This window comes from Eretmochelys imbricata, chromosome 1, assembly GCF_965152235.1.
Source record: "Eretmochelys imbricata isolate rEreImb1 chromosome 1, rEreImb1.hap1, whole genome shotgun sequence".
Lineage (NCBI taxonomy): Eukaryota > Metazoa > Chordata > Testudines > Cheloniidae > Eretmochelys > Eretmochelys imbricata.
Window position 1 is genome coordinate 158,845,793 of NC_135572.1, and position 64,749 is coordinate 158,910,541.

Sequence of the window (64,749 nt, forward strand, 5' to 3'; positions counted from 1 at the left end):
GAGGGCCCCTCTGCGAGCCGCACTTTAAACTGTAAAAGAGCCGCATGTGTCTTGTGAGCCACGGTTTGGCCACCTCTAACTTAGACTACATCTTGTGTCAATATGCACTGGGATCTAGAAAAGCTAGATATGAAGAAGTCAGGATGACTAATTTGTAACTCGCTAATGGACTCTAACACAAAGTGACTCTGATAGACAAGAAGTCCTCATCAAAACCATCAGCATAAGTAACTGCAAGTTTATTTATTTTTTACAATATTGACAATGCAGCAGTGTCAGAGCAATTCATTCAAATAAGATTCAACGTTTCTTTTCATCTTGGCTCTTAGTGCCTTGGTGACAGCCTTCCAGAAGATGGCTGAGGCTGTCTGAATTTTGAGAGCTCCACATCAAAATCCACAAAGGTATACATATTATATTCGTGATGCTGGAGGTTCTTGTAGGTAGAATTATCAAATTCCTCCTGTGCAGATGCAGAAGCTGTTTTGGTCTCTGTGGAACAAAAAGAAGACTAGTGAACCTGGTTATGCCAAAACAGAGATAACATTCCTTCTGACTGCATCAGTTCCATACAGTTGGAGGCTCCTCATTCATTGAAACAAGAAAAAAAAAAAAAAAAAAGTCAGCTGCTACAGTGTAAGGCAGAGGTGGGCAAACTAAGCCTGCGGGCCGGATCCAGCCCCTCAGGGCTTTTGATCTGGCCCCCGGGATTGCCACCCACCGTGGTGCCACGAGCCCCACGCTGCTCCAGGAAGTGCCCAGCACTACGTCCCTGCTGCCCCTGAAGGAGAAGGTGCAGAGGGCTGAGCGCACTGCCCTTGCCTATGAGTACCTCCCCCGAAGCTCCCACTGGCCAGGAACAGGGAACCACAGCCAATGGGAGTTCAGCGGAGGTACCCACAGGCAAGGGCTGCACGCTCAGCCCTCTGCATCCCCTCCCTCAGGGACGTGATGCCAGCCGCTTCCCGGAATGGCGCGGGGCCAGGGCAGGCAGGGACTCTGCCCCGGCCCTGGTGCGTGCCGCTGCCACCCTGGAACAGCTCCAGGTAAGCGGCGCCAGGCTGGAGCCCACACACCAAACCCCTCCTGCACCCAAACTCCCTGCCCTCAGCCCCCTGCCTGCACCCCAACCCCCTGCTGCACCCCGCCTGCACTCCAACCCCCTGCCCTAAGCTTCCTTCCCGCACTCTGCGCCCCTCCCTGCACCACTGCCCTGAGCCCCCTCCCACTGTGTACCCCGTCCTGCACCCCAACCCCCTTCCCTGAGCCCCCTTATAAATCCCGCACCCCTCCTCTTCCCCAACCCCTTGCCTTTAGCCCCTTCCTGCACACCGCACTCCCTCCCGTACCCCAGCCACCTGCCCCAGCCCTACATTCATGGCCCTGCACGCAATTTCCCCACCCAGATGTGGTCCTCAGGTCAAAAAGTTTGCCCACCCCTGGTGTAAGGATAAAGTTGCTAAACTTCTGTTTGTATCTTATAAGATACCAAGGAAGCACATCACGCATCTTTAATTGAAAAGACAGAACAACAGATTACTTGAATCAACTACCACAGGATTCCAAATATATGACTCCCTTACAGTGGAAAACATTAGCAACAGTGTTTTTATTTCAACACACAAATGATTTACTATTCATGGAAATTAGTTGGTCGCTCCTGAATGTTGCCTAGTATATACTTAATGTCACGTAGCTTTACTACCTGGTTCTCCCCACAGCCAGAACATTATGTGACACTCTTAGCAAGTCAAGAGATGCAAAAGAGCATTAATTACACATTTATCTCTATCTATCATGTCAGACCACAAAATAAGGACATTAAAACAAGTTAAGCTGATGATCTTTTCTAATAAAAACTTAGTTACAAAAAGGATTTCCACAAATTATTTCAACTGTGGCTGTATCAGAAAATATATCAAGGACTTTATATTTTAATCCCCCCTCCCCCACATTATGAAATTTCTTGTGTACTCTTTATTCTTTTCAAAACCTCACACTGGCTTTCTTTTCTAAAGAGATAATTCTGAATGAATAATAAAAAACAAATTTCTGATACCACATATACTGAAGCGGGCATTAATTTTTGTACTTTAGAAAGAATACACTAATCTAAATAAGATCTTTTATAACAACATTACTGTTCAATTCACTTTACCACATAGGGAAATTGTGAGAAAATTTTTTCCAGCACAAGAAGAAAAGCAAAACATATTTCTTATGCTAGCCTGTACTTTTATATAAAAAGGGTTGACAGTCAGAAAGAAATTTAAGTGCGATCTAGCAATAAAAGTTTGTGCCACTTGTATATAGTGGTTTGTATTTGTTTATTTTATATCAAAAACTTTACCTTCTACAGTTATTTGTTTCTTTCATAATGTGACAGTCTCCCAGAAAAATAAGCAAGAAACAGAACATTGTGTTTTCTCCTTAATCTTTCTATATTGGTGCAGTGATACCATATGTTTCAACACATGTATCTGTTGCATTTTATAACTGAGACTCTTGCAAGTGTAACAAATCACAATTTTGTTTAAATGGCAGCTAGAACTATGAAGGCAAACAATCTAGTGCCTTCTATTCAGTTCCTAGCAGGGTATATCTCGCAACAGAAACCACTACATACATATTTGAACCAGGTGTTGCAATCTCTGCTGGAAAGAGCTCCAAGAATAAGCAAGCTTAGGAAATAGTACAGTCAACCTGCAAGACAGGGTCCTTCTAAATCAAGAGATAGATGCTCAGGAAAGAGCAGACAATTTTTTCTTGCCCATGATGCACTGCACTTGGTTCCTCAAAAGAAGACTTTATTCCTGAATTCTTCCCCCATACATCAAACTTCATATACACTCTGTCAACCAGAATGAGCTTTTCACATGATGTTCTTGTTAAGCGAGTTGGAGGTACACTTCTGAGTTACTTTGCTGGTAATTTTACTTACCAACGGCTAATGGCACATTTGTTTTGATGAATGTTTAGCATTCCTATTCCACTTTGTGGGATGAAGCTAATTTAAAGTACAGATTTCTAAGTAGGAAAAATGTACAATATGTCTTGCAAGTTGGTCTGGCTGCTGCGTTTTCAGATAAATGAAAGAATGCAGAAACAGGAAGGAAATGTAGGTTACACAAAATCTGTGACCAGTACTGTTAACTATTGCTCATCTGTTTATTAAAAAAAGACCAGCAAAAGGGAGGGGGGAAGTGGGGCAAAGGGTCCCCATAAAATAGTTAAATGAAAACCAGATTTCACTCAGTTACATCTATTTAAACAAGAAGTGGCTCCTCCATTTACTTCAATGAAGTTACTCTAGATTTACACTAATGAGTGAAAGCAGAACCCAGGGCACTGTTTAAAATACGAACTAGTTAAGAAAATGGTTCATACTTCACTTTGATGCAGCAGTGATTTTGCAATAAAGCCTTTCTCCAACTCACCAGAGGTTAACTAGACCCATTTCCTTTAATTTTCTAATTACTTTCTAGGTGTTAACTACTGAGGGGAGTGACTGAGGCTACAGGGCTTGGCTCTCTAAGGATAGTATTGTTGGGAAAGAGAGAAGCATCAAATATAGACAAACGTAGGGAAAGGTGTTTTACAGCTTTCAGAAGCTCCTTCCACTGGATGTGCAGAAGGGCAAAAAGTTGGCAAGGTTAATCATAACAGTGATTGTATTTTAAAAATCTTGAGGAAATATTCTTGGATTCTAATGCTGAAGGTAGGTCAAATTAGTGGTTGACTTTTCCTTTAAATAAAACCTGCACCCCTTTTGCTCAGCACTGTCTCCTGAAAATTGACATGCAAAAAGCATTACTTGTCATCTAAGGCTCTTGCAAATAATTGTGATCTTGCAAATAGCCTTATTTGTGCTTTCAGCCTTGCAAGTAGGCAGGTTCTTTAAATTAAGTGTGCTAGCAAAATGGTAGCCAGATTTTTGAACATCAAAAACAGGACATCTAACATTCTCATGGGATGGAGGAAGAAAAGAATGCACCGCAGAAGGTGTTGAACAAATTGGGATGGAGACATTTTTTCTTTTATTGGACTATGGGGAACACAGGAAGTATCTGGCGGGGGGGCTGATGGTGTGGGATTCACGCAACTTGTGGGTGGGAAACTGAATTGTTTAAGGAGACCAGTTATAACCAGGAAGGTTAGGCGAGACACAGACATATGTCTGGGAGATGATTTGGGGAAGGCATGATGTGTGAGAGAGAGAGACATCAGTGCCCCCTTTCTCCCCGGCTATCTTATTGATTTTGTTGGGTCCTTTGCTGGCCTTACTTATTGCTCACCTTACAAGTCCGCCGGTCTCATAGCCAACTCCTGCTCCTGTGATCCTCCTATGCTACTCAAATCTGTTGCAATCTGTGGTATGGCAAAATTGGGGGAGGCAGTGGCAGCATCTGTGCAATGGGATGGTGGCACATTCAGCTCAGCAGAAAGGCAGCTACTGGGTTTGCACGCAGAAGTTAGACAGGAAGAAAAGGGGAAGAATCCAGAGGTTGGGCAGAGTCGCTGGCTGTCTTCAATGTGGTTCTACTGAAACTGCAACAAAATCCTGATTTTATGACAACAGGCTATGACCAAACAGAACAGTCCCTCAAAACTGAAACAAGCGTGGTTACCTTACCTGTTAACAAGTATAATGTTGATTTAAGAAAAAAATAAGTACAATGAGATAAAAAAATATGTTTCCTTCCACCATCATAACTAGAAGCTGCATATTAAAAAGGAGAGAGAAAGTTTTTCAACATAAGTACACATGACGACAGCAAGAATTTATCACCAAGGTGTGACTCTTTCCTCCACAATGTGTTATATCAGCTAGCTTTATAACAGAATACGGAGAATCCAGATCAAAGAGTTGATATTGTAGATATAATTAAAAATGTTATTTCAAGCCCCAGCCCCAGAAGAACCAATATAGTTCAAACAATTTAAAGCTGTACCCTGTATAGTGCCTTGCTCTTCAGTCTGAGCTCCAGCTTCTTGAACGATCTCCTCTGTTGTAGTGTTTACCATGAACGGTGCCTCCTTCAAAAACTCCTCTTGTAGTTTAGGAGCAGCTTTTTCTTTTGTCTCAGTCTCCTGTACCTCCCTTGTCTCGGTTTCTTCCCATCTCAATAAAGTCAGCTTTTGCTCCACTTCTTGCTGAGGGTCTGGCGGAACTTTTAGCTGTGCTGCTGCTGGTGGGGCTCCAACTGGAGTCTCCGCCAAGCGCCTAGGTTCCTTAAGTCTGATGGCGGTCAGCTTTTGGCTTTCTTCAGCCTGTGTTTTTGAGATGGACTTCTGCAAATCTGTCCCTTTTAGGTTTTGTTTCATGGAAGGTTTTCTTGTTTCTGACTTTAATATTTTACTGTTGGCTGTTGCTGTTTTACCAGACTCCATCTGCTTGATGTGAGGCACCTCAATTTCTGGTCTGTAAGGCTTCTTCTTAGGTATATATTCTTTATCTCCTTTCTGGGACAAGCTCTTGTCTGCCAATGTCATTACCTTCACCGTTCTGTTCTCAAAAAAGAAGGGATCGTGTCTTGGAAACTCTACTCTGGTTTTAGTGGCAACTCCCGAGGCACTTTCTTCTTCATCAGAATCAGAGCTAGAATCTGATTCGGAGCTGGATGAAGACTCTTTCTCAGCCAACTTCTTGCTCAACCCTCTTCTTGTTGTGATAGAAGCCTTTCCCTCAAGAGAGGAAAGTGTTACTCGCTCAGGAAACACTACCATAGTTTTTCTTGACAAGAATTTCCTCACTTCTTCATCTGTTAGCTTTACAGCTTCATCAGTGCTAGTACTAGCTATGGTCTTGGTCTCACCTTGATTTGCAGATGGTGGGTGAGAACTAGGAAACAACTTTTTAGGGAATTCAACTGTTGTTTTGGTGGCCAGCAGTTTGGTGCTCTCCTGAGGTGCCACCACATCTAGGAAATGGCATAAAGAGGATTATTATAATTTCTGACGCTCCTGTTAATTTGGAGTTCCTAAACATCCAACGTTAAGTTTCTGAACTGCTCTGGTATAAAAATCAAATTTGAAAGTGTAATTTCACTAATTGCACAACCCTGGAACAGATAGTTACCTTTTCTATATTGTGCATATATCTGAACTCTACTTAGCATCAGACATTCTTTACTGCTAGGACTGGAACTCATATGAGATCTAGCTTTTATTCCTTGCTGAGTCTGAATTCTTGTGAGAGCTCTGCAATGTCACTGTCTTTCTCTGTGCCTCAGCTCCCCATGAGTAAAGAGGGGACAAATATATCTTCCTATTTCACAAGGGTGTTAGAATAAATTCATTACCGCATGTGAGGTACTCAGATACTACAGTGATAGATATAAACCTAAGAACAAGATAACAAAGAACACGAACTACTGAGTGATCATTCTGATAACCATCACAACAGAATAGCTATCTTCATAAGCAACAGAGGGATAACTCATGAATGATGTTTAGATGGCTACAGGTCTCTCCCTTGTTCAAGACCTCATATACAGTATAAAGTAACTGGCTGTAAAAATGTCCCCATAATTTACTTGCTGAATTGTTACATAAAACCTTGTTTGTGTGATGCACAGCCACAAAATGCTGCCCCCTCCTGTTCTTGAGCTTCTCCACTTGCTATTTTGCCTTCCTGCCTTCTTCCTCTCTGTCTGCTTCTCTGTGCTGGGATTTCTCCACATGGACGTTTCAGTGGATTTCCTGATCCTGTCATCGGCTCTCTGATTATTCCATACTGGGGATGGTAGCAAGCTAAGAGAAATTGCCAGCCCGCCCACTCTTTCTCTGAGTAGACATGGGTACCTCCACTAAATTTTACTGTCCTGATTAGGGCGCTGGAAAGGAAGCAGTAACTTCTAAACTGTTACCCACCCGTGGGCCTTAGGTACTCAAGGCAGATTGTGTGGTCTGCTGGAGGAGTGGAAGACCAGTGACAGAGACTATTCTTGTGAGGACAGGGAGAGCTTTGGGAAGAGCTGGCAGCTGCCATGCAGCACTACTAAACTCTCCCACTACTCCCACAAATAGCTGCATGATTCCCACTTTGGTGTGTAGTTTAGTGTAGCTCTGCCTCATAACTTGGAAGTCTATGCTGCATAACTTGGATCTAACCGTACCACATAGTTCACAGGGTATTGATTATTTCTACACATACTTTTTCCACCAGTTTTAGTTATGGAGATTAATTAGGATGTATGAGAAATAAGCGATTCCGAGTACAGTTAAGCCTTCAGCAACATGCGAGTTAAGACATAAGTGAAGTCACAGATGCATGAAATTAAAAACATTTCATGGAGAAATATTGTTCTTTTATTTATATTTCAAATACAGTAGTTTAAGTTAAATACTGATTTATTATATAGGTATTATTACCTTAAAAATAATTTCAGAGACACAAACTTTATGTAAGGCACAGCAAAATCAAATACTGGGTCATCAACCCAGACGCCATGGTCTACAGGCAGTGTCACTGATATTTGAGAAAGTTTATTCAAATATAAAAAGATTTGTATTAAATACACAGGACGTGGCAATGTAAACACAAGAGTCCGTGGTGGCTGGGGTGGGGGGAGGGGAATATAAACAGAGCAAAAGCTGGAGTTGTATTCATGCTGGGAAGTTTTTAGAAACTGAACAAAAGAAGGCAGCAGCAATACTGAAATCACTCAAATGGAGTATTAATACTGTGCATCATTAAAGACTGGAAAAAAAGATTACGATTTAAAATTCAGTGAAGAGTGAAATATTATATTTGTCAGCATATATCATTAACCATGCGATCAAATTATTAATAGTATAGAAGTTTAGTTCGGCACTGAGCAGAAGAGCATTTTCGCGAAGTCAGTGGCTATATTACCAAGCTTTTTGACTAGCAATATTGAGGTGCTTCCAGCTTTGTACCACAGGATGCACTCAACTAACATTGAACTGAACTGGCTCTATTGGAACGATAACATGTCCCTTTCAGTGGCTGGCATGGACATATTATCCTCATGAGTGACTTAGAAGATAAACATAACAGTGGTATCATCAGCAGAGGCTCTAAATGATAGAAAACAGCAGCCAGTAGGACTAGTAGAACCAGTTTAAAATGTATTCATTTTCAGAAAAATAGAATATGGAAATGTCATTTTTGTTCCGTCAGTGATTTCCACAACAAATGTGTTCATTTTATCAAGGCAAAGAAGATTTTCACACCTCCTCAAGCTGGGATCTGAAAAATCAGGCTGTGTTCTATGTATTTTTATTACCAATAAAATACACTGGATGGAATAATCATGTACTCAAAGGAAGATGTCCTAATTGGTCTTTTTCTACACTATCCAGAGGCTTACAAGAGTTAGAGATTCCAGAAATTGATGCTATGATACTACAGTGATGACAATCCTAAAAATACCATATATAATTATTGTTTTATGGATATTTTTACCAAAACCATGCTTCAAAACAAAGATACTATACAAAACAGTAACTGGCAGCAGCGATTGATTTAAAATATTTTAAGTTTGTACTTTTCTGAGCATTATCAATGACGGGAAGGCCGCAAAGGCTCTTGGGTAGGATATCCAAGGTTTTATTTCCCAAGCTTTTTCAGAGATCAAGGTTAGGGATTGGGAGAGTTTGTTTTGGAGAAATCTTTTCAAGCAGGTTCTTTTTAATCTGTCTTTGACATGTGTGATTATTAAGTTATTTAAATTTTGCATATGCCTAGAAAATAACTAATAGATGCAATGTACAAGTCTGAACAAATAAAAATAGCTAACTGTATGTTATTTTCTAACAAGATATGCTCAGTCCTAACCTCCTAAAAAATACTGAAAAATGGAAAGTTTGGGATTGACATACATGTACATGTATAAAGCTTAAATTACAAGCAACCAACATGATTGTTATGGATCAGATACTATCATTTTCTACTTTTTCATAAAATCCTGATCAGTATTTTCCTAAAATAATGCTAAACTGAGATTGAGGGCATTTAAGCAACTGTTTCCATTTTTTATGAAAACATTAAAAATACAGGTCATTGGCCACAACTCTCTGAAGGGATCCAGAAGCACATGCTCTTGAAGTCCATGAAGTGTACTTTTTGCTCAGGAGTAAAAGTCCAAGATTCTGAATTATTTTTGTAGTATTAGGGCCTTGATCTTTAGTCTGGTCAATTTTTATTTATAAACATGTAGCTGAAATTGTTGCTTAACTTTTACTCACTTTAAGTGATTAAAAAAAGGGACAGGATCTAGATATTACAGCATTTTATAAATACTCTATCGCAGGGTGGATAAGAATCGGTTGATTTAAAAAAAATCAATTTTTTAAATTTAAATTAAATACAGGTTTATTTTAAAAAACTATTTAAAATTAAATTTGAAATTGTGACAACCTATATTAAAACAAATTTTCTATAATCTATAAAATCATTTATATAATATTAAGCAGTACATTTGCTTCCAACTTTTAAAGAAAGTCAAATCACTGAATTTGTGGAAGCAATTGGAATGAGAGTTTGAAGTGCGAAGCCTGCTTTTGACAACAGTAGCTTCTTCTCCAAGTGCAGAGAGAACATCTTTATTTCAGTTTATTCAACTAGTTCAGTTCAATGTTCATTCAAAGTTAAGAAACCAATTAGAAGTTTAAAAAACAGGAAGGCTTATTTTCCTCTTCCAATCCAAAGACAAGGTGTGAGGGGATGAATCATAGAATCATAGACTTTAAGGTCAGAAGGGACCATTATGATCGTCTAGTCTGACCTCCTGCACAACGAAGGCCACAGAATCTCACCCACCCACTCCTGTAACAAACCTCTAACCTATGTCTCAGCTACTGAAGTCCTCAAATCGTGGTTTGAAGACTTTGAGGTGCAGAGAATCCTCCAGCAAGTGACCCATGTCCCACGTTGCAGAGGAAGGCAAAAAACCCCCAGGGCCTCTGCCAATCTGCCCTGGAGGAAAATTCCTTCCTGATCCCAAATATGGCGATCAGCTAAACCCTGAGCATGTGGGCAAGACTCACCAGCCAGACACCCAGGAAAGAATTCTCTGTAGTAATTCAGATTGCACCCCATCTAACATCCCATCACAGGCCATTGGGTATATCTACCGCTAATAGTTGAAGATCATCAATTAATTGCCAAAATTAGGCTATCCCATCATATCATCCCTTCCATAAACTTATCAAGCTTAGTCTTGATGCCAGATATGTCTTTTGCTCCAACTGCTTCCCTTGGAAGGCTGTTCCAGAACTTCACTCCTCTGATGGTTAGAAACCTTCACCTAATTTCAAGTATAAACTTCCTGATGGCCAGTTTATATCCATTTGTTCTTGTGTCCACATTGGTACTGAGCTTAAATAATTCTTCTCCCTCCGTGGTATTTATCCCTCTGATATATTTATAGATAGCAATCATATCTCCCCTCAGCCTTCTTTTGGTTAGGCTAAACAAGCCGAGCTCTTTGAGTCTCCTTTCATAGGACAGGTTTTCCATTCCTCGGATCATCGTAGTAGCCCTTCTCCGTACCTGTTCCAGTTTGAATTCATCTTTCTTAAATATGGGAGACCAGAACTGTGCACAATATTCCAGATGAGGTCTCACCAGTGCCTTGTATAACGGTACGAACACCTCCTTATCTCTACTGGAAAGAGAGCTACTAGTTCTAAAATCTTGAAGGACTGGTAACCTAGAAACAATCAGTTGAATACAAAAAGAAAAGGAGTACTTGTGGCACCTTAGAGACTAACCAATTTATTTGAGCATGAGCTTTCGTGAGCTACAGCTCACTTCATCGGATGCATACCGTGGAAACTGCAGTAGACATTATATACACACAGAGACTATGAAACAATACTCCCTCCCACCCCACTGTCCTGCTGGTAATAGCTTATCTAAAGTGATCATCAAGTTGGGCCATTTCCAGCACAAATCCAGGTTTTCTCACCCTCCGCCCCCACACACACCAACTCACTCTCCTGCTGGTAATAGCCCATCCAAAGTGACCACTCTCTTCACAATGTGTATGATAATCAAGGTGGGTCATTTCCAGGTTCCCTGGATTTGTGCTGGAAATGACCCACCTTGATTATCATACACATTGTGAAGAGAGTGGTCACTTTGGATGGGCTACTACCAGCAGGAGAGTGAGTTTGTGTGTGGCGGGGGGGGGGGGGGGGGGGAGGGAGGGGGCGGAGGGTGAGAAAACCTGGATTTGTGCTGGAAATGGCCCAACTTGATGATCACTTTAGATAAGCTATTACCAGCAGGACAGTGGGGTTGGAGGGGGTATTGTTTCATGGTCTCTGTGTGTATATAATGTCTACTGCAGTTTCCACGGTATGCATCCGATGAAGTGAGCTGTAGCTCACGAAAGCTCATGCTCAAATTGGTTAGTCTCTAAGGTGCCACAAGTACGCCTTTTCTTTTTGCAAAGACAGACTAACATGGCTGTTACTCTGAAAACTTTCTTTATAATGGGCTACACCCCAACCCACCAGAAGCCAGTGTCCCAGGCTGTGAGGGGAATATTTGAAGTCCAGATCCAAGTTTTACAGTTTATACTCATCTCTAGTTACAGGTGAAAAGTGAATTTCGGAGACTCATTACAGTCACTTTTTGTCCACATGCCAAAGCCACTTCATACTGGGATCCCAGCAATCTGCTAAACTGAGGCCAAGGAATCCAATAGCTTAGCTGTTGCAGGTAAGATTTTAGGTGTATTGGCTGCACTGGGGTGGGCAGGAAAGAAATGTTTGGCTTACAACAGTGGTTCACAACCAGGGGTCCAGGGCCACTGCGAGCAGGTTTCAGGGGGGCTGCCAAACAGGACCTGCGTTAGACTCGCTGTGGCTTAGGGCAGAAAGCCGAAGCCCCACAGCATGGGGCTGAAGCCCAGAGCCCTGCTACCTGGATCTGAAGCAGAAGCCTTAGAAACTTAGCTTTATGGTGCCCCTGTGGTTTGGGGCCCCGGGCAGTGTCCTGCTTGCTACCCCTTAATGCCAGCCCTGCTGTTTATATGCAGAAAATCAGATGCACAGGTGGGCTGTGAAGTTTTTCTAACATGTCAGGGGGGCCTCAGAAAGAAAAAGGTTGAGAACCCCTGGCTTACAATACATAGGTCTACATTTTGCCTGAGATAAACCAGTTGCAACTAGTCCTTTGCTAACATGGGCGTATGGCAAAACCCATCTGTTTGATAAGAACTAGTGCAGGTGGAGGCAGTTGAGGGTCGAATTTCCATGTGGTGAAGGGTTTAAGTTTTATTGGCTTGCTGACGGACAATAAGATGAAGTGTGGTGGGAAGCTGTTGTTTTGGACAGTTTCATATGGTACTACAGCATTTTGTTTTTAAATTACTTCTGGGGGCATTCTATGCCAAAAAAATTAAAAATTCTCTGCACAATATTTTAAAATTCTGCAATTTTTTTTGTCAAAATAACATTACATAATCGCGCCAGTTTCAGTTATTTGGGTAATTTATTTCAAAATACCTGTCCGCAAGTATGTCTGTAACAATACAGACACACACAAAAATGCCCCCAGGAGTAGAGAGTTAAAGAAACCGCTATGACAACCCAGTTCCTGTTTTTCTGCCCTCTTCCTCACCCCCCAAGCCAAGCCACGGGGCCAGACACCCACAACCCCTGCCCCACAAAAGCCCAGCCGTGGGGCCCTGCCAGCCAATACACCTGAACCACCTCCCTCCGAGAGCCCAGCCACGGGCCCCCAGCTCAGATACCCGCACCCACTCCTCCCCCAGAGCCCAGCTCTGCCCCCGCCCCGACATCCTCTCCCCAGAGAGAGAGAGAAACAGCCTGATGCTTGGTCCCAGGCTTGCACAGAGTTTCCTGTGTGCCACCTTCTCCTTCCCTCAGGGCATGCTGAGAACTGCAGCTGCCAGGAAACCTCTAACTCCCTCTCCCTCCCCCCAGCAATGTCTTCTATGTGCAAGCTGGGTTCTGCTGGGTCCAGCAGCCCATAGTGGTGGCTAGCAGCACTGCAGCCCATTTCTGTGGGGAAAAGGAAATTCTGCACGTACATTAATTTCTGCAAAATTCTGCATTACACAGTGGCGCAGAATTCCCCCAAGAGTATTAAATGTATGTCAAAGGTGCTCAGAGTGTGGGGGTCCTTTGATATGGATTATGTTTATGAAAATCAAAATCGATAAAATTGCCTCTCCCCATTAAGATTTATAAATAGTTTCATGACATAGAAGAATAAGTCACAAATTTAAATTAAATTAAAATTTGTAATCTGGACATTCAACAGACTAAAAAGCCATTCAATTGCTTCTTGTTAAATACCAAATGAAAAAATGAAGTTTCTATTAGCTGTGCACCTATTTTAATGTGCTCATATACATGACAAATGCACACAACCATCAATTTAAGAAAAAATAAATATCTTACTCTTTTTTTGACCTTTTTCAGAGCCCTCTGATTTGGTGCAGAGAGAAAGAGATGGAGAGAGGCTTCGGAGTCCCCATGCTTCTAGCTGTAAAGTCTGCAAAATTAAAATCAAACAAATCTCTTATTTTTTTGTTAGATAGAACTTTGATTTTTCATCTGTAGTGTTCTTCTGATTTACTGTTAACTACTGATTTCCGTAAGGTGCAAAGACGGATGATTGACATGAATTCCCTGGATGCAGTAGAAAGGTGATGGTGGAACGGTTATCTCATTGGGATTCCTCTCACAGATTTACTTTCTGTGAAACAGCAGAGACTAATCAGAAATTCCTGTTCCTAAATTATACAGATAAAATACTGATGCTATCTATGTATACCACTTATACCAAGGAATAGTACAGTTAAACTAAACAAACATTTAGAAGTATGGAAGGACACAGGTAAAGCTAGATAGTTAAACACACTCAACTCATAGAATCTCTTACAATATGAAATTATAGACCAGAAATGCTCATGACATCCACTCGCCCTACATTATATTACATACAAAAATGTTAAGAAAACATTAGGCTGCAAAGCCAAGCACTCACACTTTGGGAACTGCTAGATTTACCGTTATCTGTCCCCAGTGCACATCCAAGCTGTGCACTGATGAGGAGCCTGTGGAAAAGACAGTATGCGAACATGTAACTGCAAGATCCTAATGCATATGCACAAGGAGGCCAAGTTAAGGTTGCATGAACAACCATAAATCTGTATGCAGTGTTTATGAAGCAGTGTTGGTCCCAGGATTTTAGAGAGACAAGGTTGGTGAGATAATATCTTTCATTGGTCAAACTTCTGTTGGTGAGAGAGACATGCTTTCAAGCTCTACAGAGCTCTTCTTCACAGAAGCACTGCTGCATCCAGGTCATGGTTTGGATGGAGCCTCGTCTGGCTCTCTTTTTCCCCACCTGGGAGGTGGAAGGGCTCCTACAACAATGGTGCTCTAGGAGGGTATGTGCATGAGACACTGGAACCACAAGTTGGGTCTGGAGAGAAGTTATGGAGGGAACCCAGCTCCAGTCTCTCTCCACTGCCCTGGCTACTCTCATAACAGCTGTCGGGCAGCAGAATATCTGCTGCTTGTTCAGAACTCAGGCCAAGCTCTTTGTAACAGTGAGGGTTTCTGGTAAGCTGCAAAAAGGATCCATTACATTCTCTATAATGGAAAGCATTAGGCAACCCAAATATTGGGTTTTCGACCAGCTCCCCTTATGCAGTTCCACTGCAGGCTACAAACTCTATTAAGTCATGACTCTCCTGCTTCATATGGTCTGGAGTCCCCTTAACTTTATTAGCCAGCGTCAAGGTTCCCTCCCCACTCTGAACTCTAGGGTACAGATGTGGGGGACCTGCATGAAAGACCCCCTAAGCTTATTTCTACCAGTTTAGGTTAAAAACTTCCCCAAGGCACAAATCCTTCCTTGTCCTTGGATGGGTACTGCTGCCACCACCAAATGAGTTAGACAAAGATTCAGGAAGAGGACCACTTGGAGTTTCTGTTTCCTTAAAATATCCCCCCAAGCCACTTCACCCCCTTTCCTGGGGAGGCTTGAGAATAATCTACCAACCAAATAGGTAAACCAGGTGAACACAGACCAGACCCTTGGGTTTTTAGGACACTAAAAACCCTAATCAGATTCCTAAAAACAGAACTTTATTATAAAGAAAAGAAGTAAAAGAAGCACCTCTGTAAAAGCAGGACGGAAGGTAACTTTACAGGGTAATCAGATTCAAAACACAGAGGATTTCCCGCTAGGCAAAACTTTAAAGTTACAAAAAACAGAGATAAACTTCCCTCTTAGCACAGGGAAAATTCACAAGCTAAAACAAAAGATAATCTAACGCCTTTCCTTGCTTTACTTACAATTTTTGTAATCCTAGACCTCATTTCAGACAGGGTTTTAAGAGATGTTTTTTCCTGCCCCTGGTCCCTCTCTGGCTCCGAGAGAACACAAAGAAAAACCTTCCCCCACAGATTTGAAAGTATCTTTTGGTCATGTGCCATCCAGGTTATCTGAGTTTCTTAACCCTTTACAGGTAAAGGAGGGATTTTATGCTACCCTTAGCTGTATGTTTATGACAGCCAGATACTCCAAAATTGTGCTTTTTACTCTCTCGTATATAGGCAAGACAACAGTCCTCCATCACAACCACATTTTACTGTCTATTCTCAATACACATTCCGGAAACACCTTTTGGAATATTAGATGGAATTTGAAGGGGGAAAAGACTGGAGGGGCAAAAAATCCAATCTAATTTATCCATGCTTCTTATATAAATTAGAAATCCCATTACACCTTTCTCATTTTGAATCGGAGACCCACACCTGCCACTCATATACAGATCACGTCTACCTACATCCAATCAACTCTACACAAACACCCCAACCATCAACCCCAACTACTACTGCCAGAATAGAAGAGTGTTTCCAATGTGTCTATAAAATGTACCACATTTTCAACTGTAGACAACTATTGCAAAAATTTCTCAAAAGCTGTGGTTATGAAATACATATAGCGAAGCTCTATGCAGGCAGTTAGGACTGTTCTGAGCCAGGGCAATGTGATTTTACAGATGCATATGTAAGATTCTATGAACAGTGAATACATGTAAGTATTTATTTACCTACCCCTCACTATTTATTTCCTCGCTTTTAAAATGTTTAGGAATTTTAGGGGGGCAGGGGTGAGGGGGGTTGGACTAGAAATTTAAAAAACCTAGTAGTGTTCCTTAACTTACACAGTAGCAAATTTCATTTTCATTTAAAAGAAAACAGCTATGGAGCACTTACAAGTTTAAAAATTGCACACGTTCATGGCTTCCTGTAGCTCACTCTGCAAATTTTAAACCCTACTGTAAAACCAGGTCAGGTGACAACTACTTTGTTACCAGAGCCTCTGACTGTTATTTATGTAGCAAAGAAAGGGCCAAAATGCTCTTCCAAAACTAATATTATTGGCATTATCCAAATATTGAGCCCAAAGAAAATACCTCTGAGTTTTACTCCTTTTCTGTTCAAGAAGAAAGAAATTTCACAAAACATGCAAAAAACACAACCTTTTGCATTTATACTTCTGGAGAGCATCTATATTAGAAAAAAATAATAGTATTCATACCGGATCAGCCAGCCAACAACGCTTAGACCCAAATTTCATGATACAGTGATAAAAATGCCCCTCGAGACCAAAGCTGAAGCTGTTTGGCGCAGCCGCTGTAATACAGGTACAGTACTCATTTTTTTTTCTAGTTTAGACAAAACTGAACAGTCTGTGCTGGAAAGATTTCAAGGGCTTCTCCTCTCTCCCCACCCTCCCCGCAATCAATTAACCATTTTTCCAGAAGGGTCAGGGTAATGCTGCCCAGTATGCATTCAAGCATCATAGTCTTACTCTGTAGAGGAATTATTTGTTGTTTACACTGTTTCCTTCCAGAATGACATTTTTGGCTGTATTGGATCATGTTTTATATTCTGCCATACTGTGTCCTGGTTTATGTTATATTGCACTAACAGGAAAAAAAACAGAAAAAGCAAACAGCAAGTAAAGCTCAAATGTTTGTTGACACTGTGGGCTACACTCTTAAAGCATGTAGCAGTGAACAATTCTGTTTTGGTAGAAAATGATACATACATTTGGCAGAAATTAATTTAAAAAATAATAATTTTGGCAGATAATATTAATGTTTATTTTTAAACTTTTTTTTCTATTTTTATCTATTTAAATTTTCACAATAGCGGGAAATTCTGAGGGATGTAGGACAATAATTATTTAATGACTGTAGATGTTGAGATTCAAAAAGTTAAAGCATTGTAACTGTTAAAACACAAATTGTAAACATCACACATCAAAGTATATCCTTAAATCTAACTAATAAATTCTTACTTTTTGCCTATCTGTACATTATCATCAATAGAAATGTTTTTGTCAGTTTGTGAGTGTACACTGAAATTGACATTTACTGATAAAAATCTAATCCTTCCAAGCCTAAAGATACACAGTAGTTTTTTGCCAACTCTGTATCTCTGAGGCACATGGATCAGAATTTGAGATCTGGTCATGGACTACCTACCTATCTAGCTCAGTGTCAGGCAATAGCCACTACCTATTAAAGAAAGACAAAAATCAATTTAAACACACACAGTCAAATGTAAAATGAGGTACAGTATGTGTGTGTAGGATTTTCTTCCTGATGCCAATAATAGTAAATTTACTTTTTGAAGCATGAGATTTGTTTTCACCTCGAGCTGTTTCTTGCATTATTGTGTAGAAACATTTAAGACTCGTTGCAGAGCTTGTAACTAGGGTTGGCAGAATTCTATTTTTTTTTATGTTGACAGATAATATTGTTTATTTTTAAGCATTTTTTATTTTTATATTGATTTAAATTTTCACAGTTGCAGGAAACTGGGGTGGAGTCAAACAATAATTATTTAGTAACAGTAGATATTGAGATTAAAAATTTAAAGTTTTAACAATTAAAACACAAATTGTCAACATCACGTCAAGAACTATAATTGATCTTAGCCAAAAAAAAAAAACCCCAAAGAAGCAATATCCTTAAATCAATAACTCAGACCTGTTATTACTATTCATTCACTAGTCCATTTGTAACAAGCCTAATTTAAAAGTCTAAGTCACTGGATTTTTGACTGTAATAAGTTCTCAGGCAGCTTTTTTCTTACTTTCTCTATCTATAAATTTTGATAATTATCAATGGGATATTTTTCATCAGTTTGTGTATGGACAGTGATATTGACATTTACTGGTAAAAATCTAATCCTTCCAAGCCTACTTATACCCATGTTTGAAACTATTTTCAAGCACCATTCTAACAGATTGCATCAAATGAAGTCCAGTCTGCCTGGGCCTTTTCTTCACGAGGAAGGCTAACAAGTATTAGACACACCTTTCTCCCCTGGCGTGGGCATGACCAGACATGGAGCCTGGGCCCTGCTAGGAGGGACAATAGCAGTCCTGGCTATTGAAGCATGCCGTCAGGCAAACAAGCTGGAATGTTTTGAAAATCTGCAGTAACACATTTTCCAGATTTTCCAGCCAGGCTCCAGTGCAGAGAGAGGCCTGTCTACAGCAGGGCACTGAGCACACCACTCCGGTTGGGACCGCAAGGGGACAGCACAACCCCATGCTCCTAGCCACAGCACTGCTGTATGCAGGCAGGTCTCCACATAGGGTTGCCAGCTGTCTGGTTTTCTGTCACTGGGAACCATGGCCAATGGGAGTTGCGTGGGCTGCCGCCTGCAGATGGAGCAGCGCAGAGCCACCTGGCTGTACCTCCGCAAAGGAGCCGGAGAAGGGACATGCCGCAGCTTCCAGGAGCTGCTTGAGGAAAGCGCCACCTGAAGCCTGCAACCCTGACCCGCTCCCATGCCCCAACCCCCTTCCCCAGCCCTGATCCCCCTCCCTCCAAATCACTCATCCCCAGCCCAGAGCACCCTCCTGCACCCCCAAGCCCTCATCCCCAGCCCCACCCCAAAGCCCACACCCCCAGCTGGAGCCCTCACATCCCAACCCCATGAAAATGAGCAAGTGAGGGTGAAGACAGCAAGCGGGGGGAGGGGGCAGAAGGGGGCCAAGATGCAATGAGCGGGGGACAGGGCAGTGGCGTTCAGTTTTGTGCAAGTAGAAAGTTGGCCACCCTTGGCTGCAGAGCGCCTCTTGCCATAGCACTGCCCCGCCTGCCCAGCACAAGGGTCAGCAGCCTCAGACTCCCTCCTCTGGATCGGCAGAAGACTGAGCCCTAACAGCACATGCACAGGCCCGACCCTCCCAGCCGCTCCCACAGACGCATGCGCAGCACCTATGGTGCCCCACCCCCCCTCACTGTGTCCAGGCTCCCTCTGGGAACGTGAAGCACAGAGAACACGACGCATGCGCACTAGCCACACTCCGCCTCTCCCCCAGCTAGGGAAACTGACCCCGGTCGACTGGAGTGGCGGCAGAGCCCGGACGCATGCGTAATTGCTACTGTCCTTGCGCCCCTGCCCGAGGAGTCACGGGCCCCTTGAGACAGTGTGCGCAACGGCGGGGGGGGGCGTGGCTGAGTTCTGGCGCATGCGCACCAAACAGGAGCCGCAGCCCCGAGTTGATTTGAACGGGAAGTCCCACTCACCCGAGCCGGCCAAGCGGGGACCGGTGTTTGCGCCCCTCTTACCCCCACCCACGGGAGAGCATCAGCCCCGCCGCTTACCTTGAGAGTCACGGCCCGGCCGCAGCCCAGCAGCGAAGAGGCGGCCATGTCTGTGTCACCTCCACCAGTCCCCCGGCGCCGCGGGGAAACACGGCACCAGCAGCAAAGGTACCCACCCCTCCGGGCCTCGTTCTGAGTGTCCCCGCGGGGTGGGCGGGCCTCGGTGCAGAGACTCCTCCCCCTGGCCGGCAGCGTTCCGTCTGCCCCGCCCACCGCCACAGGAGCCAGCCCTATTCCTGCACTCGCTGGTGCTGGTGGCAGCGGCCTGCATGCATGATAGCCCCACATACGTGAGGAGCCCCCACTCCCTGTGAGGGGACCAGCCCCCCTCTCACAGCGGAGGAAGCTGAAGCACAGAGTGCAAGTGACGGTGACCTGCCCAAGAGCACGTCCAGCAAAACAGGAGAAGCGCTGGGGGAGCAGCAGGCAGGAGGAGTGCATACTCCAGCCTGGTTGCAGAGGGGTAGGTGGACTTCTGTCTCCGCTGCTGGGGTCATGACTTCACATCCCTGTGCTTCAGCCACAGGACTGTTCCATGTATAGTGCCAGTCCTGAAGCATCCAAAGAACGGGAGAGAAGGTTATAGCTATGATCTTTTGTAAAGACAAAGATTTTCCAACAAGACGTTGTTAGCTCTTTTCAATGCAGTTTTCTAAGGCCTCAATCCTGCAAAACAACAACTACTAAACAGAGAGCTTACTACTTCCAGTATTAAGTGTTGTGCAAGATTAGATTTTAATTTTGCAGGGAACCAGTATACTAGCAAGGAGCATGCCATATAATTAAATTTTCACTTGGAAATATGAACACAGTGCATAACAAAGTCTAAATAGCAACAACAGGTGAAGGTGCAGTGACATTTTAAAAATAGCTTAACTAGTTAGGTTTCAGAGTAGCAGCTGTGTTAGTCTGTATTCGCTGTAGCTCACAAACGCTTATGCTCAAATAAATGCGTTAGTCTCTAAGGTGCCACAAGTACTGATTTTCTTAACTAGTTAGTGATATTAGAAAAGCACTTTTAAACAGAGTGCCAAATGAAATAAGTATTAATAATTACTTTTTAGGACTATATGCACAGAATCAACCCCCTGAAGTATCCAGTGTTACCAGCTAGAATGAAAACAACAAGGAATCTTTGTGGCACCTTAGAGACTAGTAAATTTATTTGGGCATAAGCTTTCATGGGCTAGAACCCACTTAATCAGATGCATGGAGTGGAAAATACAGTAGCAGGTAAATATATATATATAGTACATGAAAAGATGGGAGTTGCCTTACCAAGTGGGGGGTTAGTCTAATGAGACAATAAGGGAGGAAAAATCACTTTTGTAGTGGTAACGAGGGTGACCCATTTGAAACAGTTGACAAGAAGGTGTGAGTAACTGTAGGGGGAAAACTACCACTCTGAAACCTATCTAGAATGATAATTTCTAACATTTATAGAACATACAGTAGGACTCCTTTTTCAAAACACTGTTCAAACATTAACTAATGAATTATCAGAGTACATGTTAAGTAAGTACACATTGTTATCCATATTTTACAAATGGGGAAACTGAACAATCAAGGCCATAAATTCTGTCTCAAAGTTCTCAGTATAGTTTGACAATTTACTTTCATGCAGGCTCCTGTGTGCACAGCTCTTTGTCGGATCAGAGCCTAAATTACTTGGCCCAGGACCTATGGCAAGTATGTGACAGACATAGGGTTTAGAACTCAGGAAAACTGCCTTCTTAGCCTTAGTTCATAACACTAAACTACACTGCCTTCTGAAACTTAGACTTAAATAAATTGTTACTTGCAGAGAAAAATCTAGGCATTGAAGTGTAGCAAATTTAGATTGAATCACTTTTAGTTTATATATTCATAGTATAATTTGTACTGATAATGATTAAAAAGCAGAAGCTTTAATTAAATCTTGACTTTCTATAAAGCTTTTCCCTATGAAAGTTATAATTTACAGACCAAAAGTAGAACACTTCTACAAACATCCATGTAGAAGTAATTTTACAGACATGAATTATCTCATTAACTTCAAACTACTCATATGCATAAATTTAAAGTGTCTGCAAAATCTGGGGTATTAGTCAATGTTTAAGGGACACTTAATTTGCATTTTTGATTAATTTAAACATATTCAGTGTTCTTATAGTATGTCCTGATAGTTTTTAAAAAAATCCTTTAGAACATATGAATATAGAGGTTTTCCTGTTCCTTTCTTTATATTTATCAGAAGGAAGCTTTGGTTGAGCATGAGACTCAGGATGCCAAACATCCTCAGGCTCACTCTTTATTCCCTCTTCTCTTTCTCTTTGTGCTGCTTGTTCTGTTTCAGCTGTCGTGTGACTGTTCTTGATGAGCACCCCTTGCAAAGCCCAGAGGAGGGAAAGCACCATTAACAAAGCAGTCTATTATTACTAAGTAATCACAAATGTGTTAAGGAGTTATTTTGCAATTTATTTAAAATTATTGCATATTATTCACATTTTGAGGACAAAGTTCAAAATATGGTATGGGAACACAAAGTCACACAAAACATACACCGCAGCTTATTGAAAACCCAACAATTGGATCATCTGATTTGGCTGCCAGCCACAAATGATAACAGTATAGAAGATAACCAGCAATTTGTGCTGAAGACAGCATCACAGAGAAGTTGGGAGTGTGTCTGCATTACATTCATGCAGGTAATGTATTCACATTCCACATTTTTGCAGGTATTTTCCTAATATTTTCTTTTTCAGTGATCTGCAAATCCCTGTCAGAACTCAGAGGAAATCTTTTCCCTAGCATTTTAAAAAAATACATTTCCCTCAATCTTATGACCTCTGCCTCTCTTTTCTGCCCTTTGTCCAAATTTGTCATTGGGTGCAAAAGCAGCCTTTGTAGATTGTATGGTTTTTAATTGCTCAAGTTATTAGAGAACACAAAAGTATTGAAAAGGGACATCAGGCAAAGGATTCAAATTTTTCAATAAACTTATTGCACATAATATAGCTGTGCCATTGTAGTTCTGTAGCACAGATGTTTGCTACATCAGTGGAAGGAGGTTTTCATTCCTCCTTTTTTAGTGGTGGTAGATAGCTCAATGGAAGATCTAGCCATGTCTGCACCAAGAAGTTAGGTCAACCTAACTATGCTGTACAGAGCATGAAATTTTTCACTGCCCTGAAAGATGTACTTAGAATCTAGTCTTAGATCAATCTAATTTTTAAGCAGAGACCAGGCCTTAGAGGTGTTACAGGCAGTAAGATCTCTGTAAGCACTTGGGGTTGTCCTTTGTTTGCTTTTGAAACCATGGATGAAAGATGACAGGTAACAGATTAGAACTGATCAAACAGAAATCTAGCTACTGATTCTGAAGGCCAGGAACCTCTTTGCCTCAACATTCAAACACATTTTCTATTTGGTCTTCTGTGCAGATCTTACTGTTTGAAACAACCTTCATCTTTCTGCCTCTCACTCTTTTCTAATTTCAACTAGGATCATCTTTTTCTTCCCTTGCCTACCCTTTTATAATTTATCTCCTGCTGCCACTATTTAACTCTAATAACCTAAAGCCTCTTGGGAATTTACAATGGGTATGACAGAAGCTACCCAAACTATCTGCAATTTATTACAGGACTGAGGCCTCCAGTTGCAATGTACTGAACAGGGATAGAACAAAAACAAAGTCTCAGCTGGGAGGGAGCAAATCCTATGTATTACACCACCTAGCACAAGGGGGTCCGGGTCCATGATTAAGGCTCCTAGGCGCTACAGAAATATAAATAAAAACACTCTTCAAAACACCCCTCCATGCCAGAGCTCTAATTCCACGGGTTGCACTACGGCCCAGATGCTGGCCTAGGAGCCGGGCGCGGCGGCTCAAAGAGGCTGCCGGGCGCCTGCGCACTAGAAAGGGGACCATGCTGGGATCAAAAAGGCGGAATCCTCGAGCTCCGCAGGAGCGCGGGAGGTAAGGAGGACTGCGTGTGTCCAGCGCGTGCTGCTCCCGAGCTGCCACCGGCCTCGCCCTTCTGTGCGCTACTGCGCAGGCGCCACCCCCGGGCCCCCACAGCAGAGGGGAGGTGTCCCCTGTACGTCACTAGCCAGCGCGCTTTGGGGTGTGACGTCCACGCTCCGCGTCGGCTACTCGGTCAACCGCGGCTGCGGGGGGCGCACGTGGGCGGCGCCCGCATGGAGACGGCGGCGGCCGGGGGTCGCGGCCCGGGGCTGGCGCTATGCGGAGCCCTGATGGCTGCCAGCGGCGGGAGCCGCTTCCTGGCTGCTCGCTACCAGGAGCCCAGGTCAGTGCGGGCCGCGGGGGCCTGGCGCTGCCCGGGGGAGACGGCGGCCGCCGGGCGGATGCTGAGCGCGGCTCGCCGTCCGGCAGCGCGAGAGCCCGACCCGGGCAAGGCTTGTCCCCTCCCCTTGGGGGGGGGGGGTGGGCGCGTGGAACGAGACGCGGCCTCCCGCTGCGCGTGTGCGTGGCGGGCTGGGGAGCCTGCGGGGCAACGTGTCCGGTCTTTAAACCCCACCCCGACCAATGAGATGTCTGCGTAAGGGCCTCCCCCTCTTCCCTGGGAGTTCAGGAGCAGCAGCCCTGCCCCCTTGGCTCCAGGTGGCCTTTCAGTCCCTTTAAAGCTAGCTGAGGGCCAGTTCCCGGCCCGAGTGCAGATGAACGTAGCTTTATTAACTGTGTGACTTTATTTGACTACCCTGTATGTTGCTTATTCTTACACCTTGCTAATTCTGAATATATCTGGGCATTGTTTAAAGGGATACTTGCTGACGTTACAGTAGCAGCTGCGTTAGTCTGTATCGTTAAAGAGGCTCCAGCCACTTGAAACTTAATCACTTTAAGAAGTTGGTTATCAGTACTGTCAGGTGTTAAAGTATCCTCTGACTCTGCTATTATTTTTGGTAGTTTTAGATCACACTGCATCTTAAATGTTTTTCTGCTGTTACTATGAGAGAGAGACTCCTACAACAGGGGAAATGGTGAAACTGATTATACACATGCTTCTCAGAGTAGCAGCCCTGTTAGTCTGTATTCGCAAAGAGAAAAGGAGTACTTGGGGCATCTTAGAGATTAACAAATTGTTAGACGTAATACCTAAAATTTGAGAAATTAGGGGGGAAATACTGCTTTTTCAGTTTAAGACACCAATCTGGCAAATACTTGAGCTCAGACTTAATTGGATAGACATGAATAGTACCCACTGAAGTCAGTGAAACTGATACATGTATCAGAGTATCAGCTGTGTTAGTCTGTATCAGCAAAAAGAAAAGAAGTACTTGTGGCACCTTAGAGACGAACACATTTCTTTGTTGTCATGCTCAAGGTACATCCCTAATCCTGCAAATACATACACTGCATGTATCATGAAAGCTTATGCTCAAAGAAATGTGTTCGTCTCTAAGGTGCCACAAGTACTACTTTTACTTTTGCGGATACAGACTAACATGGCTGCTACTCTGATACGTGTATATAATTAGTTTCACTGACTTCAGTGGGTATTATTCATGTCTATCCAATTAAGTCTGAGCTCAAGTATTTGCCGGATTGGTATCTAAAACTGAAAAAGCAGTATTTTCCCTCTAATTTCTCAAATTGTAGGTATTACTTCTAACTATGAAAGGTTAAAAATTCCTACTTACCTCTTTTTTAAAGTTGAAGGCATTTCTTTTAAAAGGCCCAAAATAAAATCTTGATAGGATTTAAACGTGTTCTGAATAAGTATTATCCATGCAACATTGTTACAATAACTACACCACTGGATTACCCAGCAACAATAGAGCCAGCATGCTTAGTTTGTTTGTGTGCTTATTACACCATCTTTCAGTAGAAGGATCTTCTCCCAAGGGCTACGCAGATAGCATAGCAAGATAAGGTAAACAAGCATGCACATGCTGGACAATGCAAGGCCTTGATTTCTCAATCTCCAGTCACAGGAGTATATGGATATTTGTTACACAAATTATTCATGTACAAAGAATAACATTTTAATCTTACCAGTCTTTATGATTCCTGGCAGCTTGCACAGAATGAGGTTATGCTTGTCACATTGATTTCTGGAATCACAGTAAATGCCAAAACAGAGATTCAAGAGCAGATGGCAAATACAATTGAGAGACTAGTAGAAGTGTAAAATTCAGTTTTTCACAGGAAAAAAAATCGCAGTTGCTTTCCTATCGACTAATGGCTTCTGGTTGGTTTGCATGTGGGATATGAGATGCCAGACTTCAACAACTGATGAGTAATCTGGGGATGCCTTTGAGGTGCCAGGGGATGTTGGCAGCGGAGGCAAGGAGACATAATAAAGTATATAACTATGGTGCATTACAAATGAATCAGCACCCTTCATGGGAAAACAGTGATTCTTTTTTTGTTAACCCTTTTATTTCCAGTGTTGATCTCTTCATGTATGACTGCATCACTGCAGGCAAGAAGTCTCAAGAAGACAGAGGGTGAGAGATTTTGTATAAACTCTTTACTACCTTTTCAGAGGGTGGATCACTTCCTCTGATGATGTGGTGTCAAGTAGAATAAAGTGAATAAATTAGGAATGCCTAGTGATGTGAGATGACTGGCTTAATTTCTAGTTGTGTGTCATCTGTTTTGTTAACTTATGTATTTTGAGTCTTACTCTTGCTTAGAGTGGGTATGATGGTGAAAGATTGTTTAGAAGGAACATGGGCAACTTAATCAGTGCTTCTATGTGATTTTATCTAAACCAGGGATCAGCAGCGTTTGGCATGCGTCCCGTCAGGGAAATCTCCTGGTGGGCTGGGACGGTTTGATTACCTGTAGCATCTGCAGGTTTGGCCGATCGCAGCTCCCACTGGCCGCAGTTTGCCGTTCCGGGCCAATGGGGGCTGCAGGAAGTGGTGTGGGCCAAGGGATGTGCGTGCCAAAGGTTGCTGACCCCTGATTTAAACTTACAAGAATTGAAAAGAAATTAGGGTGGGGGAGAAATCTATCTTTTGGTTGTACTTGGAGCATTGGACAGTACTTTACCTATAGTCAGTTCTGATGTTTCCCCTGCTTAGATTTTGATCCAACATCAAGGTCTGCCAGCACAGACCTCAGCACACATGTAAGCAGATATTGATGCAGGACTGGACCCCAGTCTGTTTCCTCTTGTTGGTTTCAGTCTTTTCCACAGAAACAGGAGAGAGAAACTTTCAAAATAGGAAAACCTGATTATAAAACTACAAAAACGTAGGTAGATATTTAAGTGCAGGTACAGTACTTCAAAGTCCTATTTTAATATTAGATTTCTGGTTGACTATATCCCTCTAGATATTGTTTTAATTATTTGCTTTTGAATATGTGGAATTTAGATCTAACTTTCTAGATTTAGTTTAGGTGTTAGGGCAGTCAAGCAATTAAAAAAAATTAATCGTGATTAATCGTGTGATTAATCGCGCTGTTAAACAATAATAGAATACCATTTATTTAAGTATTTTTGGATGTTTTCTACATTTTCAAATATATTGATTTTAATTACAACACAAGAATACAGAATGTACAGTGCTCACTTTATATTTTTATTAAAAATATTTGCACTGTAAAAAAAACAAAAGAAACAGTATTTTCCAGTTCCCCCATTACAAGTACTGTAGTGCACTCTCTTTATCATGAAAGTGCAACTTACAAATGTAGATTTTTGTTGTTGTTGTTATATAACTGCACTGAAAAACAAGAGTGCAAAACTTTAGAGCCTACAAGTTTACTCAGTCCTACTTCTTGTTCAGCTAATAGCTAAGACAAACACGTTTGTCTACATTTTGGGGGATATAATGCTGCCTGCTTCTTATTTACAGCGTCACCTGAAAGTGAGAACAGGCGTTCGCATGGCACTGTCATAGCCGGCATCGCACAATATTTCCATGCCAGAAATGCTAAAGATTTGTATGTCCTGTTATGCTTCAACCACCATTCCAGAGGACATGCGTCCATGCTGATGACAGGTTCTGCTCAATAACTATTCAAAACAGTGTGAACCAATGCATGTTCATTTTCATCATCTGAATCAGATGCCACTGGTAGAAGACTGATTTTCTTTTTTGGTGGTTCGGGTTCTGTAGTTTCTGCATCGGAGTATTGCTCTTTTAAGACTTCTGAAAGCATTCTCCACATCTTGTCCCTCTCAAATTTTGGAAGGCACCTCAGATTCTTAAACCCTGGGTCCAGTGCTGTAGCTATTTTTAGAAATCTCACATTGGTACCTTCTTTGTGTTTTGTCACATCTGCAGTGAAAGTGTTCCTAAATTGAACAACATGTGCTGGGTCATCATCCGAGACCGTTATAATATGAAACATGGCAGAAAGTGGGTAAAACAGAGCAGGAGGTATATACAATTCACCCCAAGGAGTTCAGTAACAAATTTAATTAACTCATTATTTTTTTAATGAGCGTCATCAGCATGGAAGCTGGAATGGTGGCTGAAGCATGAAGGGGCATATGAATCATTTTGTAGCCAGCATTGCAAGGTATTTACGTGCCAGATATGCTAAAGTGCTATGCGAATGCTTGTTCTCACTTTCAGGTGACACTGTAAATAAGAAGCAGGCAGTATTATCTCCCGTAAATGTAAACAAACTCGTTTGTCTTAGCAGTTGGCTGAACAAGAAGTAGGACTGAGTGGACTTGAAAGCTCTAAAGTTTTACCTTGTTTTGTTTTTCAGTGCAGTTATGTAACAGAAAAAAAAATCTACATTTGTAAGTTGCACTTTCGTGATAAAGAGATTGCACTACAGTACTTGTATTAGGTGAATTGAAAAAGATTATTTCTTTTGGTTTTTTACAGTGCAAATACTTGTATTCAAAAAGAAATATAAAGTGAGCACTGTATATTTTGAATTCTGTGTTGGAATTGAAGCCAATATATTTGAAAATGTAGAAAAACATTCAAAAATATTGAATACATTTCAATTTGGATTCTGTTGTTTAACTATGATTAAAACTGCGATTAGTCGCGATTAACGCTGTTGGCATTTTGATGACAAGTTTCTCTTTTAAGTAAATGTTTAAAGCTGTCTGTTCATGAACAGACAATTTTCTGCTTTCTGTATTTTAGACAGGATGAACAGCCAGGAGTTAAAGCAAGTGATGATATTCTTGCTTTTGCCTTCTCCTCATCAGGAGGCTATTTTGCTTTGACTGATGACAACAAACGTCTGGTTCTTTTTCGTACTAAGCCTTGCTGGGAATGCCTGAGTGTCAGGTAAGGAAGCAGGATATTGAGTGTCTGTGTATTATAAATTGGAATGACTGCTGATATTTACAGTGTTAAAATGGCAGGATTTGGAGCACAGCTGTTTGTTACTACTGGCTTCTCCTTCTTTCCTCTAACTTGCTTGAGTGAATTTAATGCTGGTGGAACTGAGGGGCCAATGTTAAGAGGTTAAGCTGGAAATGGTGTCTGTACTCTACAAGCTTCCCTCTAAAAGTTTTCAGTTTTCCTCCATTTTGACTTTCATCCTTTTTTTTTCTGCAAAAGCCCATTAAAATGTGTACACCTCACTAGCTTTGGGAAGGCAAGCTTTTGGCCAAGGATATAAGAAGAAAAATCTCTTCACTTGTTACAAAAAGTATCTTTTGGATATTTAAAAACTGAGCCCCTCTCTGCTCTGTGTGAACACTAAACCTTAAAGAACCACACACTCATTAACCTGAGCACTACTCCAGCTACCGACGTAATCCAAGATAGGTTTGCGGGAAAGACGATGTTAGGGAGCTTCTGGAGGCTGTTCTAAAAATCTGTCCTTATGTACAAGTTATGCATTGCATGCCTTCTCTTCTCTAACCCCCTCCTTTTGAAAGAAGTACAATCTCTTGCTGTCCACTAGAGGTCCTCCTGTAATAAATCTTTCTCTGCTGATTGTGATAGTTTTCAATATGAAGACACAGTAGGACTTTTCAAAAGCAAAGTCTTGGCAAATGAAGTTTCCACTTACATTGATCTCTGAAGAATACTAGATGCTTATCCCATCTACAGAGCAGAATGGAACTGTATTATTGGATTCCCCCTTCAGTTCTACCTGTGGTGATGATGGACCTTGGTGTTTTGCCCAGTGTCATATAGGAAGTCTGAAGCAGATCTAGAAATAGAAAGGAACTCCCATTATAGTGCTTTAACCTCAAGGTCATCCTTCTTTTCTTGTGATTAGGGTTATATGCACCCTAATAAATTAAAGTAACATCAGCTTGCAACAAAAAACAACCTTATAAAGCATTGAAGTAGTTTCAAGTATTACATCTGCCCTCGAGTCCCCTGCTATTGAGTCGACCTTGAGTCCGCCCCGAATCCAACTTCCTGTCTTCTGACAACCACGTTTTCCCATTTTAAAAATGTTTGTTCTCTCTTGCTGCGTTGGAGACCTACGCAAAGAAAAGGAGAAATGGAATAATTGCATGGTGCATTCATGTACACAGGTAAATAAACAATGCTCTAATCTCTTTTGGTCAGTCTTATAAAAAGTAAATGTACACATTAAAAATTGAGAAGTGATAAGTTGATGAGCTCCTGCATCACTTTCTGATCAGTACTTTTTCACTGTGGAAAACCATGGTCACAGATATCTAATTAGCATCTCAGGGTATGTCTACACTGCGATTTAAAAAACCCGCAGCTGGCCTGTGCCAGCCGACTTAGGCTCATGGGGCTCGAGCTAAGGGGCTGTTTATATTTTGGTATAAACATTTGGGCTCCAGCTGCAGCCTGAGCTGTGGGACCCTCACACCTCGGGGCGCCAGCCTGAGCCCGAACCTCTACACTCCAATTACACACAGCCCCTTAGCCTAAGCTCTCTGAGCCCGAGTCAGCTGGCATGGGCCAGCCGTGGATTTTTAATTGTAGTGTAAATATACCTTCAGAATGTGTGACTTTGTTGCTGGCCACATAATTCTGCAGTTTTAGATCACGTTTTACTGCACGAAATTTGACAGGACTGCGTGCCCCTGCTCTGCAACTGGAGCTGGCTGAAACCAGAACCCTGCAGCTCCAGCCCTGTGACTTCCACTGGGGGCTGCAGCCGGGGCTGTGCGCCCCAGCTCCGTGGCATCCTAGGCTTGGCGGGGACCGCAACTGGGGCCGCATGCCTCAGCCCCACAGCGCCCCTCATCTGGTGGGGGCTGCAGCAGGGGGCCACACACCCCTCACCTAGTGGGAACTGCAGAATGGGGCCACACACCCCTCGCCTGGTGGGGGCTGCAGCCAGGGCTTGGCGGGGGCTGCACATCCCTGTCCTGCAACTGCAGGGGAGCAGGGGCTGTGTGTGGCCATGGCAAGCAGCATCCTCCCCTTCCCCCCCCCACTCCATTCCTCCCCCTACCTAGCCCTGCCCCCTGGTTATTTTTAGTAAAGTAATGGACAGGTCATGGGCTCCGTGAATTTTTGTTTATTGCCTATGACCTGTTTGTGACTTTTACTAAAAATAACCATGATAAAATCTTAACCTTAATCATAATCACAAACTATTGATCCTGTATTGGCTTAAGTGGCTATCAGCTGTTGCAAGGGAAACTCTGAACTTAAATCCTAGTGACTAAGTGTACTACAAGTGCATAGCTGAGCCCTTGTCTTATTTCTTGCAAATCTCCATAAGAACCTCATAAGGTGCAAAAGGATGAGGGAGTCTGCTATGTGTAAGGTTCATCTGAGTCTGCTCCCTTCTGTGCACCTTAAGAGCTGCAAAGCTGGGGATGATGCAAATTTATCTAGCTATGATGTTCCTAAGGCTCACATCAGAGGGGCTTCCTCTTGCAGTAAGATGCATGAGACAGGGTGTTCTGGTGGTGGCTAGCCAAATAGCACCAGTACATGGAATTTACACGTTATTGACAAGATACTGAAAATCAGAAGAGCTTCCAAGTCTCCCTCCCCATAGTTTTTATGCACGTTTTGTTCGTGTGTTTTTTATTTTATATTAGGCAAGTCTATCCAATTTTATTTGGAAAATAAGAATGGCCATACTGGGTCAGACCAATGGTCCATCTAACCCAGTAACCTGTCTTCCAACAGTGGCCAATGCTAGTTGCTTCAAAAGGAATGAACAGAACAGGGCAATCCTCAAGTGATCCATCCCCTGTTGTCCAGTCCCAGCTTCTGGCAGTCAGAAGTTTAGGGATACCTAGAGCATTGAGGTTGCCTCCCTGACCATCTTGGCTAACAAGTTCCACAGGTTGATTGTGTGAAGAAGTACTTCCTTTTTGTTTGTTTTTTAAACCTGCTACCTGTTAATTTCATTGGTTCCTCTATTATGTGAAGGGATAAATAAATGAAGCTTCCTTATTCACTTTCTTCATATCATTCATGGTTTGGTAGACATCCATCATATCCCTCCTTGGTCGTCTTTTCTCCAGGTTGAATAGTCCCAGCCCTTTTAATCTCTCCGCATATGGAACAGTTTCCATACCCTTAATCATTTTTGTTGCCCTTCTCTGTATCTTTTTCCATTTATAATATATCTCTTTTTGAGATGGGGTGAATAGAACTGCAGGCAATATTCAAGCTGTGAGCATACCATGGATTTATATAGTGGCACTTTGAAAGTTACTCTCTTGTTATCTATTCCTTTCCTTTTGGTTCCTAAGATTCTGCCTTTTCTGACTGCCGCTGCACAGTGAGCAGATGTTTTTGGAGAACTACCCCAATGACTCTACAATCTCTTTCTTGAGTGGTAACAGCTAATTTAGACCCCATCATTTTGTATGTATAGTTAGGATTATGTTTTCCAATATGCATTACTTTGCATTTATCAATATTGAATTTCATTTACCATTTTGTTGCTCAGTCACCCAGTTTTGTGAGATGCCTTTGGAGAACATTAAGCCTGCATAGTTAAACAAGGAAGTCAGGAAATGCCAAAATTAGGTTTACACATACAACGTTCAGTATGCCCCTTCATACACGTGCGTTACAATAGTCATACATGGTCATTCCAATTCACTAAATGCCCCAATAACAATTATGTGGGTGAAACCAAAGTATCGCTATTCTCTCAAATGAAATCTCAAAGAAAAATAATAAAAGATGAACACACCATTTCACCTGTAGGTGAACACATCACAAAACGATCATTCTGTATTTGACCTCTCCGTCCTCATCCTCAAAGGAAACCTGCACAACACTTTCAAAAGACGAGCCTGAGAGCTTAATAACTTTAGTAGACACTAACAATTACGGTCTTAGTAAAGACATTGGATTTATGGTTTATTACAACAAACTGTAACCCACTAATCCTCCTTTTTTTTGGTCCTATGACTGCAGAGGTGTTAACAGGCCACTTCAGCTTGATGTTCTCTTACAATATGTGTTAACTACTTACTGTAAACAATCTGTTCCACTATTCTATTTAGCTGTGACACCGAGACCTTTTCCAGACATGAAGAAGATAGCTCAAAAGCTTGTCTCTTTCACCAACAGAAGTTGGTCCAAAAAACTATGACCTCATCCACCTTATGTCTCTGATCATACTGAATGTGGTTGCAATATCTGTCACAGTATCTGTGGGGACTATATCATATTAAATTTATGAATGTTCTGTGTATCACTAGGCAAAGAATTGTGTTCAACTCCACCTGGGAGGGTTTCCACAGCTCTTTCTGGAACTAAAAACAGCATGTGTGGGGGTGGGGGGGAGGCATAGTAGTATAGAAAGGAGTGATAACTGCCGTCCCTTGGACTGTAAACAGCTGCAGAGAAGTGTCTCCCTCTGGGGTGGTTTGCATATATTGCTTCAAACAGGTATCATAGTCCCAAGGGGAAAAGTGTTTTTTATATAAAAGGCTGAGTTTAAACAGACTCAGGGGACTTCTTTTTGACTCAAATGACCTTTGGTCCAAAGGGTGACCCAACCTGCTGGAGTGTTAGACTGGAACCTACTGGGGTCTCCATAGGACTGATGGGTGATCTCAGGTAAGTTTTTAGTATGTATGTAGGTGTTTTGTAGTATGCATGTAGTAGTAGTGTGGTCACTGCTGGCTTATGCTGGTCGTAGCCTTTGGAGAGAAAGCAAAGCACAGGGGCTGACCTGAGAGCTTGTCTGTAGTGAAGTTGCTACTATGCCAATAGGAGAGCTCCTCCCGTCAACGTAGTTAATCCACCTCCACGAGAGGCAGTAACTGTGTCAGTGGGAGAAGCCATCTACACAGGGGGTTAAGTTGGTAGAACTATGGCACTCAAAGCTGTGGATTTTTCACACCTGCTTGACGTAATTCTACCAATATAGGTCTGTAGTGTAGACCTGGCCTCACTCAGACCTGCTTGCTGGGTAGAATTGCAGTGAACAGCAACCTAAAGCTCTGATATGGAAAAAGGAGGGACATGGGTTTCTGCTCAGAGAGGTAAAGACTAGAGGCCTGAGACTTGGGGGGACATTTCTGGAACGGACCAGTGGTTAAAGATGCTGTTATCTTGAAACTGTGATGTTGGTGGTAGTGTGGTGAGATCTATGGCAGTGTGAACTGGTGAGTGCCAACTGCAGTGAAAGCAAATGCTGTAGGAAAGGAATAGTGAAAAGAGAGAAGAAAATGAGTTGTGAACAGCTGAAGAATGCTCAGAAGCTGATCTTGTGTGCACAGCAGGGATGGACTTTTTCTGATCGGAAGAAATCTGAGTTGGTGGCCATGCTGCACTCTTATGACTCAAGAGGAAGAGGTACCTGCCCCAAACAGGGACCGAAAGGCCATGTCAAAATTTCTGAATATCTCTAATCATGACCATTTTTTTTTTCTTTCAGATCTGTTGTTAGAAGATGCACGTCTCTGATTATTACAGCTGCAGAGGATAAGATTCTGGTTGCAGACAAGTCTGGTGACGTTTATTCTTATTCAATAACAGAACCACAAAAAGCAGGAAAGGTTGAGCTTGGGCACTTGTCCCTGCTCTTGGATGTGGTATGTATGTTTATTAACTGGGTTTTCACGCAACCTGTTTCTTTTCCCTTAAAGAAGTTTTAGCATTATGTTATTCATGTGCCAAGTTCATGACTTTCAAAAAAACCTCATTTCTTTGTGTAAGCTAGACTGAAAAACAGCACCTTTTCCCCCTCTGAGTTCTTATCAGAACACAAACGCAAGAGGCAGGGAGAACAGTTTGCAGAGAGAATGCAGTGAGTAGATCTTCCGTTAGTGTAATTTTTAAGAGCTCTTGTTTTTGTTATGGAATCATAGAACTTAGATGCAATTCACTTATGAGGTTTTCCAGTCTAGCCTGTCAATGTGGCACTGCAATATTTTAGTGCTTAGTCCATTTTTAAATGCAACAAGGCTTCCTTTGTGTGCCTTCTGGAGGTTATTGGCTTTGATAAACTCAACAATATTCCTGCCTTCGGCTACTGCTTCTTTACTACTTAGCAAAAAGGCTCGGGGCTTGCATTCTAAATGTAAATTGTGGCTTTCTGCTTGCACGATACGTTCAAAATCATGAAACTAGTGTATTTGGATTTATTGCTTAATCATTAGTTATAAAGCAGCACATCCAGAGACATCCTGAGCTGTCTGTGCTGTGTGCTTATTTTGTGCCAGGCGCTGAGTCCTGATGACCAGTATATCCTAACTGCGGACAGAGATGAGAAGATTCGAGTCAGTTTGACTAGAGCACCACATAACATCGTATCTTTCTGTCTGGGGCACAGAGAGTAAGTTTGTGGAGCTGTCCACTGTGTTTAAGGGCTGGCTAGAGGAGAGGGGTTTCTGTCTGGAGCAATAGCTAGATTCTGGACTAAAGAAACTCCCCACGCTGTAGTGTTTTAGTCCAGGATACAGTTATAACTTAGTTTGTGGCAAGGACCATCTTTTTGTTGTGTGTTTGTGCAGCACCTAGCACAATGGGGTCCTGGTCCATGACTAGGGCTCCTAAGGAGCTACAGCAATACGTATAATAACTGAATCAATATACAAGACAGAACATAGGGGGAGCTCACTGTAGGGAGAAGAGGATATAAACAGGGTTTAAAGCAAGAGAGGGGGAAGCACAAAGCACAAGAGATTACAAGAGGGGAAGCACAAAGTAAAAGAGATTACAGGGAGCACATCTCCCTCTCCCTTGTTTAAAAGCAAAGGGAGAGTGCTCGTTCCTTTCCCTGATCTCCTCATTGAGTGTTGAGGTTAGGGACATGGGTATCTGAAGAGGAGAGAGCAGCAGAAGAAAGTGGTGCTTGGTTGGAGAGATTTTAGGGCTCCAATCCTTGCTATCTATTGGTGTCACAACAGTAGCATTAGATAGGGGACTTCCAATTAGGGCACTTTCTCTTCCCCTATCACCTTGTTTAGCTTACAGGAAGATTTGTGCTCCCTGCCCCAGCATCCCCTCTCCAGTCAGGAGGGAAGATAAATATCTGAATAGATTTTTATGGAAAACCTTCTGATATGCAGGAAATTGCAGTGGTATTTCAAAGCTTTCTGCAGAACATACTGCCTTCCCATTTAGATTTGTTTTGACATTAACATATGTTCTCCATCATGGTCAATAGAGGTTCTCCATTATTCTGGCCTTCGTAGGCATAGTACAGTGAGCACCAGAGAAATGCCCCTGCATAGCATTGCACTATGTCGTGTGCAACACACTAACTTCTGCTTGTCTGGCTCTGGTGCTACTTACACACATGTTTTCAGATGTTTTTCTTCACTTGTTCCCATTCACATGCAATGAGGCATCAACGCACATCATCAGGAACAGGAGTTAAAGGAGAGTTAGGAGAGTGGTGCTCTATTGGATATGCTGCAGTCACCTTAGCCCAGTCTAATTTAACTACAGTGGAGTCGCATCCTACGCGGATTTAACTTATGCAAATTCAACTATACGCGCTCGGTAAAAAAAAAGAGAGAGAAAGAAAAATAACAATTTAAGTAGTGCAGGCTGAGAGGGGCCGGCAGCAGGTATCCCAGCCTGGCAGCAGGGTGAGCGGCTCAGCCCGCTTGCCAGTCTGGGGTTCCGTCTGCTGGCTCCTGCCGCTGGGGTCCCAGCCGCTGGCCCCGCTTAGCCCGTTGCTGGCTGAGTGAATGGAACCCCAGGCCGGCAGCGGGCTCAGTGCGGCTGGCAGCCGGGACCCCAGGCCGGCAGCGAGCTGAGAGGCTCATCCCGCTGCCAGTCTGGGGTTCATAGATAGATTCATAGATATTAAGGTCAGAAGGGACCATTATAATGATCCAGTCTGACCTCCTGCACAATGCAGGCCACAGAATCTCACCCACCCACTCCTGCAATAAACCTCTCACCTATGTCTGAGCTATTGAAGTCATCAAATCATGGTTTAAAGACTTCAAGGAGCAGAGAATCCTGTTGGAAGTGACCCGTGCCCCATGCTACAGAGGAAGGCAAAAAACCTCCAGGGCCTCTTCTAATCTTCCCTGGAGGAAAATTCCTTCCTGACCCCAAATACGGCGATCAGTTGAACCCTGAGCATATGGGCAAGATTCACTAGCCAGATACCCAGGAAAGAATTCTCTGTAGTAACTCAGATCCCACCCCATCTAACATCCCATCACAGGCCATTGGGCCTATTTACCATGAATATTTAAAGATCAATTAATTGCCAAAATCATGTTATCACCATCATACCATCTCCTCCATAAACTTACCGAGTTTAATCTTAAAGCCAGATAGGTCTTTTGCCCCCACTGCTTCCCTTGGAAGTCTATTCCAAAACTTCACTCCTCTGATGGTTAGAAACTTTCGTCTAATTTCAAGTCTAAACTTCCTGATGACCAGTTTATATCCATTTGTTCTTGTGTCCACATTGGTACTGAGCTTAAATAATTCCATCCCCTGGCTCCTGGCAGCCGGGATCCTGGCCGCCGGCCCTGCTCAGCCCACTGCCGGCCTGTGGTTCTGTTCACCCAGGCTGGCAGGAGGCTGAGCGGGGCTGGCGGCCGGGACCCTGACTGGCAAGGGGCCGGTGGCCGGGACCTCAGACCAGCAGCAGGCTGAGCGGGGCCGGCGGCTGGGACCCCAGACCGGCAGCGGGCTGCGTGGCTCAGCCCGCTGTCAGTCTGGGGTTCTGTCCGTTGGCTCCTGGCAGCTGGGATCCTGGCCACCGGCCCCTCTCAACCCACTGCCAGTCTGGGGTTCTGTCTGCCGGCTCCTGCCACGGGGGTCCCAGCCACCGGCCCTGCTCAGCCCGCTGCTGGCTGAGTGAACGGAACCCCAGGCCGGCAGTGGGCTCAGCGCAGCTGGTGGCCGGTCTGGGGTTCCGTCTGCTGGCTCCTGGCAGCTGCGATCCTGGCTGCTGGCCCTGCTCAGCCCACTGCCGGCCTGGGGTTCTGCTCACCCAGGCCGGCAGGGGGCTGAGCGGGGCCAGAGGCCGGGACCCGCAGCATGCCATTAAAAATCGGCTCATGTGCCAACTTTGGTACACATGCTGTAGGTTGCCAACCCCTATTCTAGTGTATACTGTACTTTATGGGTGATTTAAGGGATTTTCAAGGGATATTTTGACTATACACAATTTTCGTCTTACATGTTGACCTTAGAACCTAACCCCCGCGTAAGATGTGACTCCACTGTACTGAAAAGTTTTAATAAAGTGCTAACAATACAGTTAAATAAGATATTTAAATATCTTATTAATACGAATGTTAATTAATATCACATTTGACTGTCGGGAATTTATCCGCATAGATTTTAGACATTTCTTTGGAAGCTGCATAATTTTTAAATTAGTGTCAAAGATCTTAAATAGCCTTTGAACTCAAGGCTTTTGTTGTGTATTTACATTGTTGTGTTTGATCTCTGCTTATTGTATTAACAGTTGTATCTTTAATGAACATAAGAGTTTTGATCAAAAAAGACATTGCCTGTAAGTGGGGGCTAGTGTGCCTGGACAAACAACTCTATTAACAATTCCACAATAGAAAGGCACTTAACACAATTGGCGCACACACTTCTAAAAATTCATTATTTAAATATGATAATGAATCAGATGGGGATTCAGTGCTTTTCTCACTTGAGTTCTCCTGTTTTTGAATGGTGTGTATTTTTATTTAAATTTATTTTTGTAATTGAAATTGCAGCATTATGCCTCCATGCACCTGCAGTTACTGCTTTGTAACTAGCAAAATTCACTTGATATTTTAATTGACTTTAAATTGTTTATTTTCAGAAGCGAGAATTCCCCCTTTAAAAACAAAAAACAAAAGCAAAACTCACACGTATGTTCTAACCTGTGCAGTGCATTGACGGCAGCGTTTTACGTTAGTGCATATGACCCCTGGGTTAGTGAGGAACTCTGGAAGTTCTTTGTGGATTCATAAGGACCCTAAGGGGTATCCTGGTGGAAGTTGCAGTATTATAAGCTCCTTAATGTTACTGGGATTCCTAACTGGATGCAGCTAATCCTAGAAAGGACAGTGGGGAAATAGTTAAATGGATTGGTTGCCCTAAAATTGAGTAGATGGTGCCTTGGATGGTCCCCAGCTGCTATGAGGGAACCCTCATGCGCTGATGCTCTGACTTCACTAATTAAAAACAAAATCTATATTGATGTATGTGGGTTTTTTTTAATTTTGTTTATAATTGATCCATGAGCATGATATAAATCTATTTGTAAATCTAATTCTGTGTGCATATTCTGATCTAAATGACTAAAAACATATTCACACAAGCAGCACTGTCTTCCCCAGTTAAAAGGGGATCAATAGAATTCCTAGAATTCAATAAAGTAAGCACTTCTTGTATTATGTGGAATATTTTTCCAGGAATATTAGTAATATGATGAATATACTATCTCTGTCTGCCAGTTAGTCTGAGGGGGAAAAGCTACCTTTTTTTCCTGTAACTTACGTCTTTCTATTGCCTTCTTAAAATATACATAATGGATGACAGTGTAACCTTAAAATATGCTTACTATTATATAGGTACTCTGTTTACACTGACACAACACATAAATGTTGAACTCTTAACTTTTTTCCCTTTAGGTTTGTAAGCAGAATATTTGTAATACCAAACTATCCAGATCTTATGCTATCAGCTTCTGGGGTATGTATTCTGGTCCTTTGAAAAAAGTGAGAGTCTTATGAGTCAGACTTCAGTTGTCTGCTTGTTTTGCAAGGATTTGGTTTCTGTAGAGGTGGAAGACTTGCATTCAGTTCCACTCCCACCAAGATTCTACTCTGGGTTTGATCTTTCTATTGTTAGTAAGATAGCGGTGATATGATCTCCGTTTACAGTAATGCCAATTGCTTATTAGGGAAAACATACTTAGTTCTTAGTCCCCAGACAAGAACTGAAATTGACATTTCTAATGATGGAAGCACTTTCACCATAACAGTTTTTTAATTAAAAGCGGAACTCGACTAACTCATAGAAATGTCAGGAATGCTCTGCAAGTTACTGAATGCTGTGAACAGTGTAGTGACCTAAAATGTATTGAAATACTCATCTCGGTGTAGTACTGAGGTTTGGGATGGAGGAAATATTGGCCTATCTGAATTTGGTTGTAATTATGGTTAGCTGTCTCCATATTAGCTGGCTCTATATCCTACTCTGAGTAGGAATCGCATTCAAAGATGAGCACTGAGCGTTCTGAAGTGCTAAATGACAGTATCTAGAAGGTCCAATGGAACATGTTAAGCCTACTTTTAGTTTAAATTTAATCTTAATGTATAGTCATATGCATTTTAAATATTGTTAATTTTCAATATTACTACCCTTTTTCTTGTTGCCATTGGTCTCCACTTTTAGTGTGACTCACCTTTGTTTCCTATCCACTTCTTTCTTTTTTTCTTTCTTTCTTTCACTTCTGAGGTTTTATTCTTCATAGAGATTTTAAAAAAAAGCTGTACTGTACTTTTGTGTTCAGCTTCTGTGCACTCAAGGTTTCTCTGTTCCAAGGCTTCTTTCTGTGAGGTTGTAGCATCATCTTAATCTGTGCATTTTTCTTGCTTTTCACATCATTTCTAGTTCTTTGGGATGGTGAAATCACACAGTCCTCACCAATTCTTCAGGATTAACTCTTGCTTGAGAGTACTGACAAATTAATTATCAAGGGTCTATTCAACAATGTAGGTAGATTAAACATTGGGTGGACCAGCCAGCCATGATAGTTAATGTCCCTCTAACAATTAATAAGCATTAAAATCCTGGATATTTTTAGATGAACTAACGTGTTTGAAGTCTTAATCAAACTTCTCCTCCTTGCAAGACTTTCTGAATTGTAAGTCATGTGGTTGTAGAAAGAGCAAGAGTTGTTTTTATCAGTAGCACCACATGACAACTCCAGACCCAGAAAGAATGAACAATTGGAGGTGATTCCAGTCCTCTGAGAGGGGAAACAATATTCTCTATTAATGTGTATGCAGCTCAAACCTCACTAATGGAACTGCACAAGGGGGGAGAATACACTCTAGAACTGAAGTCTGTAATGTTGTGGTAACTGTGATATCTTTTTATTTGATTTCTTCCTATTGCATGCCCACAGGTTCTGTATTTTGTTCCCACGCAGTATCTCTCTGAGCAATTTCCGTGTTAGCCCCTGGCTTTATTTCGTTCATAGGGAGGCAACTTCAGTGATATTTCCCAGAACAGAGTTTAATCTCAAAGATAACTAAGTTCATTGAGGGCTTTCTTCGTCACTACATTTATAATCCAAAGGATTCGGGTACTGTACGAGGGTGGGTGAGGGAAAGAGCAACCTAAGAGGAGTGCCATTAAGATGGTGAGTGCGTAGCACACTTACTGTTGTGCTATTTACGAGATGCTCAAAATCCACTCATCCAGCAACCTAATTTCCACTACAAAGAAAAATAACTTTTTTCTTTGATTGAATAACTTAGAATTGAGCTGAATTATGTTTTCATTAAAATGCCTTCATCTGCAATTTGAGAACATTTAACTAGTTTCTTTGAGGGTTTAGAATCTCATGCATGAAGTATCTCGAGGAGAAGTATGATTTAGCTAGCTTCTGAAGACCATGACTGGCTTCTCTGTGCCAGTGATTTGTGTTAACCAGCCCGTCCATTTGAATTTATTCAGGATTGTACTCTGAGACTTTGGGAATACAAAAGTGGGAAAGAAGTGCACTGCTGTCATCTAAACAGTTTGAATAAGACTGAGGCAACCAACAATGACAAGGTATGGGTATGTGATGAGTTGTGTGTGCTCCTGCTTTCATTGTGCTCCTGAATCCCATGGCTTAAAAACATGTTCTGTTACTGTTTAGTATTATAACCAGCTCTTCTTTATGGTGGTGGGTGGGAGATCCTGTTTAAGTTGTAGAAACCACAGTTCATAAAGAGTGGGATTTAGGAACATAAATCTCACTAGAACTAAACAGAATTTGTGCTCCTAAGTCATTAAAGGGCTTGTCCACACAGCAATTTAGTGTGCAGCAAGCCGGGTTGTAAATCTGCTGCACTCTAGTTTGCTGTGCACTAGCTGTCTGTGTGGATCCTGCTACTGTACACTAAAAGTTCTATAGTGTGCTTTGACCTGCAAACATGGTAGGTCAAAGCGCACTATGAAACTTTCAATGGATGGTAGTAGGGTCCTTGCAGCCAGTTAGTGCACTGCAAGCAAGAACATCTACTTTCTGGGCACTAAATTGCCATGTGGACAAGCTCTTAGGCACTTCTGAAAATGCCACCTTCTGCTTTCTGCAGTTATCCCAAAACTTGTGTTTGAAATTAAGACGAAGCTTTCAATTTGTCTGTGGTATACAAAACTTGCCCTTAAACCTAAAATTGTTAAGCAGATAGTGAAACTGAAAGTCTAGCATGAAGCGACTTTGAAACTAGTAAAATTATAGCTTTAACATCCCTGGAAGTTACATTTGAGCAGAAAGTTTCAAAATGTTTGTAACAAATTACCAGGAGAGGTATTACCTTACTGACTTGAAACGCTGAAGTATATTTTAATTTGTACTGAAAACTCTTGGATCTGGTGGTATCCATTCTTGCCTCCACATATGATTTGTTCCATACTAGCAGCTGGAACAACAGAGTATTGTCCTTGCCATCTGCAATGAATCTGAGCCAGCTACCACTTAGCCTGTTCAGTCATCCATGTGTTGCGTATCTGTGGGAAGCCATCTTTTGCTTGGTAGGTTGTTCTTTTTGTTGTTTTTTTATGTGACTGTGTAGCTCAAGGGTCGGCAACCTTTCAGAAGCGGTGTGCCTAGTCTTCATTTATTTACTCTAATTTAAAGGTTTTGCGTGTTGGTAATACATTTTAATGTCTTTAGATGGTCTTTCTATAAGTCTACAATATATAACTAAACTATTGTTGTATGTAAAGTAAATAAGGATTTTTAAATGTTTAAGAATTAAATTAAAATGCAGAGTCCCCCGGACCGGTGGGCAGGACCCGGGCAGTGTGAGTGCCACTGAAAAATCAGCTCACATGCCGTAGGCTGCCTACCTCTGGTCTAGCTATTCTGTCTTTCATTGAAACAACAAGGCTTGATCTTCTTCCATATGAGTCAGACAGGTGACACTTTTCCCTGTGTTAGTCAGTTAATGTCCCAGTCTAGTGTTAGACAAGGGTTTCTAGATAGTGACTGTCGGATAAAACTTGAGTGTTTTGCCACTTGTGGCTGATTACTCCTAAGGCACTCTTACCCCAGTGTCCAGGCTAGAATCCAAGTGAAGTATTCCATTCTGCATTGTTAATAGTCCCCTATAGTTTCAGTTGGAGAAGGTATTCTTCACCCTCTCCCTACAGCTGAGTGCTACGCTCTCTTTAAAGGGTTTGCCATTTTCTAAGTGGTCTGTGTATGACCTCATCCTACAGGCCTGCATGTACAGTCCCATCTACTTAACTGGGAGCTGAGCAGGTGGACGGACTGTAGGATGAGGCCAAAACCTGTCAAGAGCTTTGGGATCTTTATTTGAAAAGTGCTCTCTAAATGTTGTGAAAAGGTTATTTAGCAAGTTCTTCTGTGTCAGAGGAATAGCGTGCAAGTCCTTCTCAAATCCATAGGTAAGCCCCTTCAAGCTGGTCCTCTGTATCATAGAATCTAGTGCTCTGAACCTAGAATTTGCTTTTAATTGCATCCAGAGTCTCGTTTCAGACAAACCTTAGAAAGCTCTTTTCCTCCCTCCACAGAAAGGAACTAGCAGTTTGATGTTTTTAAACTGTCATGAAATATTAATGAAAGGAACCCTTGGAGACAGTTTTTGGACTAATGCATCCTCCCGCAGACTGGTATAATTATTTACTCAGTTTGAAGGAACAGTAACACTGTTTCAGAACTATATATACACAACCCTGAAGTCTGTAACTCATTTACTGCTACACGTAATGTGGAAAAGTACAATTAGTTTATTTTTTAAGTGGTAGTTTTCAGGAATAGTGTAACAGACTCTTGCTGTCACCTCATGTGATGGCACTTGAGTAAGTTGCTCCTCATGGGAGAAGCTTGGAATGGAGAGCATTTACGTTTCATTATGGTACCAGGAATCTATTCTCAGTTTCTTTCTCACCAAGAAAAAAGTCCCAGAAAGCTTATCTGCGACATGTCACTATATCATTGCAAGCCAGCATTATTTTACAATTCTACTATACAGGTTGCATGGAAAAATAAACAGTGTCTACATCCAGATGGGTTTCTTGGACGCTATCGTCACTTCAGGTTGAGCTCTTTCTTGAATCTGTGAGACCTCTTCTTATTGCAAATGCTTACAAATGAAGTAGCCTTTTTTTCCATCTCCTCTAAAAAGCTAGCCTTGGATTGGATCTATGTTTGTGGGATGATGGAGTCTGTCAATTAGCTTTCAAAGTTGGTGGTTTCAAATACTGTTGTATTGTTGCTTTAATTATGTATGCTAATATACTGGTCAAACCAGGCATCAGTTTTTGTCTCCAACTCTCAGTAGCACATCACAGCCTTCAATACACTATATTGCTAACATACCAAACCTTTGTTTTTTGTGAGTGCATGGCCATCAATGAATACCCGGATATTAAACTCCTCACCTTCAGATTCTCAACATTCAAACAATTCAGTCTCGTAGAGAATGTGTTCTCTAGTGTTAGCCCATGACTGATGACCAGAAGAGAGCCCATGCTTCAGAAGTTTGACATTGCATTCAGTGCCAGAAGTACTGAAGGAAGTCACTGCTGTAACTTTATCAGTTGTGGTATTTCCCTGTCTCATGGAGGCAACAGCTTCAGAGGATAGTGACTATCTTTGACCCATACTTCATTGTATTGTGTAAAGGAATGGTCTCACTTACTCTTGCCTTATTCTTTAGAGTCTGCTTTTCCCGTCAGCACATTACAGACTGTAGCTAGTGCATTAGCTACAAAGGCTTTGATTACAAGAGAGATCAGATGGGATGTCCTTGTGTTTTCTGCTGCTCCATCTGGCATTTTACAATTTTTGCTATTTGCCCACTGCGAGTTCACTGAAGCTTGTGAGATGAGTGACTTGATTTGTCTTTTTATTATAATCCTGCTTCATTATAATGACAGTGCATATGAGCACAAGAATTGATCTGTTTTCACCATCCATCAGGCTAAATAGATTTGTCTTGGGGAAATATATGGTTGTGCTGAAGTGATGTAGACCTGGTCTCAGGAGTAGTCATTTTAGCTGATGATAGGGAACAAGTCCCACAGTAGTGTGGGCATGGACTTCTAAGGTTATCTAGTCCAAGTGTTCACCTGATCTGATCCATTTGTCTAAAGGTCAAAACAGAAATTGTGCAACTCTACCCAAATACTTCTGTTGTGTTTCACAGGATCACTGCTTCTAACAGAATGTCAAAGGTTAATTTTAAGGTGATGGCTGGCTGAAGTAAAAGGAGCGACACCTGTTTACCATGAATTGTTTCATTAGAATTATCTTTTTACTAAGTATAGTGGTCCCATGGGCTTGCCTAACCAAAAAAGAAAATGTTGTTTGAGCGCTTGCATTTTATTCCACAATTAAATAAGTTACTAGATCTCATTTCACAGCCATTAAAAAAAACCTGTCAAACTGACAATTTAAGAGTTGAACTGTGCTGCTGGGCATTTAATACCAGTGTCCCTTCTGGACCTACATACAAAGCGTACCCTGCCTATTCTGTCTGTTAGCATCACTTATGCCACAAATTGTCTGATAGGAGTTGGTGCTGTAGGAGATCTAGAATACAACTTTGTTTTTCTAGAGAGCCCACTGCTGCTGTTTGTCAACAAGGGAAGCTATCATTTCTACAAAATCACAATGTAAATAGTTCTGTTTACCCAACTATGGAGCTATTCTTAGTAGCTGCAATACCTCTCTCATCAAACCCTTCACCCTCACCTTCTTCGATATCTTAAACCTTGAATTATTTAGTATCCATGTATTGTATAGAAAGACTGGATCCCATGTGTAAACATGGAATAATTGTTTCTGCAGAGCAGCAACAGACCAATCCCATCTGTTCTCAAGTGCTCTGAAATTTATTTCTCTGTTGATAGTGACCTTTAGAAAGTGTTCCCCTCATGACTAAACAGATGATTAGAGGAGGGAAGTACATGCTGCCTGGTTTTTATTTTCAGCTTAGAGATGATATTGCACAGTGCATTCTTTCTTTCTTTGTAATTAAGATATTTTATATCACTAGTGGGGTGTAGATATGGATGGAAGCCACTGTGTAACCTTCTTTCCTGCTGTTCGTGTCTCTATTTTTGTGGCTTATAAACCAAACCTACATGAATCTGGTTCTCTGGGCAAGAGGGGTTATCATCTTGCATTACACTCACTACCCAGGGTGTTGAAAAGCAATGCAGCCCTTGCTTCCTCCCCAAATTACGTGTACAAACATTAGGCCCGGGACACTGCCTGCACTCCAAACAGCCAGCTCAAGAAGTAGGAACCCTGTGATTGCTCCTGAATTGAGCTCAGAGCCATAGTTAATTAGGGACTCTATGCAATGACTGACCATTCACCCAGTGTTGTGCCAGAAGAGGTGCTCAAAAACCCCTTTTAAAGTGTTGCCAGCATAGTGAAGGAAGGATTGGAATAATTCCCCTGTTCTGCTGGAGCTGAGCTATTCCCTCCCTTCTGAATAGGGAAACTATTCCTTCCAGAGATGACATCTCCAGGGCTTTTAAAAATACATAAGAGCAAGTTTTTCCCGCCCCCCCCCCCCCTTTTTTTTTTTTTTTAAACACCCATGACTGCAAAAAGTACCCCAGGCAGAATTCTTGCAGCCTTTTTAAAAACGAAACAAAACAACAACAGGTTCTTCATTACTATCCACCCTCAAATCAAACTTAATGCTGTGGTACACAGGCAGTATATTCAGTAGTTTTCGGGCAGGAAGTACAATATTTCCAGCAAAGGAATTTAATAGCTTTGTCCAGTAAAGCTACCTCCCTCCTTGGTTATTAGTGCTTCTGCTGAAATGAGCTATTTCCCCCGTCCCACTCATCTTCCTTTTTACAGCACACATCCCACTGGAAGCCAGTTTATCAAAGGGTGAAATTTGAGACCACTTTACAAAAACATTGGCTACACATCACTGCATTCACTTTTTACACCAGACCTGGTGGCCATCATCTTCGTGTTATATGTAACCTATAAACCAGTAGGGTGGTGTTCTGGCTAAGGACACTTAAAATATGTGAATGTTTCCCCTATAATTCACAGTCCTTAAAAGCTAAAATGATGCTGTCATCTCCTTTAGGCTGCACCTGCTTGTTTATTCGCTGGGAGTCTCTCAGTAGGCTCTGTGCTGACTTCATGTCTGGTTAAATTATTCAGATAGTTATGCTGACTATTTGTGGGGGTGTGGGGGACACGAAAGGCAAAAATGTGATATTTTGGGGGGAAAGGACTACTGTCAAGCTATTAACTTAAGCTTGACTAAATTGTGTTTTAAAATGGAGATCCCCATTAAATTCCATAGATTAAGTGCCTAAATTAAACCTAAATTTCCCCCCTAAGTGTTTAAGGTTATAATGACGTGTTTTTTTCCCTCCTGTCAGAAATACGCCGTGTCGAGAATAGCCTATTGTTGTCAAGGAAATTACATTGCCATTTTATGCGACTGGTAAGAATAAAGGGGAACAGTTGCTAAAATTATAGCTATTTCAAGAAAGGGCAGGGGACAGTGAGACATCCATTGCTGGGAGTTTGACTCTCTCTAAATTTAAAGTGGCTGTCCTGTTGTGGACTCTTAAAGGATGGGTTTCATCATGGGCATGTCAGTGGATTTAGCATTGAGGATCATGAGAGCCCTTAGTATCAATTCAAACAGAGGTGGCTCGAAAGTTGCTTGGTTTAGTAAACTCTTGCAGTGTTTTATAAAGTCTTTGTATACTCTAGCTCCTCTTGAGTTCAGGACTCAGTGGAACAGCTTTCAAAGGCCAGGGTCTTTGGGTCTGAGCCCAGTCTTTACAGTGCTATAGGTCAGGAGTCAATGTAAGTCAGCAGAGATACCAGTGTAGAACAGCATTAAGAGCCACAGCTAAGGGGCTGTGCTGCCCATTGGGCCCAAGCCATGCAACAGAGTACTAGTGAGCAGTGAGGCCAGGGAGTTGCTGATGAACCCAGCTCCCAGGCTGTTGTGACCTGTTAAGCCTAGCAAAATGAGTTCCATCTTGACACACAGGCTTGGGTACGGTGAGAAGGAGAACAGCACCCTAACTTGCCTGTGCTGTGAAGCTGGGAGCTCCACCAGGGAGACACTTTCTCCCTTTGGTGAACCTCTTGTTTGCCAGCCAGGGAGCCTTGTTCCTATGAACTGAACTGAGACACCTGCTGCTGGGCTTAACAGGTCTCAGGAAGCTTTGTAGGTGGAGATCATGGATGCAGGGGGATAGATATTGGGCCTCCCCGTTGTACACCAGCCCCAGCGCAGAGCCCATTTTCTTGGCCCTCCTTAGTTGCATACTCTCCCCCCCGCCATCCCTGACTCCCCTTACCCTGGTTTATTTTTGCTGATGCTCTTTAATTACCCTTCAAGCTGTAAACTCTAATGTAAATTGCACTGTGAAACAATGCATGTGATTACGAAACTACATTCTTTAGTAGCACATGGCTTATTATTTTTGCTAATCTTCCTTTTAAAATAGTCTAACCTTAGAAAAAACAGTTCAGAATGATTTTTCTTTAATGTAACGTGGAAAGAAATATTACATTTTGCGGTATCTGCAATCTACTTTGGCCTCTGGGGTTGTAAATAAAGTAGTTGTAAGTGTTGGAGCCAGTTTCTTTTTTTAGAGTTGTACTTGAAATGCTACTGATTTTGCTCAGGTACTAATTTTGGAGTGAGTAGATGCGATTTACTGTGTAGAAGTGATTGCCCTAGGCGGGTGTGATAATAGTAATTCTATTTTATTTCTGTTTAAAGTATTCCCACCGTTTACATCTTCCAATTTGATGCGGCTACCCAGCAGTTAAATTACAGACACCAAATCTCTTTGAAGCATAAAGGCTGGGACATTGCATTTGAGGAAACAGGTGGGCTCTGGATACTCCAGGAGAACAAAGCAGCATCACTTCTACTCTACAGGCCTGTGGATGGATATTGGCAGGTTAGATGTACTCTGATACAATTGCCAATATCTTGTGTCTGCTCCAGTCCCCTCAGCAAAAGGCAGAATAACTGAATGAAAATTAAATGACACAATTGCTTTAATGCATTATAGTTCTGAGCTGAGGTCAGATCTGGGTCTGATCAGAGATAAGCTCATCCTACTTCCTTCATTTGTGCAAAACACAGAATTTAGCATGACTGGCAGTCTCTGCTCAGGAGATACCCAGGTCTGACCTAGAAGAGTGAGGATTGAGGTACCTGCACAATGGTTGGCAGCCTTAAACCTGGTTTAAACTAGCATCTCTGCTCTTAAATGCGACTGTCACTTGATTTAAAAAAAAACAAACCCCGGTACTCTCCTCTTAAATCTGTACTTTCTCCAACTTTTTTTCTGGGTGGGGGTCCTTCTGCAGCTCCCCACATCATCATTTTACCCTAACCCAGTGGTTAAACTAAAAGGGAGCATAGGGGAATATAGCTCCCCCTCCTCCCAAAATCCCAGTAAGAGCTCACACTCTATGGTTTTGAAAAACTGCTTCCCTCCTAAGTGGCTGGGGATGAAGAGTTGCAGGGAGCGGGGATTTCAAATGGGAGCAGCAAGAGGAACTGCCTGACTGAAGAATGAGACTCTCAACCTTCCTAGTAGTAGGCTGAGCAGCGGTACTAGTTTCTTGGTCGTAGTCTACCACCCTATCCTTGTCCCAGCAGCCAACTGACTCTACAGGACGCGTGTCAGCTTCCACACTGAAGAGTGTGACACGCTGACATAGTGCTGCAGCCCAGGAAAACCGCCTAGTCTCCGTCCATCCCAGTGAGAAATGTGCTAGCTCCATTGCTAAAGTGGTTTTGGTGGTAGGGTGTAGATTCTCCTAGCAGCCTTCAAGAAGAGGGAGCTAGAAGAAAAATAAAGCATGGAGGAAAATGCTCCCTGCCCACCTTTTTCTGTACCTATCAGAAAAGGAACCTCTGTGAGGAAAGAAGAAACAGTGGTGGCCCTGTTGTTAGTATCTGTTATTGTTCCGTTGAGAACTGAGTCACCAAAGCTGAAATGTTTCAGAGTAACAGCCGTGTTAGTCTGTATTCGCAAAAAGAAATGGAGTACTTGTGGCACCTTAGAGACTAACCAATTTATTTGAGCATGAGCTTTCGTGAGCTATAGCTCACTTCATCAGATGCATACTGTGGAAACTGCAGCAGACTTTATATATACACAGAGAATATGAAACAATACCTCCTCCCACCCCCCTGTCCTGCTGGTAATAGCTTATCTAAAGTAATCGTCAGGTTAGGCCATTTCCAGCACAAATCCAGGTTTTCTCACCCTCCACCCCCCCCACACAAATTCACTCTCCTGCTGGTGATAGCCCATCCAAAGTGACAACTCTTTACACAATGTGCATGATAATGAAGTTAGGCCATTTCCTGCACAAATCCAGGTTCTCTCACTCCCTCACCCCCCTCCAAAAACCCACCCCCATACACACACAGACTCACTCTCCTGCTGGTAATAGCTCGTCCAAACTGACCACTCTCCAAGTTTAAATCCAAGTTAAACCAGAACATCTGGGGGGGGGGGTAGGAAAAAACAAGAGGAAATAGGCAGTGAATTTGTGGGGGGGGGTAGAGGGTGAGAAAACCTGGATTTGTGCTGGAAATGGCCTAACCTGACGATTACTTTAGATAAGCTATTACCAGCAGGACAGTGGGGTGGGAGGAGGTATTGTTTCATATTCTCTGTGTATATATAAAGTCTGCTGCAGTTTCCACAGTATGCATCTGATGAAGTGAGCTATAGCTCACGAAAGCTCATGCTCAAATAAATTGGTTAGTCTCTAAGGTGCCACAAGTACTCCATTTCTTTTTGCAAAGCTGAAATGTGAGCTATCAGTTTCCCTGTAGTAACCATTAGATTTCCAGACAATAAATTCATCACCCTTGTAAATCTAAGAGGAGTGGGATATAGTTGGAAAAAGTTTATTTTAAATTTGGTTCATGGGAGTGTTCTTGGACCTTCATCTCTTCCCCAAGCTATTTCTTTACCTCGTTGATTTCCAGAAAATTGATTCCCATGTTTCCTTCAAATCCTTGGGCAAGCTCTGTTTTCCAGGCTGCCTTAGGTAGCACATGGTAACCCCATGCCAGGCCTCAGTGATGAGTTTGTGGGAGGGAAAGGTGTTCTGTTAACTCTCCCTTTCTTCATGGTCCTCAGATGAGGCTTTGCATTTCTCAGCGTGCTGGTCAGTGTAATGTGCTTTGTATGATTGCTGCTGCGGAGTGTAGTGAATAGGTGTTCTTTCCTTTCCCAGCCTGTTGCTGATGACGAAGGATTAATGAAAATGTCGAAGTACTTGCATGACAACTGGACAATGTTTGAAGGTGAGCAACTTTGTCGAAAGGGCCAGGGAACGTGTTACAAAGGGTTAAAGCACAAGGGAAGGAGTCAAATCAGAGTTCTGTTCGTGGCTCTCCTTCTGGCTATGGACAAATCACTTAGGGTGTGTCTACACTGAAGTTCGGAGTGAGCCTGTCAATCTGGGTAGACAGACTTGTGTTAGTGGGGCTTGAGCTCACACAAACTGAACATACAATTGACACCTGTATTGGCAGTTCAGTGGAGATAGCAAGGACGGAGTAGCCACCGATGCTGAACTATTCCTTCAGCTTAAAGGCAGCCCCTGCATGTCTAAGTTAAAGCACTTTGGGAAGACAGTACAAGGAAGCTTGCCCTGCTACTCTGTGCTGTACCTGAAAATGAAAATATTAAGCATCTATTCTGGTGGAGGTTTTGTTTATGGTTTTTGCCCTTGTTTTTTCTAGAAAAATGCCTTTTCTAGTTAGCCTGCAGGAACCAGACATTTTTAAACAAACTTAATTAGAATCGCCAAGGCTGGTGGGGTAGGAGTCAATGGATGTCTTGTTATATAGTCAGGTGTGGCTTAACTCTGTGCATGATTGAGGCCTCATGCTAGGATGTTATGAAGCCTGTTTTAAAAGAAGGCAAAGAAACCCTAACTTCCATCCTTGGAGGACCATAATTATATATGCAGAAAAATTAGCCCATGTAATTTGGAAGAGTTGCTGGAAAATTAAATTTAATACCTTTAATATCTAATCTAGTGAATATTTTCTGTATGCCATTTCCATTAAAATTGGGCTCAATCTTTGAAGGTATATTTCTGTATCCATTAGAAGGGAGTATATTTGTAATGTTTTATACAGCTCATATTTCAAGGAATATCCATGTTAAAAGCAGGGTCCCGAGTGAGAATGAGTAATACAGAAATATAGTGGAAAACAAGTCAATTCTGAGAGTTGCTTTCCAGCATAGCTAATTACCGTTATGTATTATAATAGTCTCTGGGTATCTGCAGCTGGGAAAGGAGGACTGTTCAGAGCATAGTGATTATTATAGCTAATTAACGAGGAGGCTCAGTTGATGAGCACCTATGTAATTAGTGCTTTTACAGATTTAAAAAAAGGTACTTATCCTACTTGATAAAACAATGAGATTGCTTGTGTTGCTTCCTCCCTTAGACAGCTGGTGACCATAGAAACTGTAAGACCTCTTGTAACCTAAGATTATGGAAGCAGAAATTGAATACTTAAACCTTCAGTTGAATAAACTATTGCCCCTGAAAAGAGATTCTGCAAACCCTTAACATAGTCCAGTCGGGTGAAAATTACAATTGATATATAGCTTGATTGTTTACTCACTAATGTGTCTCTTCTTCCTGCCCACACCTGTCTGTTTCTCCTTTTACTTAAAGTTAAGGATTTTTTATTTTTTAGGTGAGGGAAGGGATGTGGGGGGAGAAGGAATCACTGATGGCAATTAGACCACCCACACTCTAACTGCTTCTAGAAACCCAGTAATTCTAACCTGCCAGTTTTAGTCTATACTCCCCAGAGTAACCTTCCAGTTATCTTCCTTGACTGTTCAGGCATTTTACAGGAAGGACAGATGTGTCATGCTCTAAGAGTACATTTAAAAAGAATCTTTAAGGATGTACTGTAATAGGCCCACAAAGGAGTGGCGGAACCTGCAGGGATCAGTGCTGGGAAGTTTGTGTATGCTTATTTTATAATGTCCTGTCTGAATTTTCTAATGGTGTGTTTTGTTTGTTTGTTTTTTAAATGTAGGGAATACCAAACTAAACACAGTACTTCTAACTGGAGCCCATGCAGTGTTTGAGTGTTGTGGAATAATTCAGATTCTTTATTGCACTCCAAGAGGGTCTTTAGTGATATTACCAAGACCAAGATTTTCAAGAATAGAGGCAGAGAGTTAGAATTTGTATTTGCCCTCATTGATGTCAGTGTGAGCTGCTGGGTGCTCAGTACTCTTGAAAAGTCTGGCTGGTCTAAGTATTGATTTCAGATTCTAACTTTAGGCTGTTAAAAATCTTGGCCTTGGTATGTAGGAGTGTAGTAGTGATACTTGTGAGTGCCTCACCACGTTTAAACAGAATAAAAATGTTGTGTATTAAGATGTCTAGAATTATAGTGCAGGAGTCAGGAATATTTTGTTTAAAATTTCAGTGCAAGTAGTCGTTGGGAATAGTGATCAAAGCATCCACATTGTCTTGTTTTTTCTGCCACAGGGTCTATTGGGACAGAAGGTTGCTACAGCAGTCTTTACAAGGCCTCATTTGACAACATGGCTATTTATCTACAAAAGAAAGAGGAAAGACTACAGCAGCAGCAGAAGAAGAAAAGAAAAGAGCTGCAGCACGAATCTAATAGACAAACTAAAAAGACAAGAACAAGAGAATCATCCTAACCATTACTAACCATTAACTGCATCATTTGCTTGTAACCTCTACAACACTGAAACCAGACTAGGCACTGAACTTTGCTTAAAAAAAAAAGTGAATGACAAACTTCAGCGTTCAGTTTGCATGTCAGATAGGGAATGGCTTTAATGAATCAGGTTAATTTTCTTGTAATGACAATATCCTGCTTGCGACAGATATTGTATTTACTGTATATATTGTTCCTTGCCATTTGTTCTACCCCAGCATTTGGAAAACTTAGTGCTGGTAATGCAGTTTTAGTAATGTGAAGCACAATATCTTCATATTGAGCTAGTGCTTTACTTGGAGAATGGAATTTGTCTTACGTACTGGACTCAACGTATAACCTACATTGAGGCTGGTTTCCAAAAGAAGAAAGTATGCTAATTAGAAGTTGACACCAAGTATTTTAGTTTTTTGTTTTAGACCGTTCGTTTAATATGGCAGCCTATAAAAGGATAATCATGAAAAATTAATCTTTTGAAAAAAAATTTTAAATACAATATATAAGGCTGTAAGTGGCAGGCCTTTATCAATTTTTTTATGCTTAAATGACAGATCGTTACGAATTCTGCGTTAGTACTTAATCCAGCACTATTTACTCAGAGGAAACTCCCACTGGAAGCAGTGCGGGAATAGATTTTACATACTGTAAAGCAGCAAAAGGTGTCAACCAAACCCCACCGCCATGTGAGGAAGACTGGTTTGCTGCATTCTGACTTTTCAGCTTATCTGTAGAAATGGTTTCAGAGGACCCAGTGCAATACTATCTTGTGTGTCCCGCTTTTTGCGACAAAAGTTTCATTTGATGCTAGCTAAGAAATAAAAATCTTGACTAACAGTTGAGAGAATCTTATAGCATCAGTTGTTACTTCATCACATATGTTTATTTAATGGCAGAGGAAAACTATATCTATATCAGAACACAACTTGTCTTCATGGAATATACTTCAGATGGGATTGTAAAGCTGGATGTATAAATCTGTGTGATCCATTAAAAACATAACTTTGAACTGAAAATCTATCCACGTACTTATATAGCTCATCACTGTGGGATCTGAGCCTTTTTAGTTTTAAGTAGTAAAACTTTGCATGCAACTAATATACAAGAGATTGGTGAACTACAAAGGAAAACCCCTTCAGTTTATTTCTAGAGTATTAGCTGTTGATCAACAAAGCAGAACCCACCACTTATATCCACACACTTAATTGCATTATACTACTGCTCTTATTGTAGGGCCCACAGTCAGGATCACTGGGGCCCTTTTGTGCTTATTGCTGTTAAATAAATTTTTTAAAAAGCCTTTTCATGAACACCTCATTTGAAAGTCCCACTTAAGGTGGAAGCATTATATGCACTACCATGGAACCAGCAAATATACTAAATTCATCTTAATGATCTAATCTGGGATTTCTTTCCATATTGCTTTAGGAGTCTGTCTTGTGCCATGACAAAGCTTCTATTCATGTTGGAGTGTGATGCATCAATGTCATATGCTGGATATTCAGGGAAGGATTGTCCACCTGTTTGTTCAGTGCCCGGTAGAATAGGACCTTTTATCCTGGTTGGGACCTGTAGGTACTATCCTAGCATAAAATGGTTCTATTACTAAACTTCAGTGCTATCAGGACTGTGATATTGCAGGAATGAAGGTAAATGTGCAGCTGTTACTCTTAATAGTTCTCACAGGGAAGAGAACTACAAGGTCTAAGCCTAAGCCAAGTCTGCTGCAATAATCACTGTTAGCCCAAGCCCTGCGTGGTGGTGGTCTTGTACTATATAGGAAGGTTTTGTGATTCCACTTGGAGCCAGGTGATGGTGAGAGGCCCAGGACCTGAAGGGGTGCACTTGCTGTGATTAGAAGGTGTCAGTGGTGAAGTGCATCCAATAACTGACCATACCCTGTGTCTGACTCTGGCCTTAATTCCCCCTTTTGGAGTATTTGAAGTTCCATTCATCATATTTTTGCACCATGTTTACAAACATGAACTCAAACAATTAGTACTTTCAGGAGGATGTAAATTTTTGGAGAGGAAACTAGAGACTGTATATTACAGAATCGAGAAATTATGGGGACTAGAGCTCTAGAGAGAGGTGTTACTATTTCATGTACTGCATATTGTGTAATAAACTGAAAGGATTTCATGCTTGTAAACCTACACTGGCTACTTATTAAGTAAATATTTACAGAGATACTGCAACTGCGGTGAGCATTCTAGCTGTATGTAGACAGGCTTGCTTCCTGGTGCCTCCTCTGCTCTCTTCACTCCTACAACATATTCTCCTCCCTCCATGTTCCATGCTGGTTGCTCCAGTTATGCTCTTTCTAAAGGATGGAAGATTTGGTAGCATAAGGAGTTTCTAAAGTCAGAAGGGAAGATGGATTCTTTTCATCTATATTTAACATAAAGGAATTCAACTTTAACATTTCCAAAGCATCTATTTTTTCAGTTCTTGTAAAGTGCCTAAGTTACCCTAGCTCTATCTGATATCCTGGTGCAAACACAAGCTCTTCCAATAGTTGGAATCTAACATGGGTCACTGTAGGAAGAGATTAATTAAAAACTTGCATTGTGATACAACTTAATATATGTAGTGACTAACGGCAAATGATTCAGCTACACAAACGTTTGGTGTGCCTGATCATTTTTTGTCCTCTATTTCATCTGGTTTCTCTGTCGATCTCGAGACCACACTCATCACCTTGGTATCTCAACTGCTTTAGCATGTTAAACTTGGGTGATTGATTTTTGTTTACATCTTGGCTTAGAATGCTTGGACTAAAGCATAACTTAATGCCCACCATAAATAGGAACATGCCAAGAATGGCATAGTTTTCTAACAGAACCATTAATCCGTATGAAGCATTAAAATGGCCTTTTATAGCTAAATATACCAGTACTGTGCTACTCCCTTTTCATTCTCTATTCCAGCCCCTCTGTCCTCTTATGTGCTGATAACCAAAATAAACCACTATCATAACTAAGTCTTTGCATTTCTGTACTTGACTAGAAGCTTTCCCGCAAAACTAGGTCAGTTCCTGTATTTATACTATGTTAAAGTCCTGAGTGTAGCATGGATCACTGTTCTCAAGTAAATTGAAAAAAATCAAATACAGAAGAGGCAAAGCAGGACTTATTAGCGCATATATTGATCCCAAAGATCCTCTCAACACAAGATAGTCCTGCAACCTTCCACTGAAATCAGACTCCAACATATTAAAGGCAAACCTGCACCAGAATGCCAAACACTGGAGTGTTTGAAATTTAGGTCCAAATTTCACAGCTGAAACATCCTCACTGTATATCCCTGGCCAGATATTCAAGTGTTTTTCCACCAGCCCTCACCCAAAGCAATAGGGGCTGCTGAAGGCTATGTACTCTTAAAAATCTAGCCATCAGTGCGTCTTATTTACCCAATGGCACAAATAGTGGCATTTAGTTGTTTGCTGGCCATCACTCTGCTTGTGTATCTCCTTCCCTGTCCCAACCCCTTTGTAAGCTCTGCGGGGCAGGGACTACTTATTACTCAGTTTGTGCAGTGTTAAGCACCATGGGACCCTGTTTCTTGGTTAGTCCCTAGACACTACAGTAATAACTATTACAACTTGTCAATTTCACAGGGGAAAGGGGCTTTTCTGTCCCATTCACAAGTCTGGAGCCATTATTTGTCAGTCTCCAAGTTACAAAAGAGGCTTATATTGAAAACTCATGGAGTATTTATAAATATCTGGAAGGAAAAAGCTGAAGAAATACCAAGTTTGACTTAATTTCCTCAGCATTTTAAAATAAAATGTACATTTTTTAGCAAGCTCTTCAGAGTTTGCATAAGCATTGAAACACTCTACGGAGATTCCCAAACTTTTCTTCTTGCATACCCCCTTCCAGGTCTACCACCTGCCTATGTAACCCTACCCTTCTCCTCCCCGATACTGTGTGTTCTTAAAACAACCTGACTTCAGACATCTCTCCATATTTCACTGTTACATACAGATAATAGTAGTTATGCAAAGTATACAATCAAAAATCCACAACTAAGTTCTGAGCTCAGTTAGACTGGACAGTTGCTGGGAAACTGAACCCATGCTGCATGGTGATTGAAGGCTTTCTATGTCAGCATCTCTGTATCTGTGTGCTCACTGGTACATCTTGATGTAAGTTATCTGCTGTATTTTATATAACAAAATCCCTATTTATATAACAAATTATATATATATATATATATATATATGAAGGGTTCATGTTTAGCTATTCCACCTGGAAGCAGGCAGGGCACACCCTGACTGTTTTGTAGAAGCAATGCACACATTGCTCTATCCAAAAACAAGGGCTAGATACGAACCATAAGAACTTGATTGTTGGGACAGCAACTGTGGGAAGCTTTCTTAGCCTGGGCTCAAGGCCTAAAAACCAGAATTGTAGTAAATAAAAAATGGTAAATAAGTATATTAATCAACGTCATACATTCCTTTATGTATCTTTTTGCGGTAGCAGTATGTAATGCTTAAAAACAAAATAATAATAAAAAAAAAAAATAAAAGGCGGGGGCGCAAAACAGCCCATCTCAGCTAACCAGCCTGCTTGCTTGCATAAAGCTGTGTTCTGTCTCATCATTGAACCGCCACATATATATATATACATATATATATATATAAATAAATTCCCTACTTGCTCTAAAACAGTGGCTCTCAAACTTTTGTACTGATGCCCCCTTTCACACAGCAAGCTTCTGAGTGCAACCCCCTTTATAAATTAAACACACTTTTTTTATGTTTAACACTATTATAAATGCTGGAGGCCAAGTAGGGTTTGGGGGTGGAAGCTGACAGCCCCCCCTCCCGCCATGTAATAACCTCATGACCCCTTGAGGGGTCACGACTTGCAGTTTGAGAACCCCTGCTCTAAAATCAAGATGACAAAAAGTCATAAGTTCTGCTCACTTTTCTATAGAAGCTTTAATGTGAGAGGCTGACCTGCAGGGGCAAATCATGCATCCCTTACTCAGTAGTTTCACTGCTGTCAACATGACTACTGGTATGTGCCAGGCAAGAAGGATTTGACGGGAGGTAGGTTGTGACAGACTGACACTATACTCGAATATCCTGAATGAAATTTTAAGTTAAAACCTTACCGAATTAGGGTTAATATCTTATAGTGTATTAGAAATGCAATTTTTTATGTACTATTATAAGATTTTATGGAATTTCTTTAGCAGAAGACAAAATGAATGCAATCTCATTCAGGGCTTTTTGGAACTATACATGTGAAGTGGATTTTTCTAGAAAGTACCTTAAATGAGGGGAATGCAAAACCTTTTGATAGTATGCTCTGGGGAGGGAGACCCATAGTGTACTAATTACCTGCTTCAGAAAACTTTAGATCAAAGAACCCTGATTTGTATAAAGGGTCTTGGTCTGAGCTGAAGCTGTGATGAACTTGCAATGACACTGAATTGCCTGGTGTGGGGTTTGAAGGTAGGGTGACCAGATAGCAAGCGTGAAAAATCAGGACAGAGGGTGGGGGGTAATAGGAACCTATATAAGAAAATGCCCCAAATATAAAATTATAAAATCAGGACATCTAGTCACCCTATTTGAAGGACTGCTCCTGCCAGAATCTGTGTTAGGATGGGGGTGTTCCTGGTGAGCTTAGTAGCATGCATCTAGGTTCTTTTATTGTTTTTAATGTTCTCTCTCTAGTGCTTTTTACCTTAAGTATAAAGTAGGCTTATTTAGAAAGATGTGGGTGGTCCAGGTATCTGTTGACAATGCTGGTAATTCTCTGAAGCGAAAGGAAGCAAATGTCCTTGGGCAAGCTGTCTATGCTGGGAAATATGCAGTGAATGCAGGAACCTGTACAACCTAGGAATACCCACCATGGTCACACAGGAGAGACAGCCAGGTTTCAACCTGGAAAGGCAATGTTTGGAGAGCTGGAAGCCAAGAGCAAGTGCCCTTGTTGAACCACCGAGGGGAAATACAGCTGCAGTTGTCCTGACTTGTGACTGTAGGTATTTTATAGATGGGGAAAAGACAAGTAGAGAGGTTAAGGCCCAAAGCTACAAAGGAACTTAAGTGTTGCTGTGCCTAACTTTTAGGTTGCTAACCACCTAGTGGAATGCACAAAACCTGAGTTAGTTGCTTAGTATAATGTATGGGGAAAGATAGGTGCTTAAGAATGGGACCCACAAAAGCCAACACACTAGGCAGGGATTTGCCTTACATAGCCAGTAGCACATGCTGAAGAGGGATGTGTCCTAAACCCCACCCCACATTGTTAGGCACTCTAAACCTGGGCTGGAGGAAGATGCCGGTCTCTGCTTGGGATCCACAGATAAGAGCCCTTTCTTGCAATGAGAAGCCTAAACCATTTCTTGCAAGAACAGAAGGACGTGTGTGTGTGATCTGCATATATATATATATTATATATATGCAGGAGTGGCCCCAGGGATAGACGAGATTGGAGAAAATAGAGAGGAGATGGGGAAGATCCATTAGAGGTTGTATGTAAATCCTACCCATTCAAAATGATCAGATGATCATCTATCCCTAATGGTGAGATCTGAGGTCCCCTAGGTGGATTACAAGTGTTCATGGGGAGAGTATGGGAGTTTGGGGACTGATTTATGTGCTATGTTGGTATTTTACTTTTGGATTTAAATAAGGGAAATGCCAGAAAGGGGAGGGACGCATGAGGGTTAGGGGAAAAAGACTACAAGATATCGATATGGAAGCTGATAAACAGAAACTAAGCCATATTCAGGAACACAACATAATTAGAAATAAGATAGACATTGACCACTCAGGAGTTCATGCCTTCACACAGCTAAAGAATCACAATAATTTCGAGTTTTTCAGTAAATTAAGTAGTTATTCTCAGTGGCTCTTCCTTTTAAATAAGGTTGGAAGGATTCGATTTTATCAGTAAATGTTGGTAAATACCAATTTCATACTCCCCTCCAAACCCATGAAAAATGATTTCCATTGTGATAACTGAAATTTACAGATAGGCAAAGTAAGCAAATGCTGCTCGAGAACTTCTTAGAGTTTGATTTTAAACATATTTACTTTGTATATTTTGACACGTGATGATGACAATGTGTGTTTTGGAGGTTATAAAGCTTTAACATTTTGAATCACAATGTCTTGTCATAAATATAAAGAGAAGGGTAAACACCTTTAAAATCCCTCCTGGCCAGAGGAAAAATCCTTTCACCTGTAAAGGGTTAAGAAGCGAGGATAACCTCGCTGGCACCTGACCACAATGACCAATGAGGAGACAAGATACTTTCAAAAGCTGGGGGGAGGGAGAAAACAAATCTCTCTCTGTCTGTCTGTGTGATGCTTTTGCTGGGGACAGAACAGGAATGGAATCTTAGAACTTAGTAAGTAATCTAGCTAGACAGGCATTAGATTATGATTTCTTTAAATGGCTGAGAAAATAAGCTATGCTGAATAGAATGGATATTCCTGTTTTTGGGTCTTTTTGTAACTTAAGGTTTTGCCTAGAGGGATTCTCTATGTTTTGAATCTAATTACCCTGTAAGGTATTTACCATCCTGATTTTACAGAGGTGATTCTTTTTATTGTTACTTCTATTAAAATTCTTCTTTTCAAGAACTGAATGCTTTCTTTCATTGTTCTTAAGATCCAAGAGTTTGGGTCTGTGGTCACCTATGCAAATTGGTGAGGATTTTTATCAAACCTTTCCCAGGAAGTGGGGTGCAAGGGTTGGGAGGCTTTTGGGGGGGAAGAGGTTTCCAAACGGGCTCTTTCCTAATAAAATAAACCTGGTCAGATGTTTGGTGGTGGCAGTGGAAGTCCAAGGGCAAAGGGTAAAATATTTTGTACCTTGGGGAAGTTTTAACCTAAGCTGGTAAAAGTAAGCTTAGGAGGTATTCATGGAGGTCCCCACATCTGTACCCTAGAGTTCAGAGTGGGGAAGGAACCTTGACATGTCTGTAATTAAATAATTATTGGCTGAGGGCCCCCCCCCAATTTCCTGTAACCAAAATTTAAATAGCTAAAAATTAAAAATGCTTAAAAATAATCAGTATGCACCAAAATTAGAAAAAAAATTGAATTCTGCCAAGTCTACTTTTAAAATGCCATCTTTGAACATCAAAGGGCTAAATAATGTCATCAAAAGGGAAAAAAAGCCCTAGCAGAACTTACAAAACCCATTCTCAGACTATTCCACTCTAAGAAACTGAGAAGCGTCAAATTATGGGCATGAAAATGATTGCTTTCAGTAGACTTTCACTGCTGAATCATGACAAAGATTTTAACAAAAATACTAGATAGCCAATTGTAGTTCATGCTCTCAATTTATATAAATCTAGCTCAAACAAAAATTAATTACGGATAGACAAATGTCAGACAGTATTTGGGGAGTACTTGGTATCATCTATCATGTCAGATCAAAAACAAACTATTTCTTTTATCACTACTTGACAAAGAGAAAGCTTTCTTGTGTCAAGTCCTGTCCCGCATGAACTATGGGCCCCAGTTCCTTAAATGGAAAACGGCTCTTTACAACAGCCTAAGAGCAACTGTGTGAGTTAATGGGGTTAATTCTCCTTTTGAACTACTCAGAGGGACTAAGAAGGGATGTCCATAGTCTCCTTTACAGTTTGCACTAGCCCTGGAGCCGTTCACACAAGATAAGAAACAATGAATCTTTCACAGAAATAAAACTTGAAGGAACACATCAGAAAATAGTGTTATAAGCAGATGTAATATTTTTATCTAAACCAAATATTTTCCTAAAATTAGTATCTAAAGACTTTGGGAAAGCATATGGATTGAGAGTAAATTATGCCAAAGCTGAAATGCTAGCTATAAATTTGCCAGACTCTGAGAAGTCATCCCTCCAGAAAACACTGGGTACAGATGGCAACAAATTTTATAAGACACCCGGGCATTCAAATCTCAAACAACCTAGATGAGCTCTATGATTTAAATGTCAAACTACTACTTCAGCAAATGAAAAAAAGAGATCTTGAGTGCTGGAGGAAGTGTGCAATTTCTTGGTTGGGAAGAATAGCTACAGTAAAAATAAAGGAGTACTTGTGGCACCTTAGAGACTAACCAATTTATTTGAGCATGAGCTTTCGTGAGCTACAGCTCACTTCATCAGTTTCCACGGTATGCATCTGATGAAGTGAGCTGTAGCTCACGAAAGCTCATGCTCAAATAAATTGGTTAGTCTCTAAGGTGCCACAAGTACTCCTTTTCTTTTTGCGAATACAGACTAACACGGCTGTTACTCTGAAACCTACGGTAAAAATGAACATGTTGCCAAGGATATTTTTCTTGTTACAAAATCTTTCCATGATCATAGCAGGAATGCGGAGGATGTTAGAATTTATATGGAAGAAGAAAAGAAAACCAAGAGTGAACACAGATACTATGGACACCCATTAAACAGGACAGACTGGTTGTTCCAAATATTCTATGGCAGGGGTGGGCAAATCTTTTGGCCTGAGGGCCACATTGGGGAATAGAAATTGTATGGAGGGCCATGAATGCTCACAAAATTGGGGTTGGGGTGCGGGAGGGGGTGAGGGCTCTGGTTGGGAGTGAGGGCTCTGCAGTGGGGCTTGGGATGAGGAGTTTGGGGTGTAGGAGGGTGCTCTGGGCTGGGACCAAGGGGTTTGGAGAGTGGGAGGGGGATCAGGGCTGGGGCAGGGAATTGAGGCGTGGGGAAGAGGGTCAGGGGTGCAGGCTCTGAGCAGCACTTACCTCAAGTGGCTCCCGGAAGCAGTAGCATGTCCCTTCTCCAGCTCGTATGTGGAGGCGCAGCCAGGCGGCTCTGCACGCTGCCCCATCTGCAGGCACCACCCCTGCAGCTCCCATTGGAGCCCCAGAGGGGGCCACTGGAGCATGTAAGGGCTGGAGCGGGGCCATGCCACGGCTTCTGGGAGCCGCGTGGTGTGGCCCCCAATGCAGCACCCCGGCTGGAGCGCCGGAGCGGGGCAAGCTCCAGCCCCTGCTCCCCAGCAGGAGCTCAGGGCTGGCTTAAAACAGCTCACTGGCCGGATCTGGCCCATGGGCTGTAGTTTGCCCACCCCTGTTCTATGATATTATCAAGACAGCCAGCTCAAATCAGCAGTGGACTGGGGGTGCTCTAACCCAGTCGAGTACTGGGTCTTTATTGCAAAGAAAATTATATACTCATCACTAGGCTACCATGGATTAATAACAAAATTCACACCCTCCAAACACTTATACACATTGTTGAGCAAAGGCTACTCTGTGGGTTTGGGATAGAACTAGATGCCTTTTATACACTACACAGTTTAATCGACAAAACAGTGGAGGAGTACACACTGAAATGCTCCTCCTGCTGATGTAACTCCCCTGCTATGCAGACATAATAGAACCACCTCAACGAGCAGCACAGAGCTTTTTGCGACATAGTTAGAGTGACACAGCAACAGTGTAGACACCTCACTTGATTATGTTGCCCTAACTCAGCTCCAGGAGGTGTCCCACAATGCCCATCATGACCGCTCTGGTCAGCAGTTTGAACTCTGCTGCCCTGAAGGAACACAGGTATGTGGCCCCTCCCCCCTTCAAAGGCCCAGGAATTTTTGAAATTCCTTTTCCTGTTAGCTTGGCCTACGCAGTTCACACAGCATCTTCCCAGCTGACTGTGCCAGCTTTACACAGCAGACGTGCTCACGGGAGCACACCCGACAGTGTTTGATCGCACAAGTATATGGGGAGAGGAAACTGTGCAGTCGCAGCTTCGCACCAGCCATAGGAATTTCGATACCTACAGGCTGATTGCTAGTGGCTTGCAGGAGAAGGGGCACGAAAGGGATGCGCAGCAGTGTAGTGCTAAAGTCAAGGA

General features: G+C 42.0%; 2 protein-coding genes across 8 annotated transcripts; one reads left to right on the plus strand and one right to left on the minus strand.

Moving 5' to 3' along the window:
• Positions 1–223: 223 nt before the first annotated feature.
• On the minus strand, positions 224–19,811 carry NDUFV3 (NADH:ubiquinone oxidoreductase subunit V3). Its single transcript, XM_077818115.1, has 4 exons — positions 19,656–19,811; positions 13,405–13,498; positions 4,953–5,921; positions 224–492 (listed from the first exon to the last, which is right to left on the minus strand). The coding sequence occupies exons 1-4, from the start codon at positions 19,701–19,703 to the stop codon at positions 326–328; spliced, it is 1,278 nt and encodes a 425-aa protein (XP_077674241.1). The 5' UTR covers positions 19,704–19,811; the 3' UTR covers positions 224–325.
• Positions 19,812–19,880: 69 nt separating this feature from the next.
• On the plus strand, positions 19,881–54,912 carry WDR4 (WDR4 tRNA N7-guanosine methyltransferase non-catalytic subunit). 7 transcript variants are annotated; one of them, XM_077818066.1, is made up of 11 exons: positions 19,881–20,118; positions 26,049–26,108; positions 28,725–28,871; positions 34,390–34,546; positions 35,177–35,289; positions 39,566–39,626; positions 41,622–41,720; positions 47,547–47,611; positions 48,914–49,097; positions 51,406–51,475; positions 53,701–54,912. In XM_077818066.1, exons 2-11 carry the CDS (start codon positions 26,062–26,064, stop codon positions 53,877–53,879), a joined length of 1,122 nt encoding a protein of 373 aa, XP_077674192.1. In that variant the 5' UTR covers positions 19,881–20,118; positions 26,049–26,061; the 3' UTR covers positions 53,880–54,912. The 7 variants fall into 7 exon arrangements, with proteins under 7 accessions (XP_077674192.1, XP_077674183.1, XP_077674200.1 ...); XM_077818057.1 differs by lacking the exon at positions 19,881–20,118 and adding an exon at positions 23,790–23,944; XM_077818074.1 differs by lacking the exon at positions 19,881–20,118 and adding an exon at positions 23,790–23,944 and having other exon boundaries at positions 26,084–26,108; positions 28,790–28,871.
• Positions 54,913–64,749: the final 9,837 nt, after the last annotated feature.

What these genes read in the sequence shown, in the direction of transcription:
- NDUFV3 (XM_077818115.1), bottom strand. Translation starts at nt 19,703, where the DNA reads ATGGCCGCCTCTTCGCTGCTGGGCTGCGGCCGGGCCGTGACTCTCAAG. An exon ending in GCCGGGCCGTGACTCTCAAG is followed by an intron (nt 13,499 to 19,655) that starts GTAAGCGGCGGG and finishes TTAATTTTGCAG; the next exon opens with ACTTTACAGCTAGAAGCATG. An exon ending in TGAAAAAGGTCAAAAAAAGA is followed by an intron (nt 5,922 to 13,404) that starts GTAAGATATTTA and finishes GCCATTTCCTAG; the next exon opens with ATGTGGTGGCACCTCAGGAG.
- WDR4 (XM_077818057.1), top strand. Translation starts at nt 23,835, where the DNA reads ATGGAGACGGCGGCGGCCGGGGGTCGCGGCCCGGGGCTGGCGCTATGC. An exon ending in CTGTGGATGGATATTGGCAG is followed by an intron (nt 49,098 to 51,405) that starts GTTAGATGTACT and finishes TTCCTTTCCCAG; the next exon opens with CCTGTTGCTGATGACGAAGG. An exon ending in CAACTGGACAATGTTTGAAG is followed by an intron (nt 51,476 to 53,700) that starts GTGAGCAACTTT and finishes TTTCTGCCACAG; the next exon opens with GGTCTATTGGGACAGAAGGT.